Here is a 63,646-nt window from a genome sequence, read left to right as displayed (position 1 = left end):
GCAGTCGAACAGCTGGGAAACCGACATCAATGGACATGATCATTTCATTGTAACCTGCTTGGTTAAATATGACTCACATTATATCACGGCAATCGTCAATCACATAAAGTATATTAAATTAACTTTGAAAATTTCTTGGCACAAGCTCTCTACACACACAGACACAGAAACACACACACACACACACACTTGAAATGTGGAAAGCACAAACCGACAGCAGAATCTGCTCTACTTCTTTCTCTTTCTCCCTCATGTGATTTCAGGCCTGATGTATAACATCAAAGACAAAATCTTATCTGTCCCTTTTTGACACATACATTAGTGCATGTGAGACATGCGTCCCTCCTCGCTGTCAGCTTCTTTCTGTTCAGTGTATGAAGATTAGAAAGAAGCTGACAGGGGCAAAGGGAAGGACGAGTGACACAGAGAGACAGAGTTGTGGAGACATGAATGGCTTGCAGGTGTTTTTTTGAGCAACAGAGATGGATAGAGTGGGAGATGTGGAGCTGTGACTCCCCTCCCCATGCTGTCATTATGTTTTATGGCAGAAGAAGTGTTTGTGAAAGTGAAGCCAGGCAGTGTGTGGATGGGCCATGTGAGAAAGGGTGATAGCTTTACAGCACAAGTATGTGCAGCACGAGTACTGTCTGTTTACTTCTCCTCACAACCAACATGCCTAAAAGTGGGTTATGAGAGAAAGTAGGAGAGCATTGTTTTCATGTAGTGCTCAAAAAAGCAAACAGAAGTGAATTCAGGGTGAGTGAAGGTGAGGGAGTGACTGTTGAGAAAAAAAGATAGATAAAAGCAGAGAAAAGAAACTGTAAAGACACAGTCTAGTCACTTATTAGTAAATAGACAAAAGTAAATTTGCAAAAAGATTTTAATTGGCATTGTTTTTAATCATTCTTGTTTCAATTTACAGCTTTTTTTATTCATTCTTTTGAAAGGTAAACACATTTCTTGTGGTTGTCACCTGCTTTGCGACCCCGTAACGTAAAGTAACATTACAGAAAAGCACATTCTCTCATACACACTTGCATATTCAGCTCCTACAAACGACTCCTTAACGGGTACGAAATTTCTAAATGCCACATACTCGAAAAGCGACAAACACATTCTACATACATATGCACAGAAATGTGCAGACGTTTTTTTGTTTTGTTTTGTTTTTTTCCTCTTGCTCGCTCCCACACATGCACAGACACACACTCCCTTACTCACACTCACACGCACACACACGCACATTCAACAACCGGCATGTATTATAAATATACATTACAATGCAGACTCCGTTGTTTCAAGTGCAGCACTTGAGAAATACTGCCCCTCCATCAACATCGGCTCTGTCTGTGCATTCACAGTTGGTTTATGACATGCTCTTCAGCAACATAACGTGGTTAGCATTTATCTGTTACATGACAGTAGGGTTACTGAGTGTATGTCCCTACAGATTAGTCAACACCAATAACCCTCTCTTTTTGTCAGGCTGAGTTACATCCCACTATTTATCTACACAAGCAAAACGCTGCAGTAAAAATTCCACTGTTTAAAAAAAAGAATAAAAAAATGGCACAATAGCTTATTGAGCAAAGGCCTACAAATGCACACTAATTAGGTAGATAAATAATATACTTTAAAATAAATATGTTTGAAAAGTGAATTAAAAAAAAAAAAAAAAAAAAGCACAACATTGTGATCTGATTAATGCCAGCCTACGTTGTCCTGGATTACAATATAAAAAAGTGAACTTCTTATTTGTACATTCACACCTGTTTTTTGTTTTGTTTGTTGTTTTTTTTTTGTTGTTGTTTTTTTTTTTGTAACAAAATGGCGGCAGCGTTACTCAAAGCACATTTTCTCCTCAGGCACCTGCCGCACTCTGGCGACTGTATGGGGTCGTTTCCATGGTGACTGTGGCCATCAGCGCTGATTGGCTGGGAACCTCTGAAGTGGAAAAGGAATATACGGGGATTTCTGGAATTAAAAGGGAACTTGCTGCTGAGAGAGGTTTTTAAGAATTGTAAATTAGTGGTATTCTGAATGACTCTGCTGATTGCGGTGGTGGAGGAGTTTGACATCTGGAAAATCTAGGCGAAGTGCTGAAGGTAAATGCATCGGAACAAAACACACATCTACCACATCTAAGTGCCGTCAAATTACTAGTCCGGGGTCTGTATTTTTCTAGGGTTGTTACAGTGTGAAGGCAGGAAATACAGACAAAAGACTAGTTCTGAGAGGGCACTCACTATCCTCTAAGAAACACAGGCTTTGCATCTGAACCTATCACAAAACCAGGGGTGTTTTTGATGTCTGGAGAAAATGGATTCTTGAAAGGCCCACAGATATCCTCACAAAGTCTTTCTCTTTTCTTAAGAAACACATTGGGCTCTTACAGCAGCTTCCTCACTCCAGTGTGAAAACATTCCTCAGTGTCTGGGACAGTGGCAGCAGTTCTCATCTGATTATAGAAATATCCTCTCTGGCCCAGGTAAGATCAGTTCAGTTCCAGAGTCAAGCTTGCTTTTCACTACATCAGAGCTGAGTTTCATCCATCAGCATACTGGGTCCGCAGTCCGAGGCCTAACAACCCACTGCAAATCCGCTCCTGTTACATTTGCTTCCTTCTTCAAAACTTACAGTCACAGAAAACCCTGCTTTTATCAGCTGAAGACAGTGCAGCTTCAGGTCCATAGGTGCCATGCTACAATAACAGTGTGTAGTCTACATCCAACCATTTTTCACTTGCCTGTCGGCTGCTAGGAGCACAGAAGTCTGATTCTAAACATTGGCTGTACTTATGGCCTCCATTTTGTGGCAAACACACCTGCTGTGGTATTCAAATGATAATGACGTTCAAGAACACATGGTGTGTCAAAATACACAGGTGTAAATATGACAGCAAAAAGGCCTCTCTCCTTTTTTTTTTTTTTTAAGTCCACTAAGTTAAATTTAAAGATTGTGTCTTTTTTTATTTTTATTGTGGCTCTGTTGCATCTTTATTTGATTCTCCTCTCTGTTTCTGCCAGCTTACACATCAGAAATTTGCAGTAGGTGGATACAAAGCCCTTTGGACAAGGCGGTCCAGCTATGCATGAAGTGTCACTCGTGGCGACAGACGCTAGGACAAAAGGACGGCAGACACGAGCAGCATCGCCACGGTGAGAAGAAGGCGGTCACGTGATGGGCTGCTGCCACTGACACTTTTCTCCAGTTTGGGAACTTCAGGGTTAAATTCATCTTGAGAGAAAGACACAAAAAGAGAAAATAATAAAGTGAGAAGAAAGAAGCATGCGAGTGTGAAAGAGCGAGAGAGACGCTGTGTGTGCCAGACAGAAGGAAACGAACCATTACAACATTATTAATTCATCAATCTAATGGCAATGTGTGATGCATGCAAATTGTGCTTTAACATATGCAGAGAAAGAGACATGATGCAATTATCAACAAACCACCAATTATCATCAGCACTGCTACATATGGCCATTTCCCCGTGGGATGGAAAATTAAAAACACTTTTGTTTCTGATCTGTTTCTTTTTTTTTTTTTTTTATGTATTCCTCTTTTTGCACTAATGATGTTTTTATCCTAGAGGGATTTCAATCAAACCAAATTACTATGGCCTTGCCATTGATTAGACACAACAGAACATTAGCTGGAAGGGAAAGACAGAGAAAGAGCTGGGAGAACACATTCTGTAATATTCGGTAAAAAGCGAATTACCCTGAGTCATTATGCTCTATCTCGACATAATGCTTCCCATTATATCTGGAGGGTTATTACAGAAAAGGAACCAAACAGAGCTTTGTTGCTTACAGATACACCTCTTTTTTAAGGACAATCTGAATTAGCTGCAATCAGATGTGCATGTATATATATTTTTTTCTATGAAGTTCAGATGCAACTAAGTGCAGATGAAAGCTGCAATTTCTTACTGGTGTCAGTCGCATTACCCCAACATAAGACATAAAAGACAAAAGTAGGCAAAGGGGATGGGTGAAGGAAGAGTTTAAAGCCATGAGACGTGACATGTGACATGTTGAAGTTACATTGTATCATTACAAAATTAAGATTTAACAGCTTCAAATCACACACTGAACAGATGAAAATACATTTGACAAATGCTGCACAAACCTGACAAGAACCTTGTGTTTGACTATTAAAATGCCATTACTCTTACTTCGTGATCATAATGTTGCAGTGCGTAAACTCTCCATCCAAAATATTCACTTCCATAAACTGACTTTCAACAAATATATTAAATTGAGGACGGAAGACACTTCCGAAATGCTGTTTCACTGTGACATTACAGCGTGGCTGGAGTCTGCTGTAATTGAGTATACCTAAAAACAAGGAATGTGATGAGAGATAAGAGGATGAACAATCACATGACAGCCGAAGTTTGAATTGGAATTTTGTTTTTGCAACCCGTCGGAGAGTGAAACAATCCAGTCGCTCTGGTTTGTTCTGGTTGTGAGTCACTAGTCCATGACAGATAAAAACGCAAGACTTCTATCTGTGGCGATGACATACGACACAGTGACATTCACACCGTGGTGCACTGAGGTGAACGCTGAAAACACTACGTGACGGCAGGGCAAGAATAAAAACAACATGGCCTCAGGTAGGGCCCACAGGTGACAGAGGTGACTTCAAATCTGGTTTGTGTCTCAAAGATTTCATCAGACAGACTTCCGAGGTAAAATGTTCACTCAGTGGCCAAAAATGGGGACAGATTGCTTATGCAAAAACAAATGCATTTCTAGAGTTTCTCTGCATGCAAATGGATTCTTACAGGGTTGTTGGTGGCTGCCAAGAGCTTTGACAATCACAAAGCTGCCCAATATGCACCTCTTCAAAACCCTTGCTATTTAGGGAGACTGCCCTTGGAAGATGAATGTGGGGGGGTGTTGAGCGCCTCAGGCCATAACAAGCCATCAAAAGCCCAGAGTACGACACCTAACATCACAGTACAATTGTGGGATACAGCAATCAATTTCTGAGCACACAATCCGGTGCAGTCCTGTCTGTATAGGGTATAACAACAGACAAGCATGAGGGGTAGCACTCCTGTCCATGGTAAACTGCCCAAGGCGTTTACAGTGAGATAAGAAGCATCAGCACCTGACTGTCGATGAGAGGAAAATGGTTGTCTGGTCTGATAAATCCTTATCCTGACAACGCTAACTTTAACACTGGGAGACTACTAGTCCAGGTTCAGACCTCTGTCCCACCTGTCTCCTTTCAATTAGCTCTGGTGATGTACTAAGTGCTTGCTTTTTCCACCAGCGGAGAAACAGCTGACCAATCAATCCTGGTAAGTGGCATTAAGAATGGCGATGTCCTTTATAGCTATTTACATCCATCAAAATAAAAACAGAAATGGCACCAAGAATAGGGAGATTGATGCTGCTATAAGCCATTAAGAGTCAACTTTCAGAATTAACAACCACTCCTTGCAAATCACTCGTCAGTCTGTGCATGAGAGCATTAAAGGAAGGTTTTTAAGGGCAAGGATATCACAGATGGAAGAATGCAAAGAGTATACAAACCTTTGCTGCAGGAAATGATAAAGTTATGTTTAATTCAGGAAGGAAGCTGCTGAATTCTTGTAGCACATTTGTTGAAACAATGTGAGCAGTTTGCTAAATGATGCTCTGGCATAACTAATTTCTGCTATTTGCAATGAATACTGCAAACAGCTACAAGCAAAAAGAGAAAAACCATTAAAAAAGTAAATCCACTCAATTCACACCTACATGATAATTCCAGGTCTCGTTATGCACTGCATGTTATTCTACTGGACTCACCAAAGTAGTTACTGAGATCTGGAAATACTTTCTAATGGGGCGACCAAAACAAGCGAGATGATCTGACAGGTTGTAAACAATCCAACAGTGGCCTCTTTCATAAAACCAATGTGCAGGCACTGCTTACATGTTGACTGCAAATGGTTGGAACGCCTCATTTCACCAGTGATAAACTGCGATGACTGTTTATGGTGGACAGTTTGGATGATGCTTTTATTGTTGGCTTTTCTTCGACTGATCTGGGGGATTTGTTTAAAACATGCACGATTACTTTACTGCTTATGTTTCTTGCCGTGTTTGACTCCAGCAACGTTACCAGCAGTTATCTGGATCAGAATAGTCTTATTGTTACCTACGGAAACAATGGGCAAAACTACAAAAACAGGTCGAATTTATTCTTAAAATACAATGTTAAATAAATAAAATGTGACATAGAAGCAAAGATAATAATAAAGGAATGTGGATGACAGCAGATCATATGTGGAGAGAGACAGAGAGTTTTGTTGATGCTAATCCAGTCTGTGGGCTGGTCTGGTCCTGAGGGTGAGTCAGAGAGTGGGTGTCCAGCGGTCAGCAGGGCCATAAGGGGTATGGGTTGTTTTTAAATGTGCGTGTGTGTGTGTGTGTGTGTGTGTGTGTGTGTGCAAAAATCTGTGTGTCCTTATTTTGTTATTCCTCCAAATATATTCAGCAAAATGCACCACAATGCTAGAGGCTATGGTTTTTTATGATTCCCTGCCAGTGTGTGTGCTTTTTTATATTAAATTCTATGTAAGTTTGAGTTTGAGTTACTGCTGAGCAATTCGCCCACCACTGAGCTTTTCTTTCTTCCTGTGCCCCTTCTCTCTGCACCCCCTTTCTCTGCCCCCACTCTGGTTTTATCTCTTTTCTGCCTGTTCCTCTCTCTCTCTCTCTCTCTCTCTCTCTCCCTTATCTGTCCCTTTTTCTGTCATGCGTTCTCCTGCTGCATTTCTTTTCACTGCCTCCCTCCTGTCTTTTATCTCGCTGACTTTCTCTGTCTCACTTTGTCTCTCCCACTTTCCAGGGTCCCTTTTCTCCCCCTCTCTCCCCCACCTCTGTCTTCTGTTCTTCTCTCCTCTGCCTTCTCACACACCTGAAGATACCCATTGCTGATGGCTTAAGAGCTCCTTTCACTCGATCTCTGCTGGTCTCAGTTTCCATCTCAGGCAGGTGACAGTCTCTTAGCCCTCGTCACAGACTGCCTACCTCTCCCAGAAACAAGCATACTAAATGATTCCCGGCAAGAGGCTTTTATTTGAGATGGGGAAGGAGAAAGAGAAAGAAAACTAGAGGGTTTACGTAACCACTCAGCTGCACAATTGACTTGCTCGCTGACATGGTTTCTCCTTAGGTAAACATGGACCTTTCATTCCTTACAAGACCACTACTGACCTTGTGGCTTTTGCACAGGGAAGAAAAAGGAAAGCTGTGAGTGATATACACTGTAGGTGATCTTTTTAATAGTAAAAGATTATTGCATTTAGAGTTTTAGAAACATTAAGTGGTAATTCTGGTGTAACACTAATTGTGTCTCATTTTCACAGGCCATAATTCCTATTGGTAATGATAAGACTGCACTCATCTCAAGTAGTTAATAGCTGAGATCTTGGAAAGTGGCGATGTAGCTAAAAAGAAGTCTGATGGGAATACCACAAGCTGTCAGTTATTAGCAGGTTTGCTATTCAAAGAGGGGCTTTTACAGACATGTTCAAATTTACCTCTGAGTAAAGTGGTTTCCATAATGTGGAAGTCTTGTCTTATTTACAAGCTGCTCAATTATCAACCTCCTGTGATCCCAGATATCAGCAATTGCTTTTTAAGGATGTGTTAATCTGACTTTTCTATATAAACAGATTTAGATGCCTCAAATGTTTCTTAGTTAAGGGAACGTGAGAGCAGGGAAACTGACCTAACAGCCTGTCATGACTGACTTAACTGACTGAGGAAAGGATGAATTTTATAATGGGACTTGACAAATTAACTTCAGTAAAAGATCAGTATTGGGGGCAATACTGTTTGGATGTACTGCTCAGGGCCTCGAAATGATGGCTGAAACTATGAAAACAACCCTCTAATTATAATAAACTGGATGGTTATAGTGTTAAGTGGGTTGTTTGGTCATGTACGTTTGGTTTCTTCTTATATAACTATAAAATAAATAATTATATAATAAACAGTGCAGTATACAATATGGAAGTATATGTCACTACTGCTGAATCACTAAGGTTCTGTGTTCATGGGCTTCCCCATATTGAATAGCTCTGAAGAGCAGAAAATAAAACTTAACTAGCAATGGCCTGTGGAGTTTCTTGTGCCAACCACAGAATAAAAAACTAAAAGACATTTGGTTCCTTTCCACAGCGATTGGTACACAAATCAAGCTTTGCAGCCGCAGCCAAATATTGACCAGCATCTGGCAAATTGGCTGCAGTTCATTTTCAGCATCTCAGAAACAAATGCAGCGTCACTCACCAAGGTTGTGTATTTTGATGTTCGGCCTGACTGTGTAGTCGGGAGAAGTCTGACTGGAGTCGTCATCTGCCTGGGAGACTGAAAAACACATGGCATATACACACGAAGACAGAGAGAAAGAAAGCAGAGTGAGAAATAAAAAGCAGAGGACAAAAACAAAGATGAGGAGAGGGAGAAGACGGTGAAAGAGATAAGGAGAAAACTCTCCATTACAATGACATGGAGTAAAAAACGTATTCGATGCCATAAAATTGTGCACAATTATAGCAGAACACAGAGCAGTAAGTGTGCCCCTGCCACTAAGAACCCATGAAGAAACCCTGGGCTGTGAATCCAGACTTCCATCTGAAGATTAAAAGCATTTGGAAGCAGTGGACAGAAATCATTATTACATTTACTGTTCGTCTAGACACGGAATTACGTTCAGTCTGCACTGCCAAATTACCCATGAATGAATGATGTGTGGGTTTTTTTGTGTGCGTGTGTATAAGTCTTTGTGTATTTTCTGCTTTTTCTTAAACAAAATATGCATGTCAATGGGAGCCTGTGATTCAGATGCATAGTTAAGGGGATGAAAAACCATTTCCAGACAATTTACATAGAAGCTGGTGGCAACCAATTAGGAGCTCTTCATAAATGCAAAGCAAATGAATATTCACATTTCTGTCTGATCTTCGAATCTTGTGAAGGTTAAGGTGAGAGACACGCAGAGCGAATGAAAACAGTGTGTAGGCAGCTGAAATCAACAGCGTTTTTGATAGCATGCTGTTAAAATGACCTTGCTGAGTAAAGGTTGTGGATTGTAAACGGGCTAAATGCACTTATGCACACAAAGCCATTCATAAACACAGACACAGACACACACACACACGCTCCTAAACCTCAAACACATACAGTAATGCACACAAACACACACACACACACACACACACAGTAGCAAATGGATCCCTGGTAGACACATCAATAGATTAGCCGTGACACTGGGTTGGGGGGGGTGGGGGTTCAGGTGATGTGAACACAGGGGCTGACACTGGCCTGAGTGTGGGATGTATTAGTGCTGACAAGGTTAGTGGAGACAGGGAGGCTTTCAACACTGGGTTCCCTGATCAAAGGCCTGCAGGGGAGCAAGCAAGACTACTAGGGTAAAAATAACACACAAACTATCCAAAGCAGCAGACATCAGAGAGCCAGAAAGAAAGAAGACAATATAGAGAGTGGGGTGATCAGAAGATAATATCAGATAGGATCTAAGATCAGATAGGAGTGGGGTGGTAGAGATGGTCAAGAGATATATGGAGGGCAGAAAGAGCTGAATCGGTTTTTTCTTTAACATCGTTTGTACAGCTTCTGAGGAGTATGTCATTTAGAGGGTGAAAGATAGAGCATTACTGTGATAGCTCTGAGACAGAGAATAACATTAAGCCATCGCCCTCAAAGCGCCGCTTCGAGGGAAAAGACGGCATCATCAAAACCTCGCCAAGACAGCGTAAGGCAGAAAAGCCTCTCTCCAAGACAAGACTGTCAGATCTTAGTTTTTCTCGCTCTCCGCCTGTTTCTCTCCAGCTCTTTGCCTGTGTTTCTCTGTGTTTGGGAGATTAAAAAGAGATAGTGAGTGGGAGAGCCGTGTAGCGGTAAGGCAGAGGTATTGCGTCTCACCGGTGGAGCAGCAGACGTAGACCCTCAGTCTCAGGCAGCTGTGGACATGGTGGTGGGTGGATGTGGCTAAAAACAAACGAAAGCACAGACACAGAACATGTCAACCTTATGCCCCCTGCAGGCAACACCAGCTTCGATAACCAGCGGTGAAAACAGAGCTGCAATTGAGCAAAAGCCCTATAATCAGTTGAACTTCCAGAAACTATTAACACCTACACAGCGTCAATACATGTGGGTGACAACAGCTCAACAGAAGTTCCTCATTATAATCTCAAAATATTGGATGTGCACTGCCTCAAGCTTTTTCTATCCATCACAATAACCAAGCGCTGGGGTTTACTAGTCTGACTCACAGATATAGTAGTACTCCTGGCCCACGTTGAACTCATAGCCCAGCGAGAAGGCACTGTAGCGCTGGAACTTCTCGGAGAACTTGATGGGTGCATGAGGCGCATGGGGCCGGTTGCACTCCCAGCGTTTGAAGCCCATCTGGGGGTCGCAGGTACGGTAGCCACGGTAGTTGACCATGTAGAGGATGTACTGTTCTGCCACCACACGCTCTAGCGTTCCTCGCTGGCTGGTGTTGTAGTGCGGGCAGTAGATGTCCAGGTAGTCATTGACGCTGACCTGCACCGTGTATCCCTCCCTCCGCAGCCTGATTTAAAAAAAAAAAAAGATGCATTAAAGAAGAAGTGGAATAAAGAAAGAAGGAGGGTCAGAAAACAAAACAAAGGCTACACTTGAAATGTGACTTATTAATTTCATTAACCTTTAAAGGAGTATTTCAACCAAATATAAATTACTAGCCACAAACACACATAATCTCCCTTAAGTGATTAACCAATTTTTAATTAATTTCCTGCTTATCTGATTATTTAACTCATCTTTTTAGCACTATAGATAACACAAAATCAACACATAGAGGCTACACACTGTTCCCTTATTGTTTCTTCAGGAGAGAAATTATTAAATCTTTCTCCCCATCTACATATGCAGTGGCCAAAAAGTCGAATGACCTGTGTTTATGTAAAAATGTGTCTTAAAACACAGTCAGATTGTCGTCAAAGTCATGATCCTGTTTAACTAATGACACATTCACTGAAACACATTGTGGACTGGAAAAACTTTGTGAACCCCTGAGACTACATCGACAGAAGTTAACTGGAGTCGGGAAAAAGCAAACAAAGTCCAATCAATGAAACAGGGTGGGGTGTGTGTTAGAGGTACTTTGACTTATAAAAAAAAACACTCATTCTGAGGTTGTTATTCAGATGGAGCATCTGCAGATGGGATCCACATTTCTCCAAGATCTCAGAAGATTTACCTTCATGATGCTGGAAAGGGCTAGTAACTAATCTGAAAAAAATTTAGATACTGATCAGTCCACACTTAGACAAATTGTCTATAAATGGAGACAATTTAGTGCAGCGATTACTCTCACTAGAAGTGGATGCCCAAAGGCACAACACAGAATGCTCAATGAGGTATAAAAAATGAACCTCAAAGTAACAGCTAAGGACTTAAGGGAATCATTGGAGCCATTTAACATTTCTGTTCATGGGTCTGCCATTGGCGGATCATGGTGGATGACGCACCTGAAATTTGATAGAGACCACCTTAATACTCCACTCTCTACAAAACATGTTCTGTGGACTGATGCCACTAAGAGTGATTTGTTTGGGAGGAAGACACACGTATGACATAAAAAAACATCATCATCCAATTCAGGTGCTGTGTAATGACCTCCAGATCATGTTAAGAATAGGGCTGAGCTGTAAGGAAGAATGATTCACAATCCTTGTTCCACCAGGACTATGTAATGGATGTATCTAATAGAAAGAAAAAAATATGATTCTTTGATAAGATCAAATTACATTTTATAACTAATTAATACAGAACACCAGGTAATTCCATAGGTTTTACATACTTCCTTCTTCCTACTGCAAAGAGACTTTTTTTTTTTTTTTTAAACTAAATGCCCCATGGCGGGTGCTGAGAATGGTGATGAGAATGATAATCTGCACTCCTGTCTTTCCCCCTGAGCCAGATACAGGCCGGGTCATTGAGGCAGAAGGAGATCCTGTCAGTGGCAATGTATGCTCTGGCCGCAGGGGAACCGACCTGCACACAGTACATATGATACACCATGCTCCCCTGGCAACCTGCCGCTGACGGACGAGCAGGCTGTTCGCAGGTAAGGAAGGGCACCCTAAGGTTGAGCCTGTGTGTGTGTGTGTGTGAGATATACATGACACTACAGTAACCTGCAACAACTCCTGAATGAATAACTGAGATGATGATGTGATATGATTTCACAGATATGGTTTCAGCCACCACGCTGTGAGCTTCACTGTTTATAATACTAAGTATACTTATTATGTAAATTACACAACCTGTAATTAGACAAAGTAGAAGTCATTAGAAAGGCTCCTGCAGGTGAGCTGATGAGATGGGAATTGTCCTTGGCTGCAGTCATGTGTAACCTGCACCAACAACCTGTAATCAGTCACTTGCACCAGTGGGTGGCAGTATTGTGCCTTATTAAGTTTAACAGGCAAACCGCCTCGCTTTCTCCTCTGCACTCATTTTTTTTTTCCCTCCTTGCTGTCTCCTCTTTCTTACACATTTTCTAAAGAAACACACCCACAATCACCCCCGCTCCTCTTCCCCCCGCTCACACAAACATGCTCACACATGCATACGTTACTGGGTCAGGCCTCAGGAGAGACGATTATTCAATTGCAAAATGAGCATCAGAAATGTCATAACACCTCTCTCCTCGTTTCCCCCCTCTCTCTTTTTCTGTCTTGTCATCTTTTTCATTGTGGTGTTACAGCTGTTCCTTTTTCATCTCCACACCTCTTCGTTTAAACACAGGCGGAGGCAGATGAATATCAAGTCTCTTAACTTAGTGTTCTTTTTGGGCCATCAATCTTACCTGTGCTTTCTATCCCTGCCGCTCAGATATGAGATGACAGAATTTTGTCTTGCAGTGTTGCGGGAAGAGACAGCATAGCTATGCTTCAAAGGCACTATATTTAGAGAGGGGGGCTGGTGGCAGTGGAGGAGGGGAGGAGGTTTGAGATGGGATGAGATTGGAGGGGCACAGACAGATAAAGACGGTACAATGGGTTGTGGGATCCAGAGAATGATAAGTAGATGGACCCCAGATGAAAGTGGTGGAAAGAGGATGTGCTGAATTTAAAAACACGGAACGAGGAGAATCCTGGATGTGAGTGGCATGTAATAAGTCGGAGAGTGACGCAGTCATTGAGAAATAGGTGAGAGGATGTTGGTGTGCAAGAGAAGCTGAATACAAGGAAGCAAGAGAGGAGCTAGAGTGTGCAAGGCTGCGTTTGAGCTCAATAGCATTTACGGATGAAAGGAAGCTGGGTACTACTGAGACGACACAGCGTATGCAGCCACCTCACCACCAGTGCACAGTGCAGTTCTTGTTTTACAATTTACTGTCTGTAGAGGCAGAAATGTATACAAAGGTGCACATGAGAGGCTACTGAAATGAACAGGAACAACTTGCAGCAATATATATATTTTTTTATTGATGTAGAGTATAAAAGTAGCTACAAAGGAGTCCAACAATATCCAATTTACAATTCTAGAAATTTGAAATTAATCCTTATATTTGGACTGCACAATTGGGAATGTTTAGTTTTTAGTATTATTTAAGAAAAATAATCAATAATTGATTATTAAAATCTTGTTTTTATTGTTGTTGAGTAATAATTTTATGACTGGATGAGCATGTGACCCTGTTTCTTTAGTGTTTACTGTCTTGGGCATCACTTAGCCTCAATGGCTGTAGCTACATAGGAGGACCATTTGTTCCAAACACAGTCAGCAATGGAAGAAACAGAAGAAGAAAGGAAGAGCAGGAAGAAAAATGAGTCAATAGGAAGAAGAGAACATAAGGTGGTGCAGAAGAGAAAAACAGGAGACTAAAAAGGAGGAGTGAGAAAAACAGGCTCGCTGGGTGAGAAGAGGCGGGGAGTCCCTCTAGGTGTATGCTGTTATATAAGCAGTCCACTTAGTGGCACAAGACAGAAAGGTTGCAGGGCAGAGCAGGATGGAGAGAGGAGAGGAGAGCAGAAGAGAAGAGAAAGAGAGGAAGAGGGTGAGAGGACGTTTAATAAGTTACGGCACAGGGGGGAAGGGGGGTGGGGTGATGGAGGAAAATGCACAGAATGATGACAATGAAAAGAAAGGCACAGAAAAGGAGGCAGAGGCCTAGACAGAGACATAGTGCTCCCCGGGGATGAACATGTATGCGGTAAAAGTGCATAAAAAAAGACTGATGGCTTTCATTCTCTCGTCTCTCTTTTCCTGCAGCCCATTTCCTCTCTCCAACTCTCTTCCTCTCCTTCCGCTCTGCATTGTCTGTGGTGGTTTTGCTGTCTCATCATCATTTTCCTATGAGTGGGAGAGTGCAGCTAGTTGGTAAGGGCTGCGCACGCTGGTGAAGACTTCCAGGGGAGGCAGATACAGTAGCAGGGGAGAGAGAGGGAGAGAGGAAAAGAACAAGCGAGGAAGACCGAGACAAAGATAGCACTGCTGCACCTATCACATCTGCGCTAAAAAGAGTCTTTGGAGAATACTGCCTGTTTCAATAAATAACAATAGCAAGCACTCCGGCTAAAGACACGTTAAAACACAGTGGACAGAAACGGAGCATCTCCTACAACCAGAGGAAGCAAACTATTTATCTCTAAAAAAACCAAAACAAAACACAACAGTCATTTTAAATAATGATGAAAGACTGAAAACATCAGGGATTACTCACTTCCCACATGAGTGATGTCAATCGTTTTTTTTTTTTTGTTTTACTTCACTGAGCTTAAAACTAAACCAAACCCATGTCCTCTGTTACTTCTGTATACTAATTTTGCCAGATTGCATCAAAGTGAAAACAGAATCAAAAGCGCTGTTGACTTTCAGAGAAAATAACACCAGTGAAATTGAATTTGTTTTTTTTTTGTTTGGTTTTTTTTTGTCTGACACGAATGGATATGAACAGTTTAAATCCACTGAGGTATTCTTCACAGCCTGACGTTAGTGCTGTTTGTTCTGCTGCAGGTTCACCCTACATTACTGCCAGAGGCTCCAGCAGTTTCTACAAATCCATTAAAAACAGCTGGAAGAGACAAGTTGTTGCTTTTGATGAATACAGTCCAACCTCGCAGCAGAAAGACTGTAATAACTTCAGACTGGAGGGAAAAAAAAAATTTGTTGGGTTTTAACTCTTCATAGGTATTTAGGTATTTATGCTGAACACAGCTCTACCACAACTATCCTTTGCAAATGCATTAACTGCTTTCTTTAATGAAATAACATCATATGTGCATGCTGGGAAGTGAAAATATGAATTGAAATCCACATAACTGTTTTAAAGCAAAGTGCTTTTATCACTTTATATTTTTACAAATCCTCAAAGCCTTGCTTTTTTTGGGTAAGATTTCCCTTCTTGATTCACAAAATCTACAATAAAAAAAAAAAAAAATCTTCTTCTCCAACTTGCTTTAGAGTATGCACATGTACATTTACAGAACAGCTTGAATATAGCTTTTCTTCGTCAAAAATAGCACCATGGAGTCACTATAATTGAATTTAGAAAATCGACTTTTGCATAAATGCTGCAATATCACACTCTCCGGACCAGCATTTAGTAATCTATGTCTAACTGAACAAAGTTGTCTTGTGGTGTCCGCATCTATTAACATAGATGACATGAAAAATGACTTCATTAAAATCTTTATTCAAGTAATTATGTTAAATCTTGATGCTCTATTGTTGTGTTTTTCAGAGGACACACTCAAGAAAAAGAGTAAGATAGTTCACACGATGAGGTCAGCGTGGCGTCATCCACTGATGACATTAACAACACTCTCCTGGGTAATCATCATCCGCCTCGTGAGGAGGATGAACCACCGATGTGTGAAATGCCGTGACTTAATGCCATGCACTGATCGTATGTTTACAACCGGCATGACTCCTACTGCTGTAGGGCCAAACTAGGCTCTGCTGTATTTCTCTGTACCTCAGCACCAAAACTCATTATTCGTGCAAGCACATGTGCACAAAACACACAGACAACTATCAGACGTGCATGTGAGCGCACGCATGCACACAAACACAAAATCTCCTGTGAGTCGACACTGATGAAGTTAACGCCGCAATTAACAGTCTGGTTTACAGTGTTTCGATCCAAAATGGAGGATTCAGGGTGAAACAAGTGCTGAGCCAGTCTGTGGGAAGAGGCACACGCTGCAACTCTCCTCTGTTACTATTAGACCACTGGGAGTCATCCACCAGTTTCCTCCACAACCTCTCTCCATTCTGGCCTCAGAGAAATCGAGGAGTATTAGATTTTCATATTTACCCATTTCTATAAACCTCCCCATGTTTTATTCCCCAGCCTTCCACTTTTGCAGCGCTTTCTGAATATTTTTTTTTTTTGCAATAACATCATTTTTAAACATTTACATCCACACCATATCTATCCTGTAAAGTCGTGGTGTCCATCTGTTGACCTCTACATCCCCTATAGTTTGTAGTTCCGCTGCAGTAACTGCAAATCTCGCTCAAGGACACCCTGACAGCAATCAGCTTTTCAAGCACCTTAACAGCAGTTTATCAATTCAGACCAGTCACAGGTCAGCGTTTCTGTTCCCTGCCTGACCCGTGTGCACACAGCATCTTTTCTGCTGTTACCTACAGCTTCTGTTAAGTGTACAGTAACCAAACTGCATCCATGTGAGGCAGAGGCTCACTGAATTTTAAAGGAAAAACAAAAAAAAAACACTGATGTTTTCTATTGGATATTGATTACTGTGTATCCACAGGGTTTAAGATTAAATACCGAAAATTGCTTGGAGACTCTCTGTACTCCACTACTGAGAAATGCTGAAAGGCCAATGCTTTCAAATGAATTAACTGCGTCAACAATTAATACATTTGTGTTGGATGTTGCCTGGTCATGACATTTCCACTGCTTGTCAACAACAATGAGGTGAAACAGCTTAATAAGTACAACAGTAAATGCTCAGTCTTCGCTGCTGTAGCTTGAACATGCAGCCTCATGGTGATATTTTATAGATCTCCCCTAAACGAACCCTCTCTGCTTTCCCCTCTCAGCGGGAGGTCACGCCGCAGCCTCAGCTAAAGAAGCAGCAGCTTGTGGGGACGATTTCTGCCAACAAAGGGGCTGAGAAACGAATATTTCTGTTAAAACACGGTCTCCCTGCTCACTGTTGCACCCTGAGGTTCAGTTGCTCGGTGTCTCCCCCAGCATTGCTCCAGGCATAACTGGGGGGGGGGGCATTGCTCTGGCTACCTGCTTCATGAAGCAAAGAGTTTGAGAGACACTGGCCTAATGCAGAGGACACTGTGTTTGCTAGATGGCTCTGTGGACACGCTTATTTGAATTGTGGCAGCAAAACTGATCATGATAATGTCATTTCCACACCTCCAACCTCGATTAAATCACTTGCAAAGCACTATGGGTTGCTGCCAGCTTATTCAGTGGAAATATGAACCGGCATAAATTTTATTGATTAATCTACGTGGTTTAAGCTGCTCTTTACTTTCTAGACATCCACAAAGGAAGTCTGAATATCAAACAGAAATGTGGATGACACAGCTGAATATTAATCCGTGCCTCTCCTCCAACTAGACTCCTTGCATAAAATAAACATAACAGAGGCCACTAGGCATCTCTTTTGTACTTTTATTACAGTAGAATTTTTCCAGTGACCACTTGGGAATATTTTCCTGGCTGTAATTGGGCACTGGGCTTTGGGCTTTGCGTTGGCATTGGCAGTAGCCTACATGGTTTTCACTTTGGTGAGAGCTCAACTCCAACAATTAAACACCCTCTTTTAATGACTAGGACTTAGTTTAAGTATTTTGAGTGGCTAAAATATTAGGGCCATGTGCCATATAATGTCAAATAATTTGATCACACAAACAAAAAAACAATAAAGGTAGGAACTGGAAAAAAGAAAATAGGAATCTCTCCTCTCTTAATGACAGCAGATAGAAAACCCTCAGAGGTATCACAGGGTGATGTCAGACTGTGCTCATGGCCAGCATTAAAAAGTCATCCATCCCACTGAGCTGTTGGTGTGATTATATCCTGCAACAAGCCGCGATAACAAGAGTCCATCTCTCTCAAGGTGAGAGTCTAATTGTACCTCACTATTAAAGGCTTGATCGCGCACATCTGCTTTCTTGCTCTCTCTATAAGCTCACTTCTAATTTGCTGTCTCACAGCCAAACCCCTTCTGCCTCTCCTTCACTATTTATCTACTTTGCATAACTATGTTGTCCTATTACAGCGAACACAGCTCATTCTTCTCCTTCATCCAGTGAAGCCTGTTATCTTGCAAAGGATCCACATTCACACATGGTAATAATATATATCCATATTCTGTGGGATATAATGGTGTGTGTGCACTTGCATGTATGTATTTGTGTATGGGTGCAGTTAAGGGTGCATACTTCAAATGAGATTGAATTTAATATGTTCTTAGGGACTTGAATGTGGTGCAAATTCCAAAATTCATCAAATCTAAATAAGACAACACCATGGCTGTGATATCTTTTAAAAAGAGAAGAAAGGAAATTAACTGGCAGTCACGAACAGGAGAGCGTATGTTTCCTAGTTCAAAGTGAATGAAGAGATTTCTCCTTTCTAGCAAAACGTAATAAGTGTAGATAAGTTGATCGTGCAGCTGAATGTGGTTTGATCATTTTATTATTCTTTATTGTCTTTTTTTTTTTTTTTGGCCTTTTCACAAAATGAATGCTCTCAATTTAATTAAACACAATTACATTTACAATGTGTAGAAAAATCCATTTAACCTTAATTAAAGTCAGTCCACTCTGTCTCACACTTTTTGTTATGAATTTGGCTGATCTCTCTCGGTGCCACAGTTGCTCTGTCTACCTGAAGCGGATATGAACATTTTGACAAGTTCTGGATGGGCGCACTGTGGCAACCAAAGCATGATGTGGCTCATTTTTTTAATCACACACCTGATTATTACCTGTGAGAACGGCCCAATTTGGACATCGTTTGTGCTGTACTGCCAGCTTAAATGTAAAGGCAAGAGAGAAAGAGTCAGACAGACAGGCGGAGAGACAGAAAGTGAGATAGCAAAAGGAGCTGTGACACACAATAGAAGCTCTCATCAAGATGAATTCTCCACAGTACATATCCTCAGCGAGGATGCCAGGCAGCTCCCGCTGGACCACCGTGGCCATGTCCAAAAACAAAGTGCTTATCTCACCCATCTCCAAGCGTCTGGCCACTGACAGAGCAGAGGACACACTCAAGAAAAAGAGTAAGATGGTTCACACACACAGCAGCATAGGAAGCAGGCATCTAAAGAGTAAATGGACAAATGAATCATCTAAAACGGCGTGCAGCCAAAACTGAACAAAAAGAAAAAAGAAAACGCAACATATTAGAAAATACAAGGAAACTATGACACAAAATAAATCCACAGAGAGCCTCATGAGCCATGAGATAACAGAGCCACTTCTATTATCTTTACAAAGTGCAATATGCAAGCTTTGAAGTTCAGTGTGTCAGGGGCTAGGCTGCTCTCACAGGAAGTCAACCTCAGTAGGGTGTTCACTTTCAAAAACCTGAGTCTTTAAGCTCCTACTCTAGGCTGGCACACACATATCCCCCTCTCAGCGAGCACGAAAGGGAGGAAAGAGAACAAACACCGGAGAGAGGGAAAGGAGGAGAGGTGGAAAGGAAAAAAGAAAGATGAAGGAAAGTAGCTCTGAGTCAGATTTATACTGGATGATAGCCTAATGGGTGCCAAGTAGAATAATGTCTGTTATTTTTTAATCTACAAGCCATGGCTACAGCAGGGTTTCATGTACAGTATATACCCTGAAGACCACCAAACACACACACTGAAAACCATAAAAGAAACCTCAAAGCAAAGTGAACACACTCCAGGACTGCCGAGGCTTAATACAATTACCTTACACACTCACTTTACACTGGTAAACATCCTCCAATTACGTCATTTCCAGCTGCCAATACCCCCACATACGCTGAACATACAAAAGCATAAACGCACAAACACTTCCTAGCAGGTCTCCATAAATAATTCAACCACCTTCTCAAAATAACCCATCGCCCTTTTAAAATATATGCTCTTTTCTTTGTGCAAACAACCCTTCGGCTCGCACAGCAGAGTGGTCATGGAGTAATTATTTACACGTTCCACCAGAGAGCACTGATAAGAGCCTGTATAAGAGGAGAGAGAGACACAGAGCTAATGGTGAGGCAAGTCTGCTCAGGAAGCTTGTCAATCTGTGGCCCATTAGCAGGTGATGCAAGGCAGGTACATTCAAAGCAGCTCCCAAGGTACAATGCACCCTTCTCTTCTGAAGAAGTGACTTCCAATCTTTTATGGCTGTTTTCATACTGTTCTCACCTTCTGCTCTTTCTGTCCTTTCTGTTCCATCACACTGCATCTACCAAGGTTATGTATAGTGAGGGCTGCTAGTGCATAGAGTAAGTTACGTAACTGAGAAGATAAAGACAGTTGCGATCTGAAAGCATATGGTGTGAGACATCCTTGAAGAGACAGTGCATCTTTGGGATGGTTCACTTCTTCTGGACAATTTCTCTTTGCTCAGCTACTGCTTGGTAATGCACGCAGCCAGTGAAGGGAGAGGGAGACTGGGAGGACTGGTTGTAGGAAGCTGAAACTTTTCACATTTGCACTGACCAACAGGATAGACTGAGAGCCTGGAATACTAAGGCAGGCTCAATAGGAGGCCTCAGAGAAACAGTTCTGGAACAGATTAAGGGATAGTGAGGGATGGGAGTATCATTGTCTGACAAGACGCTTGTCAGACAATGATACTCAGGGAAACTCACCTTCTCTCTCACTAGTTACAATGCCTGCTCCTGAATATGGAAACTCCCGTTTCTGGAACAATTGTGTGATGACGCACAATACATTATCCTGAGGAATCAAATCAAATTCAAACGCCCCCCTGCCTCCCTTCAATGTGCACCGCAGCATCTGGCTGGGGCCAATAATGAATGCCGCGTCATGCCATCTCCTAATGGAATTGCCTTGTCTTGGAGTTCACTGCTGTGACATCAGCTCAGCAGTGGCAAAAAGATTACTAGAAAGATTAAAAGAGAGAATAAACCAGAGGCTGCACATGACAGGCAGCCAGGCCCCAAGATCACACATTAGATAATTGGTGCAAAAAAAATCTCCCATCTCTGTCTCTGCTCTGTTTTCTGCTGGGGTTTGGAAATGGTGGGCAGCAGATCCCCGCCTGGCGCACTGTCACACCTCCGCAGTGAAAACTGTTTGAAGAGGCTGGAACAAAGCCTGTGTGGTGTATGTTATGTCTGTGTGAAATTGTTGCTTTTGTGGGCTTAGTGATGAGCCTAAATCCAATGCCATAGCTAGAGATTCTTCATGCAGCTGGTTAGATTTGGGAAAGATGTAGCGTCAATCTCACTGACATACACAGACTGGAACGCATTTACACAAAGACAAGCACACACTCCAAAGCAAACACCCTCTGACTCCACTACACATGCACGCTTTATCTCCCTCCCTTATTATTCCAGTGTATCTTTCTCTCCTTTATGTTTTCCACTTTGCTTCGCTCAACACTATCTTTCTATCTATCTACAATGTGTAGTTATCTCTCCCTCCATCTCTTCTCCTCTCAGAGCAGCCCAGCGAAGGGCTTGTGCCCTTTCATAATTCATGGAGTTGTTCTTATGGCTCAGGCAGCCATGTCAGATGTGAATCTGTGCGCCTCAAAGGCTTCCTCAGCCTACACTGCCTCAACCAGAAGAGTTACTGCTCAAGCTACAGTGCTCAGGTACCAAGACTTAATCAGCCCGCTCAGTCACACCTCAGTCATACAGAACATGCAAATTTTCTGCTTTTGTTTAAACCTCCATAAACTGTGCCACCAATCTGGTATGCTTTCATGCAGTCCACACCAGGGCTGGACCAAACTGGAATATTTTTATTCATAAATAAATAGCACTGGAATAGCAGTGTGATTAAATGATCGGACCATCGCAGTAATCAACAGATTTATTTTGAGTTTTTTGTTTAGTCATTTGTAAATAAAAAACTACAAATATTAGTCATTTTCATTTATTTCTTATTATTTATTTATTTATATTTATTTTTCGGCCATTTGGGGGTTGTGTAGCTAGCTGGAAACACATCAATGACATATAATCGCTTAAACTGTAAATTCAATAGTTGTGTCACACATCAGTTGTTGTTACATCAGTTATTATTATAATGGTGCTGATTTACACATAGTTCTGTTTTGGTGTCTACTATTCCTGAGAGAATGATCAGACTGATAAATGCTCCATTCTGATAGGAGCCATTTGCTGTTGGAAAGTAGTGAACAGTGGGTTTGTTGGAGCCTTTTACTGCTGGAAACAGTGCTAATGGAAGCAGTGAGAATGAACCTAACATTAAAGCTTGGAGAGAAAAGCTGAAACAACATGCTGAAAGATGCTAAAATGCACCATAAAGCAGAGGGAAAGTGCAGCTTTGACTTCATTATTCATCCACAGTTAATAAAAAATATTGATTGGAGCAGCTTTAAACATATCTACATTGAGTTCAATCCTATAGCCCAGCCCTGGCCAACAACTGATCTGACAATATCAAATAGTTTAACATATTACCACATTTGAAAGAAAAAAAAATATACATCCATTTTCAATACACAGACACCTTGACAAGGACGGAATGTTCTTGAGGTAAAATGACATTTGATTGGTCACTTGCTTCAAAAGTGTGTTAAGCTGCAGGGTGTTTTGTTCTCACGGGATGGGTAAAATGGTCCATGTAGCAGGGAAACAAAGAAGAGTCTCTGCTAAACAGGCACCTGAATTACTGAGTGTGCTCATGCGCATTGTATCCTGTACAAACAAACACACACGTTGGCACACAGAAGAGCCCATGTCACACACTTAAACTAGATGTGCAACACATTCAGAACACAAAAACAATGTCATACATACACATACATTAAAAAAAAAAAACAAAAAAAAAAACACTATCACCCACACACCCACACCCACACACACACAGTCTGACATCAACAGAATGAAAAGGAGACTCGTTAGCCACTTTAATCAATGTTAATCACTGCAGACTCGCCTCACTGTCAAGACTGCAACAATGTCTGTCTGAGAAGGCAAGGGAAGGGAAAGGAAGATGGAGCAAAACAGACAGAGGGGGGAGAAACGCAGACAGACTGGGTGGAGCAGGGTGGACAGAGTGTAAAAATGTAAAATGGTATCCAAAAATATACACTGCCCATGGAGCAGTGAACCCATTGCAGTTTTGATGTACTTTATCTTGTTTTTCAAGGTCTGTTTCTTGGGTCCGTGTGGCTGAGCCTCAGTGGGAGATGTAGTTTGGGCCAGGCTCATGCCGATGGGGTTTAATTTCATCCAGGGGGCAGAAGGACGGGAGGGAGGGGACAGAGGGTACAGAGTGGGAGGATGTTAGAGGTAGCTGGGCTGAAAGATAGAGAATGATAGGAAAAGAAGAGATGAAGGAATATAAAGGAGAAGATAAGAATTGAGTCAAATGGGGCAAAGTGTGCCCAGGCGTAGAGATAGTGGAGAGGTGAAACGCTTTAAGCGAGGCAGAAGAAAGGAATTCAGAGACAGAGGGCGGCAAAGGAGGGAAAATTGAAAGATGAGAGGGGAGATTATTAAGAAAAGATGTGCAATGCATAAATAACTTGTGACAAAGGGAATGGATCCACTGAATGCACTGCGAATGTGGGGGAAAAAAACAAAACACAATTGCTTTAAAGTTGGAGGCCAAGGTGAAGGGAGACCAACAGTGTGGAGGGAGGGAAGGAGTCTACAGACTGGGGGCACAAAGTAACAGACAGATTGTGCTTATCAATATGTAATACAAATGTGGGTCTTATGAAATAAGCTTTGGCCTTCACGGTTTAGCCAAAACTTTAGTGCAAAGCTTAGTCGTCGTGTTGGCAGCCAGCGGGAGCACGGACTGAATAGTAATGTCTGCGAATGGTGATTAGAATTTCAGATAGAGACAGGCGGGCTGCTTTGCCATGATTCCTGGGCCTAATGCAGGCGGCCTGTGTAGCGAGGCATACTGGAGCTCTGAATGTGACCTTATGAGTGTAAAGATAGAATACTCTAACCGCCTAATGTACTGAGCTGTGTGTGTATACAGTATGTGTGTGGATTCATATGTGCTGAAGCATGACAGAGCAAGGTGATCCAGCTGTATTTAACATGCACAGTCAAACCAACACAGCTCAGAGCGGTAGAGTAAATGCAGGGTTAAGCGGTGACCTCATGCGTGGGTCACCATAACAGGCTTCACATCATATTCAGCACAAACAGACAACTGCACACACATCACATGCTGCTTCTGTGAAGTGTATCCATCTGTCTGAAATTGACGGCTGTCAGTATGGAGGGATCAGCAGGAGGACAGGGAGGGAGAGGTGAGCGGTGTCAGGGTAGCGATGACAGGAAGGAGCAGATGGAGGGGCAGAGATGAGGACTGGAGGAGCAGAGAGGGAAAGAAAAAAAAAGAAAAAGAGAAAGGGACAGAGATGGAAAATGAAAAACTGAGAAAAAAAAGATAGTGGGAAAATGAGAGAGAGATCAGGGGATAGCCCCCTCCCTCCCTGTCAGTCTTTATGATCGTCTGTTCCTCGTCTCCTCTCTATCAGCCACTCGGTAACCTTCAGCACAACACCAGAGATGATGAATTGAGACAGAGAGCAGAGAAAGGACGAAGATTAGCAAACATGCACAGATGATGAAAAATGGCAAACAGAGACAGAGAGAAAGAGGAAGGGAGTGAGGGAGAGGAGAGGAGAGGAGGAGGTGGAGGTGTTAGAGGAGGAGAAAGTAAAAAGTGGAGGGAGGAAAGGTGACATTGGGGGAGGAGTGTAGAGAAGAGCAAGCCGCTGGCTTTTAGCTGGAGGATGGCCACAGGATGACATTAGAGAACGCACTTTGGCTGCTCCTGCTGGGAGGTTCTGCGCGCGCACGCACACACACACAGGCTTAAAAACATGCGCACACACAGAGAGACAGGTGGATAAACAGACACATGGACAGACAGGTAAAAATACGCATTAACTGGTGCTGCATACTTATGCCTCCTAACCTGTGGGGAGCCCACACCGCCTCCTCTCCACCTCTAGTCTAGTTTGCGTGCTGGCCTGATAACCTTCATGGCAACTGGGCTAAACACACACTCAGGGTGACAGGTCTGCTTACCTGAAAAAACAATGATAACTTTGTCTGTGAGAGCGTTTGAGGCCTACGCCAGTTACAATAACAGTAACAATACTGATCTAATTATTGGTGTCAAAAACGGAACATCTCACATGGTGTAATTTAACCTAAATGAACATTATCACATTGAAACAAAGTCATATTTTAGTGTTAATTTTATGACAGGGTGGATATTACTTATTGCGTGAGCTAGACAGACAACCCAGCCTGCTAATAAATTTGACGGATATGGCCTTTAATTAAATATCAGATGCCAGCCACTCACTGTTCTAAAATAAAATAATGGCTTCATCCCCCCAAAGATACTTAAAAACACCATAAAACCTGTAATGACATTTATGTTATTTCCATTTTTGTTCATGCATTTAGTTGTTTCATATTTCCCTGTGAATTCATGCTTTATAAAGGCAGATTTCTGCATGCACAGTCCTACCTATTCTAAATGAATTTCATTATTCAATGATTTTAACTCAGCAGCTGGGCCAGAAAGTGATTAATTATAATCACCCTCATTACGGCAACAAAGTCACTTTTTGCACACCTGTTTAAAAAAAAAAACAAAAACAACTATAATTTTACTAAAAACTTTTTTGCACGCCTTCCACCTCTTTTAAAAAAGTCATATAGTAAAACACTGCAGCTGCTGAAACAGTGAACAGTTCTCAGCTACTCGAATGCAAAGATTTGCTGAATTAAAGATGAATATTTTGAGGCTTTGGACTATTAATCAAGCAAAAAACCTATTTAAAGACCTCTAGGGCACAGTGGTAAAACTGCTCACAATCTTCTGACCTCTTATAGACAAAACAATTACACAATTAATTAAAATAACAGTTAATAGATGCTTTAAATAAAATCATGAATCGCAGCCTTAGATGAAGCCAGTGGTCATGCGTGTCTCTTAACCTGTCACCAAACAATAGGATATGAAAATGCATGTTCTCAGAAATAAAAGGTGATAAGCTACTGAATAAGGCAGGAAAACAGTACAACCTGTAATTGTAAGAGAACATGGCAGGAGCTGAAAAAAAAAAGGGCGGAGGAGAGAAGAAAAACAGCCTAATGAAAGGGAGGGTGACTCACTCAGTGATGAAAAGAGCATTGCACTCCTTTTCCAAATTGCCCCCATTTTCACATGAGCCACCTCAGACACATGCACACAGGTGAACACACACACACATAATGACTCAACGCCCTTTACCTTTCCCTCAGAGCGCGGCACAAACGAGTGGAGTGACAGACATGGAGAGCTGATGGGCCTCTTCCCCAGAGAGGGGAAACGCACTCATCCGTACTGATCCTAAAACAACAACCTCACCCACCCGCCTTCACTTTTTCTTCTCCTCCATCTTTCACTCCATCTCTTTTCACCCTTACTTTCAACCTCCCTGTAGCCTCTTCCCTGCCTCTTCATGTATCATCACAACCCCCACTTAATTTCCTCATTGAGCTCCTTATTCATCTTTTTATTGTTTGTCTGATTGATTGCTGAGTGTCGGTTTGTTGTTTGCTCGACCCAACGTCAGTTCTCAGCCCCTCAGCCGTAATCATTGCTCTTTCAATCATTCATCTCTCACTCTGTCTCGTCCATTTGATCACATTTTCCGTGTCACTCTTTATGTCTCATAAATATCCAACAAGAATCTCTGACCCTGTTCTCGTTTCTAACACAATCACCGCCTCTCGTCTCCTAGTTCCGTTTCCTGTTTTACTCCTTAGATGTGAACAGAATATAAATATATAAAATTCAATTCAATACATACAGTAGCAATATTGTGATTTTAATTTAAACAAAACATGCATTTATGGTATATATATATATATATATATATATATATATATAAAAACAAAGGTAAACTGCTATTAAACATGATCACAAATCTAATGTATCTTTGCATATTATGTCAAACTCGAATTATAAATAATCCGGCAAAACACCGCAACTACTTTTTTTTTTTTTTTTTTTAGGTATTGATGTGTTATAATGACAAACTTAGCCCACATTGCCTGATATACTTCAATGAATAATATATTTCAAATAAAATCACAACATTCAAAATTGCTGTTAATCTATTATAGTGAAAAGCCGGTCACTCACTGTACATGCTAATGATGTTAGTTATGTCACTGTCTGTAAGCTGGTTTTGATGATGTTTTTATATTTGACTGACAATTCTTAATGGTACTTTTGACAGCTCTGCTCCGTCACTGCTTCAAAGACGGAGAGAACAAGCTGCTTCTCCATCCTGACATAAAATGATGCCACAGGTATGCTGTTGCTGTGATGATACAGATATAACATTTAGGATCAAACACACACCACAGACTAACTGTTTTCATCATTATTGTGCAAGAGGTGTAAACTCAAAGACATATGCTCTTATTATCCCTGTACCTCCAGAAAGCCTCTTCACAGCAGAGATTTTGACATGTCATGATAGGAAAAGCAGAGGTGTCACTAATAAAATAAAGATTACTCTCTATTCATGTGTCCCTGTGAGCCATGACAGTGTGACAGTGATCCAGCAAGCACAATACCAGGACCCAGAAACTGAGGCGGCTCAATGTAATTCAGTCATCCTTCATTTTACTATTTACACATGTGGTTTTTCTACAGTGACATGTCAAAATATCTTCTGTGAAAAAGATCAATAAACACAAAAAATTTCAAACTGGGAGATTTCACATCTCTGCCGTCCGTCATTTACACTTTCTAACTAACGAGCTAACGGTTTGAAACTGACACGACAAGAGCAGTGAGCTCATTTATCTCAAGAAAGACAAGATGTTACAGCCGACTCCGTCTTTCCCCAAATCAAAATTAAACAGATTGATGTTTCATCGTTGACAAGAAGTCATCTCTGGACACATCTCTGCATAGAGCAGCATGCACAGAGCACATTAACCCAACAGCAGCCGGGAATGTCTGAGCTGTTTGATCAACATGTCATAATTAAAGTCAATTAGCTACAGTTGAGTAAATCTGCCCTCAACAGTTGTCACTGCAGGTTGGGGAAAAAAAAAAAAATCAATGGTTGCCAGGTAAAGCTTTCACCTCCTGCAGGTGGTGGTGGTCAATTTTTTTCGATTGCTTTGCTATTTAAAAACGACTCTCTTTCAGACTGCAATGTTAATATAAATCTATTAGCTGCCCTCCCTATCTGCACTGTCTTGCAATTATTCTTTTTTCCCCAGTTTCTCTCTTTACCTCCCTCACTCTTCACTGATGCTGCCCTATTCAATTTATGACAAAGGTGCTCTGCCAGTGGCCTTAGCTTTTATTGTTTTCCAGTCCACATTTAAAATCGTACAGAAGCAATCGGCAGAAGCCTGATTCCCATCTACACTCCAGCTGAGTGAGAAAGCTTTTCTCCGCTCCATGACATCACTGAGATGCCACTGATGCAGTCCAGCGTTTGACAAATGAGCCATCAAATTGACTTCTCCTCTCCACACAACAAAGGCAAAACAATACAAATCTCGCTTAACTAAGTGCTGGATGAAAAGGCGTAACAGAGCGCACAGGCTGTTACAAATGATTTCACCAGTGCGCTCCATCTCATTGCCTGCTTCGTCTTTTCTCTTAATCTCCTCTTTTCTCTCCTCGTCCTCCCATCTCCCCTTTTCATGTTTCTTGTGGTTTTAGCCCCAGATGCACATTGACCCACGCGCTCTGGACCCAGCAGGGGGCCTTGTTCCTCTGCGTCGGTCCACTGCACATGACTGACGTTCTCCTTAAGGGAGGAGGAGGTGTAGAGGAGGGAGGGATGGAGGGAGAGAAAGAGTCAGAGTCAGTCAGTGGAAAACAGAGCAGCCCTGAGTTCAGGGAGGAGGGAGATGGAGCTGAATGTGAGTCATGATCAATGGTGCTTCTCCAATTACATTCCAATTAAAGGCGAGTCTCAAGCACAGCTCTACTGCACCGCACCGCAGAAGAACTTTTGACAGGCTTTGCACTAGGTATGCTATTCTCCATAACAATGCCCATTTATGCAGGGACAAGGTCTCTCCTTTTACACACCAATTCTTAATGCATGCATGTTTCCTTAAGATAACTGTCCACAAATATTTATGTCTGTGATAACTGTGGAAAAGAAAGCCTCTGCCACCAAAATAAATGTGAGTTTATTACAATCAGATTAAGGGAAGTTCAAAGGCCTAATGCCCACTATTACATCGACGCTGGTTTAACACCGCCTTACACTGAACAGTCAATAAAGAGCAACGGAGATGGAGGGGGAGCAGTGGACCAGAACCAGTGGGGATAAGGAGAGAGAGAGAGAGAGAGAGAGAGAGAGAGAGAGAGAGAGAGAGAGAGGGAGAGAGAGAGAGAGGGAGAGAGAGGGAGAGAGAGGGAGAGAGAGAGAGAGAGAGAGAGAGAGAGAGAGAGGGAGAGATGAAAAGAGAGCAAAAGGAGGGCAGGGGAAAAAAAAGCAATGTTTGAAGGGACTGAAGCATGGCTAACATGGACTGGAGCACAAAGCACCAAATGACTCCAATTACACTTAAGTGATCAATTAGATTGTTACATTGGTTAGATTAGGGTTGGCAGAATGCAAGACCCAGACAGAATCAGAGTGTTTGTAATGTCCAGCGACACAGGATTTCACATTCACTACAAGGAAACGCTGAAAGAGCTGAGAAGACACTATAACACCGAACACCATAATAACAATGCGTCATCCTGTGCACTGGCCATAAAGAACACTATAATAAAAAGGTAGCGTTGTGTATCGAGACTCAGTACCTCTGTATGGGCAATTAGTATCTAATTGTTCTGTTTGTGTTAAAACATGAAATGGATGGATTTGAGAAATCCGTCATGTTTATAAATGACAAATGAATTTTGGGGGAAAAAGAAAAGATTTTTCATTTCTAAACTCTCGTAAAACTATTATTTCAATTTGTAGAATTTGTGAGTATATTTGTAATATTTCATCATTAAATAAATGCTTTATTATTATGGCTTGAATAATGACCATCAAATGCCATAAAAGATTTTCCTTATAATTTCCCCATACATTATTGCTATTGATTATCGCTCTTAAAAATGATTTCAAATATTAATTTTAGTTCTATAGGATTGTATGTTGTTTCAGCTCATCCCTAACTTTCTCAAAAAAACATTTAGTTCTGAAATTTGTACTGTACTGACATTTAAATGACAACCAGCCCTGTCTACACCTGTAACAGCACACACACACACACACTTCAGTTCAGCATTTAGACTGAATACTGTTGCATTCAGTCTGGCTCACAACTGGGCAGCTGATTAATATCCGTCTAATTGTCACACTTCTTGTTGACATAATGATGGAACTAAATGCAAATCGCCCCCCAACCCCCACCAAAAAAAACAAGTGTAAAGCCTATAATCATTCACAACAAAGACGGATGGCTTAGTCATCACCTTACATTTTCTCACTCAGCAAACAGCACCCTGGCAGAATGGCACATTGGACTGATCTTGTATTTAGCAGCAGAGTTAATTATACTGCGTTACATACTATAATGCATTATTAATGTGTGTGAACAACATGAGTCAGTGTTCCCTGGCCCAAAGGGGCGTTTGGCTCAGTGCAAACTGCTCAGTCATTACTGATGAGAAACATGAACAGAACCTGAGTCAAGATGAAACTGCAGCCAGTTTCAGCCGGTTGGCTGCAGTTTAAGACCCATATTGATTTGTGAGGAAGTTAGGAGACCTCTGACAACCCCTGTGTAAAACCAGTTCGATCGGTCTCCTCTCTCGCTGCCCCTGGGCACCACTACGTGCTGGGCAAAGATCCTTGAACCGCCAACCAACTCCACAGCTGAGTGCGAGCTGGACACGTTCCAGTCTGTAGAATGTCACACTTCACAAAACAGGTACAGATCTTTGCAAACCCAGACCTGGGGAAGCTGGGAATAACTTCTCAATAGCGTATCCTTGGAAATTACAGTACGTTATCATATAACACTATCATACACGCTTCTAGCAGCAGTAATGGCTCTAATAGTATTCTTTTATCACCGCAGCAGCAGACAAAGTTATAACTTTACAACATATCTTTTATTAATCCTGCAGTTGTAAATGTAGTTTTTCCACTGTAATATATCAAATAATTAAATGTTTTTGGCTGACAAAATAAGTAATGTATCTTCTCTTTGGAAGTGAAAAATACTATGGTGTAATCGTAGCCTCAGCAGCTGTAATGAATAGAAGATCCTATCAGGGATTCCTGCAGCTTAATCTTAATAGATAAGTGTATAGAATTCACCTGGGATGATAAAAACATCTCGTAAGGCATACTGTAAGCATGGGCAGCCAAAAGTGATAGGGCTGTTTTCTTGTTACAGTATGTCCAGACAGACAGACACCACACACAGCAGCTTGATTCATGTGTTTTAAAAAAAAAAAAAAAAAAAAAAAAAAAAAAAAAAATCGACCAATTAATATGCTAATTGTGTCCTTTTAAATGAATAATCCATCATTTTTCTGTCAGGAACGTTGGTTAACGCAGTGTAGCCTGAAAAAAATTATTAAAACTGTCCTTATTTAGCACCTCTCACGTGCTTTACTTCCTATATCTGTAGGTGCTCCTTTATTTCCTCATCCTTGCTCCTGCTCTTCTTCTATGCTCTTCTTAAATTAAATTAAACTCAATTGCCTTGAACACAAATCGCTTGGTTGGCATGACAAAAGAACGTTTGTGTAGCCAAAGTGTGAACACAAACAAACAAATTGAGCAAGGAAACAATAAGTGAGAACAATGAGCAGTGATTATAAAGCAGAATTAAACCAGTAATCCTGGTAATGTGCGGAGAACAATTAGTGGAGAGAAGAGTTTTGACAGGCAGCTTGTGTTTTTTTTTTTTTTTTTTTTCCTGCCCTCCCTGCTGTTTGGAGGGTTATGACAGGTGGCGACAGGCTTTCTGCACACCTCGGTGTCATTCTCTAGAGGGCTTCAGAATTATTGCTAAACTCGTGTTCCCATTTACTGGCAGTTTGTGCACAGCCAGTGTTCTCCAGTCAGGGGCAAATCGTCCTCTCTGACAGAGACAAACAAAAACACCCACGTTCTAGCAGCCAAATGTAAATACAGTAACACTGCCCCCTGCAATTCACCACGGAGAACAATGGATTAGGTGTACATAAAAATGGCAGCCCCTTCAATTGACATCTTTCACTCCCGCAGAGCCATCACACAATGCAATTTGCACCCCACACACTTACTCCATTCTTTGCAAATAATTACCTGTTGTACCGAGGCCACGTGTGTGTTTAAATGCCTTCCCCTGCAATCTCGTGCAAAAAAACAAAAAAAAAAAACAAAACAAAAGCTCCAGAAGCAGAAAGAGATGTGTGAGCACACTTTGAACATAATGCTGAAAGCAGCAAAAAAAAATTATATATAAAAAAAAAAAAAAAAAAGAACACTGCACACATAATGGGGGCAGATGGACATTTTGAGTCATATGCAATCCTGCAATCTGCTCCACTTGCTAGCAGCCTGCACACCAGTCACTCTCTGCAGACAAAGCTGCTAAGTACATTATTGTATTGTAGTGACTTCCTACTAACAAGGAGCAGATATTACACGGAGGGAGGGTGAAGCTTCAAAAAAAAAAAAAAAAAAACTACAGAGTTGGGCAGAGTTGAGTATTTTATTCAAGTAACTGTTTCAGACTATTGATTTTTTTTTTAGTCCATGTGGTGTTTCCCTGTGTGTCTCCAACTTAGCAGCGTGTAGGTTAAGTGGAGGAGATACTTTGCAGTAGTGCTCCACTCTGCCCCTTAGGTTTGCAGTACTCATTTTTCTCCAGCATTGTCATATATCTTCATATTCAACCATCCAGATACCCTACAGTTCCTCACACAACCCCAGCGATCAGTCAAGACACATTCAATAAGGATATATACTCTTTGCCACAGCTGGTGTATTTCCATATTGCTGGTTTACTTAACACCGCCATACAGAACATTAATAATAAGACAATCTGCAAAATACCCGATTACGTTCACTGTCAAATAATTCAATTATGGATTTTGATATTTGAATTCATATAGTTTTATCAAAAGAAACATACACGTTAGAGGCAATTTGGATGTTCAGTGTCCAGTTCAAGGACAATGTTATCATCTAGACAGACGGAGTTAAGAATTTTTTTTAAATTAAGTATTGTCTTGTTTTATTAGCCCATTTCTTCTGGAAATCATCTGTCAAGAAAATAACACTGATAATGTCACTGTTGTGTCATCAACTCTTAACTCTGCGACAACACTCCTGTACCTATAATTGAAATCTCGAGCAGGTCAGTGAGGCCTGATGATGATGTGTTAGTGGATTTCTTAACAATCCATGCTCTAGACCAATTTGAAATTGAAACCTGCAAAGATTCTGGGTCCAGAACCTGCAGCGCACAATCATAAGGTATGGGAAGGGGAGATTAATGGACTTTGCTCTGGCTCAGACCACTGCAGCTCCTGGTAATACAAACCTCCAGGCTGATCTTACAGCTCCCTTTGTCTTTGACTCTCAAGATGATTTGCTTTGATTGATCTTTATTCCTACCCTCTGTGGAAACTGTGCACTCTTTACTACTGTGTATACCTCCTTCTAAATGCCCTGCTTCTGAGCTTTCTGTGTAACTCATACTAACTAACATTCAAGTATACTCCATACAACTGTACTGGAAATGTAAAGGCAGAACATATTGACTTGATTTTGCCAAAATTCTGTTCCAGAAAGTCATCACAGTGTTTTTCTCCCTCTGAGCTGTAAATATGAAAACTTTTTGGGAGCTGTCTGATGAAACTACTGTGCCCCCACCAGAACTACTAGGAATTCAAATCTGTCACTGCCACGATTAGTCTTCTTCATTGATGTGACTCTTCTCCTAGCAGATATGTCCTTCCTAACAGATGTAGCTACAGCTATGAGGTTGTGAATCAATTTGGCAGCACTTCTCAGGACGTACAGGAAGATAAATTAGCAAGAACCACTTGAACTGAATAGCTGAATACCCAATTTAGATACATTACACTCTCTTTAACTACTACATTTAAATTCTGTAATTTTCACAGAACTTTTCATCGAGCTTAAAAGACATGGGGGTCTGCAGGAAGGTGGTGCTGAGCTGGATCACACAAAATATAAGAGCCACTACTTTTTCTTCTGCAGCTTTAATTTTGACATTTTTTAAATGAATTTTTCTCACATTTGCCTCACTGGAAAACATTTTCAAGGTTGGGGAACGTCTGTAAACATTAACTGTAGGTCTGTGTGAACTAAACAGATGTAAAGTCTGAGCTCCTGTATGAAAGTTAGAAGCACTACATACCCATCCAACCTTACGACCCCATGTCTGTCTGTTACTCATCTTCCCTGTGCTGGCACTGAATACTGGCACTGCATGTAAGTTGTGCATTTCAAAATCATTCAATATGACTGTAATGTTTTATTCTATTCCAGAAACTGTTTGCCTTGACACAAACACGCAGGTCTGTGCATCACTATAAATAGATAAATATTGTTTTTTTTTAAAAAGCAATACCAAGAGTGTTTATCATAAATTACAGCTGGCAGTGAATACAGAAGTTGTGTTTGTACATGTTGATTTGCTGAAAATGCAGTTGTACTCAATCAATGGTAAGTAAATGGATCAATTATTATCATTATATAGTGAGTGGACACACATGGATTGTGTTTAAATAGATTCTGTTCTGGTTGAACTGGCTTTTAAGAAATGCAGATAATGTAATGTATCTGTATCTGTGTGACAGGTTATGTACCGCATTGACGTATTCATGTATGGTACAGATTGGCCTAAAAGATGTCAACTGGTCACAGAGTGCTATGTGAGGCCGACAACATGTTCTGTTGCATTCTCCCCAGCCACCTTCAACTTCCTGAGGCACAGAACATTTTTGAAGGCAGGGCTGAAAGAGGGCAGAGAAATGCAATTACTAGTAAATAGAGACTCCCTGCTACTGCAAATTTATCCAGGGTCCAGAAATTATTCCTCACAAGGCTGCTAGGGGTGTGTGTTTCTGTGTGTGTACATGCCTCTGTGTGTGTGTGTGTGTGTGCGCATGTCTCACTTGGTGTGAATCATTGTGGCGGTGCCATTAAAGCTTATCAGACTCCAGTGGAGCTGCCAAGCTGTGGTCGGCTCTCCGCCGCCCCCCTCCCCCCTCCAGGGTGTCTTTGAGTGGCTGTGACTGCCGGCTGTTGCCCACTCGCGCGCTCCTGCTGACCCTTGCTGGCTCTTGGGCAGGAAGGCAGAAAAGCTTTGGCAGCTAGATTCTAGGAGCCTTTAAAGACAAGTCAGTCTAATCCAATTCTCTCAATTCAGCACTAATAACAGGTGGACAGGGTGTCCAATTGGGGGGCTGTGATAATACTGCTGGTACATTTTGTGCCACGTTGGCCTGTCACCTGCTTTAACCTTGCGTCCTCTTTTACCAACTATTTTCCTACAGACTCCCACACTCTGCAGGCTTCCTCCAGTCCAAGTCTTTGTTCCAAGTCACCACTTTTCTTTTTAACACTCACAGGAGAATGACTTATAATGACTTGCGGCGATTGTGACAACGTTCTCCATCTCAGGAAATGTACACTACAGACTATATTGTGCTCTGTGACAGTTCATTTAAGGACAGAACAATAGTGGAGGGAATGAAACAGCAAACGGGCGAAAATACAAGGACTGTGGAAAGATTCATTCGTTGCTAGAAAAAGAAGCCCTTTAACCAAAATCCTAAAAAAAAAAAAACAAAAACAGAAAAACACATTTACATCATTAGTTTGCATAGTAACTTAATTAGTAGCTTCAGTGTTTGGTAGAAAACCTGTAAGCTCATTCTGAAATTATTTTCCTACAATTTTTTTTTTCTCAGATTCACCTTGTCCACTAAGTACAATAAACATTCTCTAATTTGTCTCAGTGGCATTGGTGCAGAAACATATAAAGAAGTCTCATTACAAAACTCTATGTTCTGTCGCACATGGCACAAAGGCACTGGTCCCTCTGCTAATACAACACAGTCACAAAGGACAGTGCAGCATGTAATGTAACTAAGCAATCATCCCACCATATATACAATATTCGCTCCAATTATCTGAATCCAAAGCCACTGCAATATCTTTTCCAGGTGTAGCTAAGATGAACAGCCACTGGGTTATGACTCAAATATTAATCATCACACATCCACAAAAGACCTGTTACTCTGCTGCATTTATAAGCATTTCTGACTGAGTAAAACATTTGTGAATGCATAAGCCAATCTATATTTTGCAGCCTTATATAGAAATGCAATGAGAATTGCAATGAGAGTGAACGGGTAGCGTGGCTGTCACTTCGGGTAATAAAAACAGAAATCTACCTGGTGTTTTCTCAGTGTTGAAAAATTGCTTTGTTCAGGTGCAAAACAATCCTGGTTCCATCTGTTCTTGATAAATTTCACATTGATTTTTCCAGTAACACGTAATAAACAGCTGCATGAAATGGGCAAACCAATTTCTTTTAATAAATGTTCTGAATATTGTTTTATTATTGAGATAAAGTATTGCCAGTATAACTAAATTTGGTATTAGCAGCACTTATACACTCACAATCAATACAGGAAAATTGTTCTACACATTATGAAAGTTGAATGGCTATTGTGTTTCATTCAACACAGGTTCTTATTTTTCCTCTCACAATGTTGGTTGACTTCAAATAAACTTTCTAGAAAACAACACTGCGAAAGTGTTTATTCCAACAACATAACATTTCTCATATTGGCGACATTCTGTAACTGTTAATAACAAAAATCAGGGAATAAATGTGGGAAAATCATAAATATTTTCTTTTTCCAAGCCAGTGATGCTGCCTCAGTTTCTTAAGCTCTGTGCTCTTTTCTTATTTCTAAGCAAACAGGAGAATTTCCCTTCGAGCTAACATTACTGACTGTAAGTCTGTCTTGTTGTCAGAGTCATTTCTTAGCCTGTCAGCGAACAGCTTTTCCAGGTTAGGTACTGTACCACCTCCAAAGAACACAACCCATTTTAGAGTCTTTGAAAACACACAAAGCCAAATTCTCCCTTTCATTAGCAAACCTGGCAACCGAGCACTCAGTCACCATCACTCTCTGACTGGATAGTCAAAAATGATGTGTCCCCCTTGGCTCATCACACAGAGACATCAGATGTCTGCCAAAAGCTGCATGTGTACAAGATGTGCTCCATGCATTATTAATTTGTGAACAGCACTGTGTGTATGTGTCTGCCTTTTTCTCTGTGCGAAAATAAATCTTTTTTTTTTTGTTTTTTTACAAATTCATAGATGGAGATGTGCATCCTGCAGATGTACCACCTTTGTGAAAACCAGGTTATATTTATATTTTTCCTAATTTGTCTTGATTCATTTTGCAAATATTCTTCACCGTAATCAAATTAGGGTTACAGCTGATGAATAAATACAAACAGAAAAGCACAAGTCTTGAACTATTTCTGGACAAATCATGGTAAAAAAAAAAAATGAATAGAAGAGAAGAAAAAAAATAAATAACAAAAAGAACAAGACCACAGTGACAACAGACATATCACTTCAGCCCAAAAATACTTCAATTCTAATGCCTTTATCACTTCTTTGTTATTCTTTTTCCATAGGACACAACTGAAGCAAAAAAACAGGCTAATAAATAACCAGAACCATGAGACAAACTTTCTTCTCAAACTTTGCATTGGTGTGAACAGGAAAGTTGGATATGACGTAATTTAGATCAAAACATATATCAGTCTACACAGGCTGATATATGATATATTTACTTGAGTGCCATTAGCTGCTTTTGCTAACCTTGTGTAGTTTTTAGATGGCATGAAATACACTGATGCAGGGGAAACTATTTTTTAAATAAAATCCATCCATCTTTCCATCTTTCCATCTATCCGTCTATCCGTCTAATGCTGGTGCTATAACGTCATGATAAAGATGAGACCCTTTTTGCGAAGTCCCTTCTAAACATATGATGTGTGGGTGCTAATTTTTCATATTACCTTGACTGTCAGCATCAGGCCATACATGCCACATATCACTGATGGGGTCATGCATCTTTCATAAAGTTGTACATGTATTTTAATGAGCAGGGCTGATGAGGCATGCTACATCGGCGTGGTGGACGGCCTTCACCACTCCTTCTCATTCAGCATGTTCCCCTAAACCTGTCAGTCAACCTCTCCAAGGCCTCCTCACGTCTGTCTCTGGTAGTATCCTCGAATATCAATCACACCGAAATCTTTGCATATTTTCGTGAGATAATTAAGAGGAGATTGCAACGTGGCGCAGACGATCAATCTGCAAATCAGTGGACCAGATTAAATCCAAATTCCGGCTCCGTTTCGCAGATGGCAAACTAAACAGCCTAAACTGACAGAGATGCGTTTGGATGGCAAGCCGGATACCCCCCTGCCGGGCGGAGGAGCCCATGTCAGTGCCTGTGTGTAATTTGGAATTAATGGGACGGTAAAACTTTTAATTCAAAATCCCAGCCTTGGGGACAAACACATTTGCATACAAATGAACACAATTTCCTGTTTGTTCGGTATGCAAATACAAAAGAAGGAACTTGCAGAGGGGCTGCCAGAGTTGAACAAGCACCACGACGCTCGCCTGAGTGTAGAAAGCGCAGGCACCCAACCGAGCACTTCAAACACAGCTCTGTTTGAGATATCAGACTATGGCAGGGGTTAGCTAAGACCATCCAGCAGGACTGCACAGTCTTGTGGGACTCAGGGTAACCTTTCTCTTCTCATCTCATTTACACCTGGAAATAACAAGTGAGGTGAGTCTTCCTCCAAACACAAGAGACAATTAAAGACTACTGATCTGAGGTCCAAGAAGAGTGAAAGATGCCCATCCCAGGGGCACAATGTATCTGTAATGCTCACAGTAAAAAAATTGAATCATTTCATACTGTAATTAGCAAATTACACCTCTTTAGACCTTTCATTGGAAGTCATTTTTATATTAATTGCAGGTTTTTCCTTACAATAGGCTGAGATAAGCTTTTCTGAATAATGCATAGAATCCAAGGCATCTCTCCCCTGTGGATTTTCAATAAAGGTTGCACGAATGCGTTGAATGTCAATGACAGTCTGGATATGAGGCTACGATCTGATAGCACATAATTAATCACTGTAAACATTAAATAGACAGAGAATGGGGAGACTTGTTTGCATTAACATAAATGACTGGCATGTTGGATAAGTAACAAACCCCCAGCTTGTTAAATTTGCCAGCCAGGACAATCCGCTTGCCAAGTTGGATTTGGTTCAGGCAGTAAACAGTGCACTTAATGCCATGGTGTGTTATGTTAGCATTGTGTGGGAGATGGCTAACTAAGGCAGGCATTATGCATTTACTGTTACTCATCTGAGTGATAGATTTCCTATTTTTCCACAACAATATAGTCACAGACAGAATAACACACACCCACAACACTATACACCAAACAGCAGGACTTGTAGTTACGTGTAAGTCTCAGGTCACAACTTAATTGACCTCGGACACTGGACTATGTTAAAAAGCAACCTGCTTTCCAATGACTTCTCATTAGTAGGCTCCGCAGCAGCTCCACATGTACGATCCTCCCTAGGAGCTCTGAAGGTGACACAGCAGTTACAGTGGACTTTGATGGGGCATTGGGGAGCTGTACTTCATATCACAGGACTGCTTCCTCTGCAGAGTAAAAGGTTTCAACAATCAGCAGCTGCAGCCATTTGGGAGAAAGGAGTGAAAATCTTCCTTTTTTGGCAAGGGGAGGCTTTTTTTTTTCATGTTTTCCACACAACCAGATGTGGACAGCCTCCAATAAATGGAAGATTAACCTCCTCCAGATCATTCCCGCATGCCAAAGATATAATCTGGTCCCTAAATCATTAATTAATGGAGAGTTTGCATCAACAGTAAATCTTCCTCTGTTGTCCACTGAGTATCTCCCAACACTAATCAGTAAGTTAAGGGATCTCCACAGCAAGTGTTTGCAGACAAATAAGGAACAGCTTCAACATCCCATTGGTTTATTAAAAGTGAAACCAAATCTGTCTGCAGAGATGTTGCTGTGCTTAACTGCCAGGATCGAGGTACATCCTCACCCACTAAGAACATCCTCCAGACCAGGAAGGAAACCAGTGCCTGTGCTACTGGTGCTCCAGTTACCAGCGGCCTGATCACATTGCGTATTCACTCACTGACTGCAGTACTGATTAAATCTATATTTAATTGGATCAGATCTAGTCGTGATGGAGCGCTCCCCCCGGCGTTTAACCCGCGGTCCTCTGTCAAGTGAGAGGGGAAAAAATACTGTGGGGGAATTAGGAGCAGGAAATGAATACCAATGATAGGCTGTGCTAATAGCCAGCACAGGAGGAATGGACCACACCTGCAGGGCTTTACAAAGAACAATCAGACATCAGACTTACCAGCTTTTCTGTCTATGCACATGTGTGTGTGTGTGTGTGTGTGTGTGTGTGTGTGTGTGTGTGTGTGTGTGTGTGTAGCGTCTTTCTTCCTTGATTAGTTAGACATTATGTTATTCAGGTTGTACAAAGACTTTTTTGGTTGATTAGATGTTTTATAAAAGCACATCACTGATAACTCAATAGCATTCAAAATCTCTCCCTCAATCAAAACTTTAATCAATTTGTCATGATTACTCTACATGTATCAAGAGTGAGAAAAAAAAAAAAAAAAGACAGCACACACACATTTGCATAATTTATCAATAGTCAATACAATTTTACAATTATTCCTCGATTAAGAATCTTTGGCTAAGTTGAACCATGCTGCATGAACACGTGTCTCCGCTGGTGTGCACAGAGGATACAAGGAATCTTCAAGTAGATTTGCAGTGCATTTTGGTATAAATCACAAACCTTACCTTTACTTGAGATTTTTTATTTTTTTAACCTTTGGTGTCTAGACTTGTTTACACAGAGCACGCTCGTTTTTAAAGCAGTGGCCAAAAGGGAGGAGGGTTACACACACAGTAAAACCAGCCCCGTCTCACTGGCCATTAAACAGCCTCACTTGAGTAATTAAAAGTTTATTGCCTTGCTCAAAGGCACCTTGAAGGTAAACGTCGCAAAAGCATGAAGTGCTTCACTTTTTAGGGCCAAAAACAGATGTTTCAATCAAACAGCTAGACAACATCAGCACTGCACTACTTCGCAATTTACGCACAAAGACGATGTTTTTTAACTTCCATCAACAAAATGTTTTGCTTCTTTTATGTGTGTACATGGCAAATATATGATGGAGGGACAAAACTGAGGTTATAAAAAACTTTGGTATAGGTATGGTTATTGTTTGTACAAAAACATTTAAGGTCATTGACACACAACATACGAGTGTGCACACCCACACACACACACACACACAACATGCAGTACTAATAGCGCTGGAAGCTTGATGATTATTTTTATTTAACAAAAAACAAACAAAAAAAAAAAACTTTGATGTTTCCTTTAAAGGGGTGAAAAGAAACTTACAAAAATAAAAGTCCAGGTGACAGCAAGGTTTTATTACAACAAAAAGTTTGGATAATTAAAATGGATTATAGATTTATAATTAAAATCTAGCTCACAGCTTCTTTAGTTCTGCTGACTGACAAACAGTTTGAGGAAGTTTGGTTCATCACTCACATCTTACTCTCACATCCGAGACTTCCAGATGTGAGTGAAAGGTCATAGAAACAAGTTGAGGTCACATGGCAATCATTCCACAATTACCAGTCACATTAATTAAGGAGGAAAATGTTTTTTTTCCTATTGTTTCATACGATTGTGAAGAATATAGAAAAGAAATATCCTCACATTTGTTGTATTTATTCAAAACTGTTTTGCAGAATAAGGGTTCGGACAATAATGTGTGAAAATGTGTGGAAACCTGTCGACAATACTAAAACTTCTTATTTACTCTGCTCACTTTTAATTACCTCATTAGCGCTGCTGCCAATCTGGAAAGTTCCAAACACAATGTGGGCTCTGACTTATTTTCGGTGAAATCTTGCCTCACCTGAGACTGTTTCTAAGACACCTCAGTAAGATGTTCCTACCTGGTGCATCAATCAACAGCTACTTCACGTCAGAACGTATTTTATTCTGATAAAATAATATGACAAAATAACCCATTTAGTTCAACACACTGAGGCCAAATGAGTGATCATATCACTGCAGTCATTGTTAACATGACTCAGACGGTGCATTACACCACAATCAACACCTTCACTATATACAAACTACTTTTAGTGACCTCCCTCTGTGTCTTCAGAGGTCGTGAACACTGGAGTGGAGATTAGTGATTAAAGGTGTCATTCCACCAGGTGACCTTGGAGGTCACAGACATTCTGGGTAAATTACCTTGCAGAAGGCCAGACTAATATCGAACGCCCAAGCAAGGCTGATTGAAAAATGGAAATATTTGCATACAAGACACCGAGCAGGTGCCGGCAGAGCAGCAAACCCTGGCTCCCCGCTCAGATGGAGGTGGCAATCCTGGGAAGGAACGAGTCCTCATTAAAAAGCAGAGCATCATTATCTGAAGCTCAGAGTGCTTTCTCCTGCTATATATATAGAGAGATATATATGGATACAATAGGGACGCTAGTTTGAAAATATAACTAAAACCTAAATAACTAAAGAAACCTGTACCGTGTATTTAGAATGAACAGGGCTGTGCTCATAAATAATACATATGATGATAAATTGCTGATGAACTGTCTAATGAAGAGGAGGCAGAGTGGGAAGGGAGGGGGCAAGGAAGGTTTTTGCTGACGAACAGCAATTTATTTTTTTTTATAGATTTAAAAACTGAGACCTCGCGCACACAGCACGATGCAGGAATGCTAATGTCCCTGGCATTTTTGAAAGTGCCGTTATCTTCCTGGCACTGCACATTAGCTAGAGATATGGTTTCCTCGGCACTAATTTACCCCTATACAGCAAGCGCTGGAGGTTAGAATCAAAACTTAATGGAACCTCTAATTTGACCAAAAGTTCATTCCCGTTAGGGAAATTAAAGCCTGCTAATTAAGGATTACGGCCTGTTTTACAAATAGCAAATGCCAAGTCAGAAGTTTTTACAGATATTAGGAAAACGTGACAATGCTACAAGTATGCTCTTTTCTACAGACAAGATTTATGTTGACAGAAATGAGAAGTACCGAGCTTGATGTTCCAATTTTCATTACTTCAGATCAAATAAAAAATATAAAAGCCACAGATGGGAATTTGATTATCTACAGTCTGTTTCTTTTTTCACAGTGTTTTTAATGACAGCCTGGGCTCCCAGGGAATAAACCTCCTGGTATTTAACCAATTTCCACAGGAGGAATCCATCTTCTGCAGTCGCCGGGTGTCACACTTACTTTTCCCTTCATAAACAATGACCTCGGGGTGTATATGTTATTCTCTTTACTACATCATTTAACTCTTAACAATGTGCCCTCCTGTTGCCCCAACATCTTAGTGTATGCCTATCCTCCCTCTGCATCTCTCTGTCATTTGCTGTGCTTCCTCTTCTCTTTGGCTCGTCTCTGTGACGGGAACCTTCCTTGCCCTGCCACTGACTGCCACCTGTGACAATGACTACGCTTAAAGACAGCGTGTTTCTTTATTGCATCATGTAGTAAATCAACATCGCATCTCTCCCTCCTCCTTTTCAGTTTCATTTCTCTCACACCCGTGCCCACATGCACCTCACACACACCTGGAGCTCCTTCTCTTCTCCTTCTTGCTCTAAGGTCCCAGTACTGGGATTTCAAAGTCCTGACACAGCGGCAACTCAAAAACCAGTGAGTGAGATTGACTGATATGATATGATATGATAGAGAAAGAAAAAGAGTCAATGAGAAATACTGAGAAGCTTGTAAAAGAGCAACAGCAGTAAGAGGAGCAGTTGTAGCAGGCCAGATCTTTACTTCCAATCAGACTGATTTCAAACAAGTCAACTTTAATAAAGCTCCAAAGCTGAACTAATATGGTAATCCTACTAATTCTACTGGACATGCAGGGTAAAAAAAAAAAAAGTCAACTAAATTGTTTTCGAAGTTATATTTCCTTTCAGGTTGTTGGGCCATTACAATTTGTTTCCTGAAAATGCTACTTCCTGGTAACTAATGTATTTGGCAGGTGCCTATTCTGCTCTTCTTCCTGGTTTTTACAGCCATCCCTCCAAGCTGCTTGTACCTAAACAGTACACATCAGTACCACAAGAAAGGTTAAGGTCTTTAAAGATACTCAACTTCCTGACACACCATTAATATTCTCCATACATAAGCTTCGTCTCTCCTCTACGTACGAATCCCCCCCTTCACCCTCCTCCTTCCTTATCCCGGCTTCCACTCCAGTCTCCGCCTTTACCTCTGCACTGCCTTATATTTCCTCCATCTCTCTTATTTTAAACTCTTCCCTCCCCCAGCCTTACTTTCTACCTCTTCCTTTTGGTTATTTTTTTGTTGCAACTTTTTCTACAACTTTTTCTTCCTCTTCCTCCTGGGAAGTGGCACAGAATCCCTTTAAGTGCTGCAAAAGCAAATCTATTTATCATAACCATCTATCTCTTACTGTACGTACACGCTGAGAGACACACTTGCAAACAGAAACACACAGACTGCAGATAAAAAGAAAACACAACATCTTTCGTATGTGCTGCATTAGAAAGACAAGTGCATGTACAGTGAACAAAAGGATTTCCAAATAATGATGCACTGTGATTTAGTGATAGATTAAAGAGGGGCAAACGGGCGGCAGTGCCCACTCTCCTCCCACGCACGGCAATGCAGTTGAGCGAGGCGGTCTTCGGGGACTTCCCATTGACTCTGCACAAGGTGAGAACGAAGCAGGAACAGAAGGCTTAGCAAAAACACTTCAAACGACACGGCAGCGAGACAGAGAGGGCTGCTGTTCTGTGAGGCAAACACAACCAACAGAAAGGAGACGCAGGCGTGAGGGAAAGACTGACCAAAAGAGACAGTGAGGGCCAAGACGGGGAGACAGAATCATTACTCTGCTTTCATCAACAATCAATCAAACAAGCATGTTCGCACACACACACACACAAAATAACCCAGACAACGAGACATGAAAACACCTTAAATGCCACCTAATAGCAGCCAGACGCACAAAGCAAGAGTGCACAGCAGGACATTGATATTCTATACACCCACACACAGCATGGTGAGAATCTGGGCTTGTCTCTATGTGTCTCCCAGTTGTACACATTACACTGGTCTAGACGCAGCCCCATGAAGCATTACACAACGTGTTACCATGAGAAAACATCATGTACCACATATATGACACATGCTGTGCACACAGTACATGCCACACTTGACTAACAGAACAATCTATTAGACATGAGTACACCACAGACAGATGACGGCTGTACCTAGCCCAAAGCTAAAGAAAAGCAGCTGGACCAACCAAATAAATACTTTAACAAACAAAGCATTGCGGCAGATAGGCACACAGCCAGGGGGGAATTTGCATAGTTTTAACAGGGGAGCGCAGTGAACAGGTAGACGTCTGTGAGGAGAAAGAGAGCCACATCGATGAAGAGGAGTCGGTGCAGGAGTAGTTATATCTGAAACCTGTAATTCAGGCCAGGATGCCAATTTGTCCGTCAACAACCTCCATCATAAAGAACTCAAAGTCTAAATGAACTTCATATTTATAGCCAAGAGGGAGAAAAACAGAAGCTTCCTCTGATGCTGGTTTTAAGAAGAAACCTTTGGGAAGAACATCCTGACCTATTAGACTGATAACAATATCAAACCTTCTAGGGCACAATGACCTGATAGTGTATGTTCTACCAGGACTTCCAGCTCTATTAGTAACTTCCATAAAATGGTAATATCTTTATAACATTCTTCACTGTCCCTCAATTCCCCCTGTGGTTATGGAAAACGCAACAAATTAACAGATAACATAGGAGAACGAGAAAACGTTCACATTATTCTCTGGAAAGATATAACAGTGGCTAGGAGAATAATAAGAATATAAAAAGCCTGACTCTGCTGGACATTTCCTCTATAATTTTGTTATTGTTAGAAAAGCATTCAAAATGCAGTGATAACAGGCAGAGCTCTACCCCTTCTCGCGCCTCCTCCAATCACCCCTGGCTGTAACAAATGTGAGTAATGGACTGTAGTGTTGTTTCTCTTACCAACAGTAGACACTGATCAAGAGAGAAGGCAGAGAAAAGGAGGGGAAAGGCACCCCACCCCCCACCCCCCATTGACGGTGGATGCCAGTAGTGTGAGATGAGTCACGTATTGTCCATATAAATCAATGGGTGAGAACACCAGGAAGGAAAACCGTGCATGTGTGAGTAGAGAGAGATGATTATGCATGTGCCGTAGCTCATGTATTAACCATAACTGAATTTACACATCAAGGCGGCAAATGAATTCCAAATAGATTTTTGAAACAGACCAACACGAGACCTGATTAAACGATGAGGGTGAAGATATGGACAGAAAGAGCGTGGTGCCTCTGACAGAGTTATACTCTCATCTGCTAACTTTGTATTACAAATTCACGGTTTGAACCAGAGGATGCGATTGTCACAATGACCTCTTTAAAAAAAAGTCCTATCACTACTACCTTCCTGCAACCCGTTGTTCCCCATAAAATGAACGGCGAAATCTAAGCTGTTGCGTCTCATTTTTACATTTTATGAGCTATATCACCATTTATTTTCATCGATAGACAAACTACAAAATAAACCTATGTGTCATTGTTATATTTAAAAAGTTAGGAAGGACCAAGTCTTTCGGTAAATAAACAAAAGTGGAGTTATAAGTCTGCACATGTTATATTCCAGCTCTGCACAGCAAGCAAGCATCAACCAGCAGCTAACCCTAGCAGAAAATAAACAGTTGGAATCTGTGAGTTTTACTTTAAAAACATCATATTGAAGTTTTACCTTCAGGACATCTAGAACTGAGCAGCAGTTTGTTCTGTCAATCTAATAGTACACTGTGACACCACATTAGCAGCTAACATATCTTTAGCTTTAATTGTCGGACGTGACCGACCAGAAATTTAATGGTCAGCATAATAAAGTAATTTCAGGTATTCTGGTAATGTACAGCAATTTTTCTTTTAAATTCAAACTAATGTTGAACTTGACTTCAAATAAAATACTAATTATTAAGTGTTACAGTTAAAGGTTTTAAATCTACATAGTGAGCGGGTCTTCTTTCATGGATGCAGCCATGTTGCACTGCCATGTTTCTATATTAGCCCGGAATGGACAAACCTAACACTGACTCTAGACAGGGAATCACGTTTTGCTTTAAAGGTGGCGGCCACTGTACCCTCCCTCATACCTGCAAATGGTGGGGTGGACGATGAGGGTTGCTCAGAAAGTTGCATTCTGCAATCCCACCACTAGATGCCACTGAATTTTTCGTGTTTTATGCATTGCACCTTTAAGTCCCGTTACTTTTTTAACATATTTTTCAAGCATATGATTTTATTGTTTCTAAAAAAAAAAATGCAGTTAATTACATGACTAATATAATATATCCAATATCAAATAGGATTTCACTGAAATGTATTTTGTAGAGGTCTCTGAATGTACAGCTTTCAGAAGGTTGTTTATTGTACCCCATGGATGAAGCCCCCCCTCTAGAAAAATACTAATATACCAGTTGATCCCCCCCTCAGATAATTTCACATCAGATACTGCATGATGGCTTGTGTGCACAGTTTACGCTAATAATTCCATGCTGTCTCCAAAAAACTGTGTTTTATATCTCCATGTAGCTACCTCACCAGACAGAATATGTAAATATCTGCAAATGTAAAACTTGAGCAGCACAGCCCCCCCAGCTTCCTCACAAGAATATAACATTTTTTTTTTTTTTTTTTTTTTTTGCTGGTCTGTAGCTTCCCGTCCAATCCACTTACATCACACTTTCAAGCTCTAAAGATTTTACTATCATATTTGTAATGGAAGATGTACCGATTTAAATGTTCACTCTAACAATATAAGAGGGATACATTAGCCACTGGAGGTGGTGGCTGCTGCTGCTGCTGCTGCTGCTGCTGAAGGGTCAAATTACTTTCAGTCACTGTGGATGCACAGAGCACTAAAAGAGAGATTTCAATTTTCTTCAAATATTCTCATTACAGAGATGAAGGTTGCCAAAGGGTCTCAGACCTTCATATAATTACATCTTCAATAGGAAAAATCTCAATTATAACAGAATACCTAATTATTACACTGCCCATATTTGAAATTGCCCTTGCATGAAAGAAAAACTGGAGCAGTATCATCCACTAAGCTGTGAGGACAGTTTCCACTTCTCATAACACCGCTGTTAAGCACCCAAGAGCATTAGAGGGGAGACCTGTCACGCCTCAAGACCTGAAGGGAATGAACAGAGAACAAGATATGACAGAGCACAAACCTGCGTCTTCACTTGCTGCCTTTTTTATGAAGGGACACTGATAACTCTGAGGGCGCCGGTCGGTGCAAAATACCACCTCAATTGCTATACCTCAGAAGAGGCCTTCTGCTTCAATAACAAAACAAATTATTTTGACCAACCGCTGTGGCTGCCATATCGTTTTCCAGGCCATGTAGCGTAACAAGGCCCATTTTGCGAATAATCAAACTCCAGCCAGTGACCATCCACCTATCAACAGCTTTGATCTTTTTTGTACATGACAGCCATTTCCATCATAGCAGTAATGTAATTTCCCAGTGGGTAACGGGCACTGCAGTGCAGACTCCCAGTTTAATGTACTGTGGAGCTACCATTCACAAGTTGGAAAGCCCTCTTTGTAGAAAGCATTTGCATTCAAATCATTGAGTCTGAAATTGGTTCTACCTGTCTGGGATCAGGAATATCTCCTGTGGATTCCCACTGCCAGTTAAGTGCGGTTTTGATAACCCTGGAGCATAAGGAATTCTAACCGCTTCTGATGGCATATGATGGGCCTAAATATGTTTTGCTCTGGTCTCCTCTGAAGAAAGCAGCGCTGCCCCCGCTCCTGTGGTAGCTTTTAGATGAGTTGCATGGCACTGTCCCATCAGAGCCCATGAGCTGGATATAATAGCCCATCAAATGTACCAATTCCAAATAATAATGAAGCTTCAGCTGCTTTGGACCTCCAGAGGAGTCAGAGAGGATGAAAAAAAAAAAAAAAAAAAAACAGAAACACCAAGATAAAAACTTTACTGTGAGAGTAATAGTCAAAGCTTTCACAGTTTCCCTTTGGTTCATATCTATTAAATTCCAGGTCGATTAAGTTCCTCCTCCTGAGGTTTTATCTGTATCTCCACCCACCTTTTAATTTAACTCATGTTCACTCCACTGCAGAGTCAAATTAGTGTTTACCAAGAGCAACAGTCTAGAATAAACATTAACATGTTTGTGCTCTTGTTTTTAGCCTTTTGTTTTCACAAGCCTTGAATGTCAGTGTGGAGAGTTCACACAGCACCAATACAAAGAATAGATCTTCAGTGATGCCACATTTATTTTGACTAAATTGCTTGAAAATGTTACGCAGATGAGCAGAGACATTGGGCAAACACGGCACTCTCACCTAATCTTTAAATATGTAAAGTGAGCGAAATCTAAAAGTATGCTTGGATGAAAACCTCTCATTTACATCCTGGGGAGGAATAAGTTGCAGTTGGTTTGGGTCTCAGACAGATTCAATTACATTTTTTTCTTATTTTCCTCTTCAGAGGACTTTGTTTAGGTCTCAGATATCTTTTTTTTTTATATTATTTCATAGAGGAATAACTTTAAGTTTGTTTAGGTTTCACAGACATATTCAAATATTTGTGTCTTTAAAACTGTGCTCAGCCTCATGTTTTTTTCTTTAATCTTTGTCTTCTCTGAAGCCATGGCTGCAGCAATGCCACAGTGCAGTGCAGACATAGTTAAGACCTCCATGGAGTATGAACCCCAGAGCAATTACTGACCAGCTGTAATAAGCCATTGTCAGACATGCTGTTTCAAGGCAATACTTGATCCAAGCTTCCCGAGCTTAGCTCCGAATACTTCATGGCAATTTACTGACACAGTGAAATCAAATTAAAAATGCATTTGGACATTGATCACCTGATGCACCCAGATTGATCGCTGCTCAAAAAGCAACCTTGTTGTGTTTTCACCTTCCCATGCCATATAAATGTATTGATCCACAGACCCACTCTTGGATCCATATGAGCCATTAAACATCCTTTCAGTGTTTCTCCATCCATTTATGTGACTCATAGCAGATTCCAATGAGCTAAAAATGGCCAACACACTGCTTAGCAGCCCGATAAGCTTAGAGGCACCACTGCAGATCTACAACATAATGAACCCAGGTGATAATGTCAAGTTAACAATCCATTTAGCAGCCCTCTTCATCAAATTAATTATCTGCACGTCTAATTCAGACAAAGATTATAAAGCATTCGAATGTTCACAACTTGAAGAGTTAGAGAGGAATACCTCATTACAAATACAGAGAGACACGTTTAATTCAAATATGTATAAAAGGTCATTTTGCACTCAAACACTCATAAACACATTTCTAATTTAGCACAACGGCAACCAGAAAAAAATACACCCCAACTAATGCTGCTGAGGCTCTTGTGGGGTGGAATGAATGTGAAAGAACAAATTGAATGCTAGTGAATAAGATGCATTTGTATGCAAAATTGCCGAGACAGCCCAGAGACAGAGCTGCAGGCGGATGGACGTGCATGTAATCAGGTAGCAAATCCGCTTGTCTCCTGTATGCTCCATCTGTGCCATGTTGTGCAGGGCAGAGGGGCAGGTGAATGGCGGATGCTTTTGTCTCTGAGCACTGGTCCACATGAATGACCCAGCCTCTGTCCACATTAGCACGGATCAACTCCCATGAGAATCATCCCCTCTGAAAACAGTAGCAACAGCACATTCGGCCAAATAATCTAACTTCCATATACAGTAAAACCCACATTCCCTTTCACCCTTCCTGACTTTTGGCCAAGCCGATCAATCTTTCTTCTTCTGAAAGACTGCTCCACTTTCCCCCTTACCAATATGTTCGCTTTCCATTCCACCCAAAGCTTCCCTACAATATTATTCTTCACACTTTCCTCTTTCACTTGTCACCACCTTCTTCATTACTCATTCTATATTTTCTTTATTTTTGAGTACCTATTCCTTTTACTGAAACTAAATATGTAGAAATGTCTCCCTATAGGGAGTCATGGCTCTCCTCTGCCCCACAGGGACATTCAGAACTTCAAGTCTTGCTTGGTCTGCACACACTCGCACAAACTGACCCAGCGGTTAATGAACCTGTTGATTAAGACAGCATCTCGACTCTACATTGATCACCAGGCCTCTGTACCTTCAACTCTCAGGGAAACTGTTTGTCAAGGAGACAATTTATTTTGTAGCACTGGATATGGTGTGCTAGGAATTGGGTTGTTTATTCTTCATGTGGTCTAGGGGCCTGACACATACCATTTTAGGTCCAAACTAGGGTCATAATGGGTAGCATGAAACACGCGGGGCTGTAACTCACTGAGGACCAGCTACAAACAATGAAAGATGATTTTCATCTTGCTGAGCTGGCAAGAGAATGGTGAGTTAGCTGAGATGTTTGGCACATTTTGAAACTCACTTCCCTGCTATTCCTTCCCTCTGTGCAAAGAGTTTCTGCACTGGTGTCTTGCTAAGTTATAAGCAATAAAAGAGACGCTGAGTCACTTTGGGAAAGAATGGGAGAGTGAATGAAGGTCGCACTGTTGTTTTGATCATAATGATATGGGGTGCCCAATTATGGAGATGCAACCTGTCTAACCAGTCAGGCCAAACACCTGATGGGAAGAGGTGGCAGGAGCACAGGACGCTGCTTGTGGGTAGGCAAGGCTACCGCAGTGCACCGCTGCTCCCGCGTGCTCTCAAGATGTTCCACATCTCCCCCCTCTAATTGGCAGATGGCTTCAGATGTGAGATGATTTAATGGCCTGCGTGTGTTTTTTCCTGCCTCAGTCAGCCATTAGCAGGGACATCTGTAATGAGTTGGCTAGGCATGCTGCTGAGAGCGGAAGCTGAGAGCAACATTTTCTAACGGGGGGTAGTGTGGTCGTGACGGACTTGGGCGGTAATCAAAGCACTATTTCTTTGGGTTATGATAATCGAGACATCTCTTTTAAAATTGTCCAAGGCAGAGAAAAAAGCCACACTAAATCGTCTGATGATGTTTACCTCAGAAAAGCAGCAAAGAATCAAAAGCACAGTATTACTGGGTATCAACTGTGTGACAATCCCCTTTTGACTTTCAATACACCAGAGCAGGACTTTTCTAGCTTAGCGTTATCATAAAAAGCCATTTTCATGGCTTTGGCACAAACAGCTTGGCTTCCAAGTGATCCCATTTCTTGCAGCTGTGCCATAACCATCTGCACTGAATGCTGCACTCAAGGGTAAAACTTTAAGGCCTCAACCACAGTTTGGCCCTAAAGGTCTCTGGTTTCTGGCTCTCTGTCGTTGCCTTGATTTCTTACTGCTCCCTCCTGAGCTTGTTTCCATACCCAGAGCTGGATGAGGGAAGGAGCTGCATCGTTGAGCAAGTGAGGCCTTCAGCTTGTTCTCTATGCATGTAGACAGAGTGGGGGAGCAGTGGCCCCAAGCCTTAGGCCTTTAAAAGCTTGATGGCCATCAGTATTCGTGCCATAGCCTCTCCGGATTTGTCCGCTACCTGCAAACTGGGTCAATTTTTGCATTATTTTAGAAGTTTGTATCTCACTGTGGAATAAGGAGAGGTTTGCACACGCATGCATGTAGACCCACACCTGCACTTTGTCTCTTGTTTCCCTCTCTGACTCACTCTGACACACAGTACTCTGAATTCATTAATATGACCACATATTTGTCATTTTAACACATAAATGTCAATTTAAAGCCAGCTCACACTGTAACGCATGACTACACTGAGCGGCCATACTCACGCTGTGAAAATCATTTGAGACGGGGCACACGCTGAAAGACTAATTAAAATTGATAGATAGGACTAATACTGATTATGACACTCAAAAACCTGTGCACTTTCCCCAACGCTTAAACGCAAGTAAGTCTCAGTTAATATACCCCTTCTCTATTCCTGTCACACTGACGGGATTAACTGCAGTCATAAATCTGAAATAGTTTTGAATGTGACTCTGACATTAATAAGAAGGTGACAGAACCACAGCACCACCTTGACTGTTTTTTTTCCCCCACTCACCCACCCACCAACCCACCCACCCACTATTTGACTTGAGGAAATGCTCACATATTTGAATTATCCCACATCCACATACATTCAAATAACTTTCATACAATTTCTAATTCTAATCATCTACTGTGTGTGTGTGTGTGTGCTGAGAGGTGAATGAGGAACCAAGAGCAGATGGGGGGGTGGTGGTAATGAGATGCAAAAAAAAAAGAGAGAGAGAGAATTGAGGGGGACAGGCTGGCTGCTGATACACAGTAGAAAAATAAGAGAGGGAAGAAAATAACCAAGTATGAGATAGAGAGAGGCGATAGGAAAGACCCGAGTCTGAGGTGAATACAAATGGACAGAGGATGAACACAGATAGAAGAGCTGGAGGGATGGAGGGGTGGAGGGGTGGGGGCAAAGAGGGAGGTTGTGTGAGGAGAGCCGATAAAAAGAATGTGAGAAAGATGGATTCACTGTTGGCTAATGAGAAGACAAAGGCAGTAGAATCCACATCGATCCTTGCCCCCACAGCAAGCTGCCTTTATAGCTCACAGGTAGAGAGAGACAGGCGAGCCTGGGGAAGCTTACCTAAGGTAAGCAGCCTTACTGCTGCAGGAGGTCCAAGCACAGGCTCAGATGTGCGTACTGTATATGTGTGTGTGTGTGAATATATTTATATGTGTGTGTGTGTGACATGCATGCTTATTCATACTGAGCATGCAGATTTAGGGAAGTTTGTGCCCTGTGTGTGTGTGTGTGTGTGTGTGTGTTTGTGTGTGTGTGTATTGTGCGGTTGTGCTGCTGCACAGGGGGCAGGTGGAAAGATACACAGCTGAACACTGAAAGCAGGGTTAATGAAAAGATGTCTGCTTAAATGAGTCATTATTGTGAAGCAGTAGATGGACTAAATGTGAGGCACAAATCAAATATTCATACACTAACCACTCAGCATGCAGGGAGGCAAGAGTGAAGAAATCTGGAGAGGCATTACTGTAACTGATTAAATGGGTCAAAAAGAACGAGAGATTTCAGGCTTTAAATTCAAATAAATCAAGTAATGAACCAGTTGTTGGCGACTGCAGACAGAAATGCTGATAAATAATCTGGGGACTTGTCTTACAACTGGAAAACTAATTGGCTTTAATGCATATTTTTGGGGAGGGGTGGGGGGGGTTGCTGCTGTAAACAAAAGAAACACGCTGCTGCAGAGGAATGCCCACTGTGTTGCACGGAACTTATCTGCACAGGAACACAAGTTAATAAGCTGTTAACACGGACAGAGCTGCGTTACGGCTGCAGAGAGCCACTTACAGTGGGTTTGAGCTGTTCCAGTACACCGCATGCCGGTTGCTGCCTCTCGACAGGTGCAAGTTTGTAAGTGCCAGCGTGATGAGGCTGAGAGAAAACGCCGTGAGAGCCATAATCCCTCCGGTGCTCGTCCAGCCCTGGTTCCCCTCTCTTCCTTCTGCGTCCCCGCTGCTTCTGATCAGTCGTTCACAACATCCCAGCGGTCAAAAAAACGCCTTTTCAAGTTCCCAGTTACCTTCACAACGAGCTGGATCGGGGACACTTCTGAGTTACGTGTTCTTCAACTCAAATCCCATCGCGACCTTACCCATTTGGTCATCTTCACTTGTGCCAAATCTATCTGGACTTCTTTCTCGCAACCGCTGCGCACTGACAAGTCACTCCTTTGTTTGGCAAGTGTGCGAGAATTAGTGTGTTAGTGATGATAAGGCAAAGGTTTGCTGCCACATTCACGAATGAGAGCTGAGGTCGGTGCTTATTGTTTGTAACACAGCTTTAAAGTCGCTTCCAAGCCGCTGGGTCTCCTTTGAAAGGTTTGTGAACCTGCGTCTCTTCTCAGCAGCAGCAGCAGCAGCAGCAGCCACACGCTGCGCACACGACGCCACAAACCCGCCCTCTGATGGCCGAGATGCGCTCACATGTCCATCTATTCTGCTGCCCCGCCCCCTCACAACACGCACCGTGTGTGTGGGTATCTGTGCCCCTGGGTGCGTTTCAGAAACAATATGATTACCAAAAAAAAACTTAATTAAAAAAGAAAAGAAAGTTAAATTATTCTAAAATTATTGATTATTTTGGGATAAGGGTTTAGGGTAAAGATAAAGACGGACTAATTGTGTTGAGGTTGAAGTGAAGGTGAGAGTTGGGGGCAGGTTTAGTTAGGCCTAATTACTTTTCCCGATCCTCATCATTGGTTTTGTTCTGTGTGTAGATCAGGCTTTTAATTTGCTTCATGTCTGGAACATACTAAAGACTAAAATCCTGTAAAATGACTCACTATCACACATTTAATCAGTTGCACAATGATCTTAAAGCTCGTTTTTCAAATGTCTGTCAACAACCAGAAAACATGGACGTTGCTTGATACAAGTGAGTAATAAATTAAAGCACCAAACCAACATGATGGTGGTGGTGAGCACTGTCTAATGTTAAAAACTGGTTTCTATAATATAGACCCAATAATAGTAGAACTTCACATGTGAAAGCTGACAAACTGTGATTGGTCAGGGTCCAACATGTCTCTATCACATACTTTACACTCCAGCACAACATGCTGGTCGAAAATCTTTTTGGTAATCAACTGAGTGGAAAGTAACTGTGAAAATCTTTATGGAGGCATTTACATTTATCTTATTTCTCTGCTTATTTATGGTAAATAGGATTCTCCCTTAATTTGTCACCAGATTGATGAGAAATGTTTTTATATTCAACATATTTTTAACTTTTCAGAAGGTTTAATAAGTTAAAATGTGCATTTGGTCTAACATAGCAAAATTAATACAGTCAGTCTAAGTCCATTACATGTACAGCAGTAATATAAGCATGTGAGTAATTGTAAGTGAGCGTGTGTGTGTGTGTGTGTATAAAATTGTGAAATAGAGACCAAGGGGGTTTGCATGAAAATTTCGGAGACTTTAATTAACCTGTTTAATTTTGCCGGTGGTGGTTTAGCCACTCTATCTAGCCTAACAGCAGCCCTTAGTATTAATGGCTCAGTTAATTCCAAATATTAAGCATTAGCCTCAGTTTGATTAACTTTGCCAATTTCATAGCTCTTAATAGTATCCTTTTTGGAGGGGATATCAGTGATATTCACACCCATAAATGTGGTTATAGATGCTGTTGGTGAAACTAGCAGAGCAATACTGGCATTAATCTGAATGACCTCCAATGATGAATGAATGTTCATTACACTTCTTATCCAAATCCCTGAAGGTCAGATTCCCACTTGTTTGAGTGAGGAGAAGTAGTCGGAGTCAGACGTAGATGTGCTGCCTGCTTTCTCCTCTCTCAGCTCTCATTCGTACACGCGGTCTGTCTAGTTTGCTCTCGTTTGCTCTCACTCACTCTCTGCCCCTCTGTTGTTTTTGTCAGTGATGATGCCTCTCTTGAGTGCCCTCCAGGCATGTTGCCGTGGTGACTGGAGTAAAGGGGTGGATGAAAGAACAAGTACCATCTCTTCCCTCACCCCCAACTCTCCCTCTATCTGTCCCACCACCTATCTGTGCGGCTCCACTGGATCACTTGCCTCCAGCCGTTCTAATATTTGTCATCCTTTTGTCGCCTTGCACTCAGAGGGAAAGTGCTGCACATAAGGGGCATATTCTTCCATTTCTTCATAAAGTGATGATCTCTCGCTTCCTGTTGCATTTGCCGACCACATAGTGCCAATGGAAGTGAGATGAGAATATGGAGAGTGACATTTAATATGTTTCCTGGGCTCCTCTCAAACAGCAGAGGCACAAATGCATATTTATGATGTGCTCTGTGTGTATGAGTATGTATTTCGCACATGTGACAGAGTGGAGCTTCCCAGTGTCATAAGTTATTGAACACATTTGTTCTCTCGACTTTGTACCACGTGATGCGCTGTTTATGTATGCTATTTACCTCCTGTGGTGCCTGCAGCTGCATGGTGTGTATTTCACTACAGGCGTCGGTGCACACTATAGTAACAGTAACCACGGCTCGTTACCTTGACTCAGACTATGTTTGTGATTAATTCATGAACAGCAGCTATGGGCATATTGATTATTCAGATCATTTGTTTTCATCAATCAGCCTCAACACTTTCATATATCCTTGCTGACTTGATATTGATTTCCTAACTGACTTCATTCCTGGTGTAAGCAATATTACTGTAGAAAATGTGCTGGTTTCTTCCTCAGCGCAATTTCTTTAGTCTTCCTCCTGGATTCTATCTTTGCCATCTCTAATTTCCTACCCCCAGTTTGTCCTCTTTTCCCTTCCTCTCATTTTGGAGTTATCTCAGTTTTAATGTTAATGGATTAAAATGAGGTTATCTTGATTGAATTTGATGTCCAGTGGCGGTGTCAGTAAACAACAATTTATGTGATTAATCAGTTAATCTAGTTAAATGTCAAGCTTTGAATATAAAGCAACTGTGACAAAAATAACAACAGAAGCTTAAGGCTTTTGAGCTCAGACACACCGACAAATAAATAAACATCACCGTGTGGAAATAAAAGTGCGTAAAAATATGTGTCTGCAAAAATATGTATCAGGTTTGCCACCCGAGCCCAGCATTGTGTCAGGAAACTGTGCTGACACAGTCACCTCACCAGCCTCCCTCATCCACCTTTGCTTTCTTCTCTCATTTGGTGTGAATCTGCATTTTGCAGTCCCTTAACGCCACCTTGCCCATACAAATGTGATAAGGTGAGAGATAAAGGCAAGAGGGACAAAAAAAGTTATAGAGCGTGAGAGGAAGAAAGATCGAGGTTGGAGGTAGGTAGAAATGACAATGCAGGAATCAAGGGGAGAGTTAGAGAAGGACTAAAGAAAGCTAAACTAGAGACTGTGACGTGTGTACAAGGAGGATGGAGAGGGAGGCATGGAGACATTAGCTAAATGGAAGAAAGGGCAACAGTGTTTTTGGTAATGGCATGGTGCTGAGGAGAGTGCTGGCCTAAGCTCCAGGTGGGCCTCCATCGTTTTGTCCCCTCGAGTGTGGTGCTTAACCTGCTTCGCTTCAGTAAGTACCCAGCTGTGCAAATAGCTAATGTGATTGTGAAGATATAAGCCCAGGATAATGGCATCTGCCAAGCAATCAAGAACAATGTTCTTCAGCATCAGGCTGTGATGAAAAGGGAGCACCGGGAAATGGATGCTCGAATGAGGGCTGAACCCTTAGGGAAGGCAGTGGTGTGTTGGTAAATAGTCGTAAAGGACAGAAAGTTGGAGGAGCAAGGAAAGGAACTGTGAGGAAAATCTGTTTAAAGGAACAGATAAGGATGAAACAGCAAAACAATATTAGGAGTAAACCGACATGGACAAAGGGCGCAACACTTCGTAATGAATCAAAATACGGTCATCGTATCAGGCAGAAAACAAACACGATGCAGGAGGAAAGTTTTTCATACGAAGCTTGAGCTAGTATGAAAACTGTCGGTGTGTTACAGTATAGTACACTACAGTGTAATCACCCCCAGTTTTTACTTCAGCGGAGGGACAGTTACAATCAGAGGGAATTTCCTACTAAAAAGGTGTGGGAAAAGAGGAGTCTCAGACACTCTTCAACCATAAGACACATTTGTTCAATGAATCTATGGAGCCTCTGTGTGGACCAAATACTTTATTTCCCCAAAATCAACACCAGACCCAAGTTTGTAAAACTGAATGACACGTAAACAGGTCACTGACACAGCAATGCTATAGCCAATCACACCCAGTCTCTAATTCATTGGCTCACAGTTTACTTAGCTATTGTCTGATATGGCAGGGTTATAGCTGCTAATTATTAAACAGTATTTGGTAGGAAGCTTTAATGCTGGAGTTGATGGGTGACGAAAAAGTTTTGGTAAAGTTCAACAACTTACAACTGAGTTAGGAATAGCAACAATCCTCCAGTGTTTATACCTACCCTCTGATACAAACCATGGCAACATTTCTGGAATTAGCAATATGCTGCAGAGAAACTGTTGAAAATCACTGCTGAAAAATAAATTCCTTTTATGGTGCTTGGATAGGTGCAGGCACAAAAACAACTCATTTAGGCTCAAGGAAAGATCATGGTTTGGGTTAAAATAAGTGTTTAGTTATGAAACCGTCACATTTAGGATTTGAAAAAACATTAATTGTTGGTTTGAAGCAGGAAATGAAGAGCAGTGTCCTGTCAGTCAGTCAGTGTTTTGTCAAACCATCCATCCAGCCATCATATCCCAGACAAGCGTACCAAAGTCAATTCTGGCTAAACCTGCGATCATTTACACAGACCACATGCACAGTCAGTGTCCAGGAATCCAAAATTTAATCTATAATATGTGGCCCTAGACCACATGTATCTAATCTCATCTAACTTCATATGTAATTTTAGGTTATACTGTGTTAAGTCTTTGCAACACTGAGGGAGTAATGCTGTCTTAATGAAAACTCTCTAAGAGCAAACATGTTTTGCAGTGTTTTGACTACAAGCTAATGTTATGTCCGGCTATATAATTCCCTTTAGTTTAAATCCTTAACTAAACCTGAAAAATTAAAGAAAAGCTAAATTTAGCACATACCTCAAGTCAGCCCAATGCAGGTGGTGGCCTCTACTTTGAAGAGCGAGGGGCACAGAAAGTGGAGGGGTGTCGAATGATAGAAAATTATGTTTTGACAGTCAGGAGGTGGTAGGGAGCGTGGAACGACGAAAATAGATGCTCTTTCAGTAGCATGGAATATTGAGGAGGGGAGAGAGAAAACAAGAGCGGAGCAGCATGCGTCTGATAAGCAAACCAAGAAAAAAAAAGGAGAAAATTATTAGCATGACTGTTACAGTGAAGAGGAATGGCTTCTATCGGAAACAGAGGAGTGCAGGACATTCATATTTCCAGTGCACTTCAAGAATTCAAGAAGAAGAAACTGAAGATATGATTCACTATGCAAATAGATCAGAGAAGACAATTACTATGTAATGTGGACTCATGACTTGATAACTACAGACTGTATTAACTGTTTATTGAGCTGACTGACTGTAGTTCGAAATGCAAACTTCAAGCACAAAAATAAATAGCCACAGCATTATAGAGTTGAAGAAAATAAAATATCAGGGAGGCTGAGATAGTATTTTCTGCCTGGTTAAAAAGGTTTTTTCCTCACTTGGATTGGCTCTTAGTGAAGCTCAGAGGATTGGTTTTGCACAACAAAGCAAACAACAGCTGAGTCAATAACCAGGCTCAAATCAGCAGCCTCAACTGACCACAGGACGAGCATCGATCGAGGAAGCAATTAAGTAAGCATCTCAATATATTCATAAAGGACTGTTTCTCTCCCCACCCTCTCTTCCTCCTATTCCCTCTCAATCCATCCTCATCTCTGTAAGTAAAGGTAGTGTCCCTTAAAACCTTTAAAGATCAGTAATTGGGAGGTAGGATCATCAGTAAACACAGCCTCTTTCTTATTGTTACTTCACTCACTTAATGGTACACCCTGAAAGGCAAAATATATATATATATATATATATATATATATTGCATCTCATCACTGTGCTTGCACACAGCCTTAATGAGAAGCTATGGAGGTAGAAGTGCAGTGGCAGAGAAAACTGAGTGGCAGAGTGAATCAGAGTCAAAAGACAGTGTTAGTCATTGCAATCACAGCCTCAGGGGTTGGCAGTATCCTGCATGTACAGGCTCTATAATGCACAAAAGAGTAGTTATTATTGGTATAAAAATGACGCACAATGTGCCGTAATAGCTTGTACAGTAGATGTGAATGGAACACTCAGGGATCAATGTGTGGCCGCTGAGCTCTCAGCTTTGTTATCCCAACTTTCTCTATATAGAGACTTAGCCCTGTATTGTCAAACACTCTTAATCCTTACATGTTATCTCCATTCACTTTACTGTATATAACTGTCCTTCTTCCAAAAATATACAGCCATACTAAACCTGCTGCATCTTCACATCGACAGCTATTTTTTGCCACCTCTGTAAATGTTAGGTCAAAAGTTCACATTGAAATAATGGAGCATGTGACCTTTTCCTCTGTGAGCAGAAGATATTGCTCCCAAGGAATTGGAGCGTTTTGGATGAGCGGGTGTAGCGAGGCAGGGGGTGCAGCAAAGCCCTCAGGGTGAAGGAGAAATGTCACAATCACTAGTGGAGCAAGGTCTGGTGTGGACATCCACTTCTCTCCGTGTGGGCTTTCTGGAAGGAAAGAAAAAACTAACTAACAATGATTCTGAATAAGACATACTGATTATGGAGGTGGATGACACAGTAGGTTCAACATCCGTCTAGCTGCTAACTAATGGCTTGATGCAGTGTCATTTACACCATACAAGCTATTTATAGGCTATAACTCATACCCCTTCCAGTGCTGTAGACTGTGGCACTCATCGAATGGTCTGCATGTGACAAGTTATAGCAGCTCAGCTTCCATTAATTCACACATTCATTAAAACTGCTTCCTGTCATTCTGAACTACCCATTTTTCATTCAGTTTGTTATTGTTCACCTGTCCAGCTTAAACAGTATTTGTATGTATATCATACACTCAAGTGGCTGTTTATAATGGAGCTAACACTAATGCAATCTAATACAACAGTCCTGCAATAAATCCTCCCTTCATGAAGGCAGGAATGTTCAGTTTTTGTTGAAACTGTAGTTTGCAGTTTGTGCTGCTGTTGAACACCAAGGTGTTTCTATTATTTTGTCCACCTTGTTAATATCAATGAGGGTAGGCTAAATAATATAAACATCTCTCTGAATAGAGTCAAGATATGCTTAAACGTTATTTACACAGTTATTATATTGCACTTCTGTAGTGTCTCAGCCTCATATTGTGTCATGTTACAAAATCCATCTGGTACTTTATGTAGGTTCAAGTAAAAGCTAATAATTATTTGCAAATAAAATTCAGCCAAGGTCTAATTTAATCCCTGCACAGATGTCTCTGAATGATCTGTTTATCTCCCTAAATTAGATCATTCATTGATTCAAAGGTTTGTCTTGGTGAAAAATGAAACATAGTCCAACTGTTCATAGCGACTTTACTCCTGGTTGTCTTATAGCTGTAGAGTATCTCAGCGACACATGGCATGAAGCCCAGAAGGCCTGTACTTGAGGCTCAGGATTTCAATCATGAGTCCAACTGACACTGGGGTTCCTCATCCCTTTGGCTTTGGACCAGTCCTAGCTAGTGGTGCCCAGGCAAGCTATCATGAGGTCATTGTGTCAGGCCTGACCATCTTGCACAACTCTCCGCCTGCAGGGCTGAAGGAGCTGACTGACCTAATTAGCTGTTTGAATAATTGCCCCACTGCCTGGCATGTGGCTGATTTGGATATATGTGTGTGTGTGTGTGTGTGTGTGTGTGTGTGTGTGTGTGTGTGTGTGTGTGTGTGTGTGTGTGTGTGCAAGATGTAAGGACTGACAGGCCGGGCTAAATTCATTGCTACAGACGAATCTGGGTTGTTGGCAGAAGTAGATAATCTGTGGCCGCACTTCGTTTTCAGTTAACTCTCGTGTGTAAAACTGTAATGTGTGCACCGGTAAAGGAAGTGTTTAAATAACCCGCCCAAAAGATCCTGTAGAATCCTGTTATCATTTGAAAATATTAACATCAAATAGCATTAAAGATTATAATCGAAAAAACTTTTCCAAACAATGGATCAGAATTCTAACAGACAGCTAGACACCTTTTCTGCAAAATTAAAACGTTCCCTATCAATAAACTTTAACTTATGGACAACAGAAGGTAAAAACCATAAGCCACTATTTTATCAAGCAATCAATTTCAGTTTTACAAATGTCTTTTAAAGCTTCATGTTGGACTTGCATTGTGCCCTAACCAGGTACCAATGAGACTCATTGATCTGCCATCAACCCTCTGCCCATCTTATTGGTACCTACAGAAGGCTGCTGATGACCTGCAACCCCACTTAACTCTCTCTTGCTAGTTGAGTTGCCTGAATTTCCACTTTTACAGTACTGTGTTTTTTCAGTTTGTATTCAGTGATAAAGTTCTTCAAATTACTATGCAAGAAATTTGGAATTTGATGAATTTCTGCTGGGTTCAATAAGTTTACTGTTACTCCACATGGCACTTTACATCCACACTGCTGAGGCTATTCT

At 41.3% G+C, this 63,646-nt stretch overlaps 1 protein-coding gene across 1 annotated transcript; it reads right to left on the bottom strand.

The window, feature by feature from the left end:
• Positions 1 to 3,001: 3,001 nt before the first annotated feature.
• Positions 3,002 to 55,436, bottom strand: efna3a (ephrin-A3a). Its single transcript, XM_026300576.1, has 5 exons — positions 54,852 to 55,436; positions 10,310 to 10,611; positions 9,957 to 10,022; positions 8,301 to 8,378; positions 3,002 to 3,237 (listed from the first exon to the last, which is right to left on the bottom strand). Exons 1-5 carry the CDS (start codon positions 54,959 to 54,961, stop codon positions 3,119 to 3,121), a joined length of 675 nt encoding a protein of 224 aa, XP_026156361.1. The 5' UTR covers positions 54,962 to 55,436; the 3' UTR covers positions 3,002 to 3,118.
• Positions 55,437 to 63,646: the final 8,210 nt, after the last annotated feature.

This window comes from Mastacembelus armatus, chromosome 11 (genome assembly GCF_900324485.2).
Source record: "Mastacembelus armatus chromosome 11, fMasArm1.2, whole genome shotgun sequence".
Classification (NCBI taxonomy): Eukaryota; Metazoa; Chordata; class Actinopteri; order Synbranchiformes; family Mastacembelidae; genus Mastacembelus; species Mastacembelus armatus.
This window is presented reverse-complemented; position numbering and strand designations above follow the sequence as displayed.

Excerpts from the sequence above, each read along its gene's own strand:
- efna3a (XM_026300576.1), bottom strand. The coding sequence starts at position 54,961 with ATGGCTCTCACGGCGTTTTCTCTCAGCCTCATCACGCTGGCACTTACA. Across the intron at positions 10,612-54,851 it reads TGGAACAGCTCAAACCCACT|GCTGCGGAGGGAGGGATACA; the intron begins GTAAGTGGCTCT and ends TTTTTAAATCAG. Across the intron at positions 3,238-8,300 it reads CATCAAAATACACAACCTTG|ATGAATTTAACCCTGAAGTT; the intron begins GTGAGTGACGCT and ends CTTTCTCTCAAG.